Genomic DNA, 72,089 nt, shown 5'->3' with positions numbered 1-72,089 from the left:
ATTAAAGTTTCTTGATTATGTGTGTATGTTATTCTTCAAAGTTTTTGTATCATGTGAAACTTGAAATTACATTTCTTCATATTTATAACCTTTTGATGGTTTACAAAGTGAGTATTTTTTTTATCTTAAATTATTCATGGTCAAATAATGGTTATATGCAGTTGACATCTAAAAATAGGTATTCTCTTAAAAGATCATCTTAAATTCTTTATACATAGTCAACCATCTTGCTAATACTGAAATTTAAGAAGCCTCAAAACAAGCAACGCGGAACTGGCTTAATAGTATTGATCAAAACTTCGAATTCAGTTTGAGAAATATTACGGTTCCCCCAGGGTTCCAACGCTCAACTCTTGGTAGTCTCACAATAAAAAAATATCTAACCAACACAAAAAAACTCATATCCCCGTACCGTCACGGCACGGGTCATATCCTAGTTTAAAAATAACATACAATTATTTGATTAATGAAATATACAGGTCATCATGGATAATGTAGACAATTACAAAAAAAAGATTGAAGGGAGTAGGCTATGTTACTTCACATTAGGAAAGTATCTATACTGCAGGTGGATATAATCAGATATTGAAGAAAATAGATAGATTGTTCAGATCTCGAATTATTCCTAAAAAAAATGATTATGAGCATATGATAATTATCTAGACATTTAGCAACTATAAATAATAACCAGAACTCAGAAAACAAAGAATGAAAAAAACTCAAACCAGTTTAAAACCGATATTCATTATTTTTGGTAAATTTGAGATTATGCATAGTACTGAAAGTATATTCAAAATAAACGTCGTTGCCACAAACGACTACCCAAACAGATTCTTCACGTGGAAGTTATAATTAACAAAATGAAACTTTTCTAAAATGACTGAAACTGGATTTCAAAGCACCAAAGGAAGGAATTTAACTAAATTTTGAAGACCATGGTGTCTTGATCGTTGTATACTTTCCATCAAAACAAATCCCTCTTGAGGTGATTTACGATAATCGGGTCTTTAGCATCCAAATTAGGACATTGCAAACTCATACTTGCATTTACCATAACCTGCAATTTAAGATTAAGACAAAAAAAAAGAGGTTAACATTATCATAACTTTAACCATGTAACAAATAAATTACATTTTGCATCATTTTGTATGGGATGTACTTAAATATACGTAAGTGATGTTTGTTTTATATAGATTTTGATATACCTCCATGAAAACTGATACCCATATTAGCAATCTTTATTTTCTTGTGTTTCATCGATGTGGAAGGTTTCACTACTAAAACCAAACTTTAAGATATGGGTTATTCAAATCCTAAATATTTCCCACATTTCTAAGCAAATGCACTTTTTTTTTTTTCTTTTTTTTATGTTGAGCTTTTACTCGTTGAACGACTGTGCGTGCTAACTTCATCCTTATGGTCTCTTCGCATACAAATTAATCAAAAGTCCGCCAAATCAGTAGTGAAGAAATTTTCGGAAAAAAATTACTAATCTTACTTGGGTCAATTTTAGTAATTACGGCAGCACCACCGAAATTGCAAGAGGCACCATGAAACTTGAACTTTTGATAATAATTGTTAAAAGCATATGAAGCATGGTCCTTCAATGTGTTTGGGAGATAGCAAGGCTTGTCTTCTTGTATATTAAGACAAACATCATCCCTTTGCCCGCACACCCAGTTTAGTGCATCTATAATTTTTTCTTTAGAGGCTGCAAGATTAGCAATACACCATACATGTTCTAATTCCTCATCTTCCTTGCCTTAACTGTTATCAAGAAAACCCAAAACATAGAATATAAAGATGACTTTGATTAGTTTCTTCATTTATAAGGGACTTGCATAGAGAATAATGCACTTACTGGTCTAATTAAAAACATGAAGCATTAAGAGAAAAAAACACATGGTTATTGATCATGGTATCTGTATTTTGTGAGATTACCACGACAAGGAGAGCAGATAATAAAACTGCTAACACAAAAATGGGTGAAATCTTCATCCTCCTCAGTTACTTCCAGAAGCTAGTGTTTATCTATAAATATTCAGTCTCTTCACCACCACAAAATATGAAAAATAAACCAGAAAAGATGAATTTAATGTGCATGAGCTTATACCACCTTTTTATAGACCTCAATAAACAAGAATATATTGGCTTCGGATATCCTGCTAATTTTATGGGATTATCTGATTCAGATGAAAAAGAGATTACAGAGAATCAATATATGGTGTACGATCGTAAAGTCGTTTATATGCAGCAACGCGAACATGCAACAATAAATATGAAATATATATTGCACATAAGTATATGAGAGTTGTATATTAAAAACACGTGATTCACGTATTTAATTTAAGAATATAAAATATATTTTTGCATAGAATTATACGAGGTTTTAAAAACATAATATGACTTTCTCGCACTCAAAATCCCACATTTTTCGCTATTTCTTTAATATAAACAAAGTCAAGGTTTTATGATAAACTTTGAGTTTATAGTCTGTAGATTTTTAGAAGAAAAACAAGGGGATTTGATTCTAAGATTTTTAATTTGCTTTAAAAGAGCTCTTGTAAATATTTTTTTTGAAATGTTAGCTGATCAATTTGGGTTTCATCAAAAACTAAAATAACAAAGTTTGATTTTCGAACTCCATATTTCATATATGAGGCCAACAAATCATTTATTTTTTAACGGTGGCTAGTTAAATAACAAAAATCAAGAGTGCAACTTGTTCCAGCAGGAGCCGTCTTGACTCTTCAGTCCCCTCAAATTTAAACCCAATACTAAACAGGTCATTCGAATATTATCTGGTAACTGGTAAGAATTTGAAACCTTGCATGAATTCTTAATGTTTTGCAGCCAATAGATGAAAAAAAACTGACTTTCTACTATTAATCAAGTTTCTAAATTATTTCCATCCAGATAAACCATCCCGTAAAAAATGTTCTCGTAAAAATAATGATGGACATGTAGAGAATAAAACAAGATAGATCTATATCATTTTGTTGAAATATCCTAGAAACCCTATTTCTGTTCAGTTAAACCATCCAGTAAAAAATATTACTGCAAAAATAATGATGGACAGGCAGAGAATAAAACAAGATATATCCATATCTTTTTGTGGAAATATTTGAGAAATCCAGGTTTGATCCCTTCTCTTTCATAAATCCATCATTAAGATATCTAGCCCAAAATATAAGATTTCTAGTAGTAAGTTCTAAATTGAATTTATATTTGTACATTTTTAATATGACTAAAATAAAATGAAATTACATTTATTTACTGTCAAATAAATAAGGGAGTTGTCTTCCTTTTAGTTTCCCCCTGCTTTCTACTTCATTGTGTTACCCTTTTCTTCATTAGGTTTCCTTTTTTTTTCCTTATATATATGGTTTTTCAACTTTGGGGTTCTCTTATTTAGGGTTCACAAGTGAATATCACGAGTCTTGGTTCATCTCAGGATCGATGCCCTCCTTCTTCTTTAGACTCATAACCTTCACAGAAGTCTTTTGTGTTACAATCCAGTTCCCATTCAGGAATTTTGATGGGTGTCGTAATGGAGTTGTAGGTAGAGGCTTGAGAACTTATTCTTTCCAGAAACACTTGCATGATCGGCATTGTCGTACAGAGGGGGAAAAAACTCTTGTAGGGATATAATTAACAGCAACTTGGATATTTTCAGGGACTGATAGGGTGTTTTCAGGTATATGCAGATGTGGTTGTGCTTTGAACGTCTTCATATGCATGCATGAAGAAGACCATGTAAATGCAGGATGCCTGTGGGTAACATTATTGCAGGGCCTTACAACGACAGTGGTTCGGAATTTCTAATTCATGGTGTTTGCAGCTCTAGTTCATCCTTGACTACCTCAAGCAATGTTGATATCATTGCTTCTGAATCCTGTATTGATTCTGATGCACCCACATGCCTCTCTTTACAGTAGCTATACAAGGTTTTTCAAAGTCATATCACTATTATTGCGAATATACCTCCCCCCTTGCAGGCTGCATTTTCTCGATCTTTGAAAGCTTGTCTTGATAAGGTCTTACACAATCATATGGACTTGTCTGCCTGGATCCAACTATTTCTTATTCCAGTGTGTACTCTCAACATGTATATTCCCAAATGTACCTTGGAAGAATGATCCGGTACTCGCAAACGGCTTCAGATTACTTCTCTCATTCATGCATTATCGACATAGAGAGAACCAGCAGGTTGTATCTCCATGATATCTAAACTGCTTGATTTATTCAATCCCTCACAACCACCCAAGCAACGTACAAAGAAGAGTCAAGAAAAATCCAACATCACTGCTTGTCAGAAAAAGCTGAGTTATGGTCACTATACAACAGCGATTAGAGTACTCCCTTCTAACAACATCGCATCAGATACTGAGAATACTCTTTCAGAACTTAAATATACATAAGCACCCACCTGATCATCCACTCCCAATCCCACCTGAATTTGTTAACACGGCGCCCATCTCTGTCACTGCAGAATCAGTGTTGAAAGCTTTAAAAATCTTCCCCGAAGGCACATCCTGTGGCAGGGACGGCTTAATTAAGGGCTCAACACCTCCCCGATGCTCTGAATGGTCGGCTGCGGCTGTTGCAGATGAGCTCTTGTCTTCGATTGCTGGTGTAGTTAACTTGTTGGATTGTAAATTCCCTAATAGCCTTGATGAATTTATTGCCAGTGCTCCCTTGACTTCGCTTGCTAATCCTGGTGGGGAGTGATGCCGATTTTGTGGGTACTATTTGGAGAAGGCATGTTTCTAAACTGGCCGCAACCTTAGCTGTCAAGGATATGGAAACTTATCTTAGTGACTATCAATCTGGGGTTGGATTGGCAGGGGGCGGTGAGGGAATTTTTCACTACGCAAACAGACTTTTTGAACTGCAAGGTAGTAATAATAACCTGTCAATGTTGCTTGTTGACTTTACTAATGTGTTCGATGTTGTTGATAGGACTGTGATGCTTAAGGAGGTTAGGAATAAATGTCCTTCTCTATCTAAGTGGGTTTAATTATACTACGTTCATCGCGCAAGGATCTACTAAAGACATCATGTCCTTCCCTCCATCAAGGGGTTTAACAGGGTGACCCCTAGTCCCGTTGTTGTTTGCGTTAACTCTCCACCCCATTGTGCTCAAGATTGCCTCTCAATGCACCTTGGACCTGCACACTTGGTACTTAGATGATGGAGACATCATTGGGAACACCCTAGAGGTATCTAAATCTCTCAAGATTATTCAAGAAGATGGTAAAGATAGGGGTGTGTTTCTCAATATTAGCAAGACCGATATTTTATGGCCTAATGGTGATACCCGTGCCTCTTTGGATGGTGTCTTTCCTTCCAATATTGGAAAGCCTTCGACTGGTGTTAAGTTATTGGGAGGTCCAGTTAGTTTTGAATCTAAGTTTTGCAGCGACATGGTTATGCAGAGCTAGGGTTCAAAAAAAAATTCAGTTGATGCTTTCTGCCAGGAAGTTAAAAGACTCTCAGTGCGAACTTCTTCTTCTTCGCAATTATGCAGGTGTCTCACGGCTCTATTTCACTATGAGAACCACCAGTCCCACGACATTGCAACTGGCTAAGTCACACTTCGACCTCCATCTTTTGCAGCATCTGAGATATATGTTAACTAGTGATACAACATGTTATGGGCCTTTACATCAACGTATTTCTTCGCTTCCCATCAAAGACGTAGGCTAAGGTATTTACACGATGTCTGATATGAGTCATTACTGCTTTTAGATCTTAGCTCGGTTGAACCCATTAAGCGTTGGTATGTCAAGTTTGGTTATCATATTTTAGTGAATCAAAACTCATTTAAAGAGTCGCTTGATCATTTACTAGAGTCAACTTCGTATATGTTAGCTAAAAAGTTACTAGGATATGAGACTTACAAGTATTACGTGAAGATTTGAAGAATGTGAAGAAGTAAAGAACTACAACAACAACATCATCCTTCCTCTTAAGGTTAGTAATATTTAACTTGGACTGTTTCATTCCTAAGGTATCTTTCAAGTTGTGTATATTGGAAACATAGATGAGAAGTTGTGAATGATTATACTCTAGTTAGACGTAGTATTAAGGAATACAATATGAATTACAACGCTTATCTTCTGAACTTCGTATATAAGATATCAACATAATCGTATGAATTCAATTTTGATTACGTATGGGTATGAGTGAAGATTCTTCCTAGGAAACAATGTTTTACATTCGTTTAAAGGAAGTACAATTCGTAAACTTGTTTTATGAATCTAAAGGGAAATCGCAAGGCTTATTGTTATTTTTTTTCATTGCAAATCTTTGGATTACCAATATGTTTGTTTAGTATAACCATTCATAACTTGTTTATGTATCTTGGTAAAACTATTCAGAAGGCCTGACTTTTGTATTGGTATGACTTTTATTAGTGAAACTGACCTTAAGTAATCACTTGAGATGGTATGATCAATATGTTGTAATTGGTATGACCAACTCCAGATATTGGAAAACATATACTAGTAAGAGGTGCAACCGATCACAAGCACGGGGAATCGATCATTGTAAGAGGTACAACAAGTCTTAGTTATTGGTCCTATGACTTGTGCAACCGAATACAAGTTAGATACCATAAATATGTGGTAACCGATCCTAGTACCTAGTCAACCAAATTTTGGAAAGATAGTGTGACTGATCCTAGTAGCCACATGGAGGTAGAACCGTGAAATCCATTAATGGTGATTTGATAGGATAATCAATCACATAGTTCTTGGAAGTCAGATGAACTAATTCTAAACTTGTTTCGAAGTGTGGCAAATCGGTTCCAAGATTTTAAATATGAAAAGGATTTACAAAGTAAAGATGTCGACATACTTTGAACATATGCAGTAACTCTTATCTTTTATTTTTCAAAGATATTCCTTAATATCTAAAGGAGAATCTCGGATCGAAATAAATTTAGAATCTTTTAATTAAGGTTTTTAGTTATATATGCTTTTAATTTCCAGCTATTAAAATGCATATCCTTAGAAAATAAAAATTGGTAATGTGCATCTACTAATTTGAGATTTTCTACTGAGATTTCTGTCAATATTTAGACGAAGCATTTCCAGGAATTATAGAAACCGAATTTGGAAATATATTGGATATCTTGGGAATATTTTCGATTTTGGAAATTTCTTGGTGTCCAAACTTCCTTGGTCTATAAATATTGAAGTTTGCATTTCGAGTAAACTAATCCCCAGAGCCAGCGAAACTACCTTGTTGTGTTGTTACTGGTGGGGCCGTCTATTCAGAGAAGAAAGTAACCTAATTAGGCGAAATCTCTTAAGACCGCTCGTTTTAAAGACTTCTTTGAAATTGGGAAGATCTACGAGTACCGTTGGTGGGAAACTAATTGCAGTTTATTATTATTTTTCGATTGATTTGATTGACTAACGGTTGTTGAACTTTGATTGCACCCAGTTTGTTTATGCTTGAGAATCTTCTCTTCTGATATAAGATTCACTCAAACTATATCAAAGTTTCGACGGGGATCTTAAGACTGTTTGTAGATCTAAAGACGTCTTGTGATAATCCATTGTTAACAGACTCAGTTCTGTGTGTGATTGATCACAAGAGATTCAAGTTGATTGTGTGCAGGTGTTTATTGAAGATTTAAGAAGATTTAAAGACGAAGAAGATTTCTAATTTGGGTTCATAATCTTTGGTGTACATAAAATTGGATCGGCTGGGGATCCAAATATAATCGGTTTATCTTTGTGATAATCTTGATTGATTAGTTGATGAGATCGGCATCATACGTTTCTTTGTGATTCGAAGTATTGATTGCATGGTCTAAACAATTACTTTGGTAATTGTATAAGATATTGATCGAAGAACCTGACAAAGGAGTTTATTGGGATAAACGGAAGAGCCTTTTTTCAAACTCATATCACGTTGTTTGAAAAAAGTTGTTACCGAACATATTTTTTGTTCCTTTACTGTTTGGAATACGAACCAAAGGAATTGTTCCAAGTGCGTGACTTATTACAAGTTGGAGGCGCAGGGACACAGACGGAACTAGGTGAACTATAGGTTTAGTTGCTTGGTCTTAACTATACGAAATTGGTTTAGATTTTGTATAACGGCTTAATCCTGAGAGTATTCAATTATAGACAAAGTCTCGGGGTTTTTCTGCATTTGCGGTTTCCTCGCAATTATAATAAAATCTTGTTGTGTCTTTTACTTTTCTATTTACACAATTATAATTGTTTTTATTATAATTAGAAGTAAAATACACAAACGTTAGTTCCTTTTTACTTGATAGCAATCCTATTGTGTCTGGTTAAGTCAGAACCTATTATCAAGTAATACTTCGTTGTTGTATTGTCTTGATCTTGTATCCATAGTAAATAACAGAAGTTATCTTGTTGTCGTATTGTCTCGATCTCGTATCCATAGACTATCACACGAAGTGTGAACCGATTAGTTGTATTGTCTCGACTCTGTCCATAGACAATCAATTTCGGAGAAAGGACTTATAGGTGGAAAAGTTTTAGATTTAGGTATATTTGGGTACCCTCGTCTTTTCAATTGGTATCAGAGCAGGCAAATACGAAAAGATCTAACGATCTGTGTTTGGTGCGATCCAACCTATAAGATATGAGTCAAATAAGAAAAGAAAAGCTAAACTTATGAAGAACTCAGTTAACATATATCAAGATAATGAGAATAAAATCTCAGAAAAGGTCAAATTGGTCTCGTAATCTTTTCGTAAATCAAGGAAAAAGTCTATGACTGATAACTTGATTGAGATTCAGGTTCCTGATCAGAAAAGAATGAATCCAAAAATCAAGAAAAATGTTTTGGATCCTACACCAATCTCAAGTTCTGAATGCGAAAAGAGATTAGATTCACTTGCCTACCCAAGTTCTGAATTTCGCAATATGTTAGAAAGACCTTTCAAACATGTTGAAAACTATTTAGAAAAGGGAAAAACCATTGACAGCCTGGATGACGTCTTAGAACTTATTGTTCAATTAAATGTAAGAATCTGTGAAGGAAAGCGAGAAACACTCAGTCTTCAAAATAATCTGGAAAATTATTTGGAGCGAAAATTGGCGTTGTGCAATGAAGTTCATCAACAGACTAAGGAGTGTGAAATCCTTACTCAATCGCTGGAGCATTCACAAATAAGGAAGAAGGTCCTTATTGAAGAACTTCTTACAGAGACATGTCGGAAGGTGTATCTAGACAAGTGTTTAGAAAAACATTTCCAACAAGGAATGGATACCTTAAGAGGACATATAGAATGTCTTGAACAAAAGACATCGGCCATTTGTTTAATAGCAGATCATGATCACACGCGTTCGAATTCAAAGAACTTACCATCTTGGGCGCAAGATATTATCAAGGATATAACATCATGCAATATTCCTGATAAATGGGTTGAATATGAAATTCACTCAAGAGAACATGATTATGATCCTAAGGAGAAGATTACCTCTCGAACGGTATTTGGTGAGGAAGGATCTTCTCACCCTAACACTTAAATGTGTTAGAAAGTGCATACTTACATTGTCCGATCTTTTGAGGTAAGGAAGCACAAGTACCTGGGCATCGAGTATCCTACTAATATCTCTTATTCAACATAAAGAGAATACACAACCTACCCTAAAGATACTATAATAATCATTATATATAGAAAGGTTGTCATACAACGGCTTGTGTAAAAGGGGATAAGTATGATTGTATTAAGTATCTCTTGATACTGATCTAGAGGATAATTTCTTTTCGAAGGAAGTTGTGATTCAGTAACACATAAGATGCGAAAATCCTTTCAAATCTTGTCAGAATTAATTATTTAAGGCTGACACCTACATTTGGTATGTGTTAAAGCTATTTCGAGTATATGTACTCAAAACGTTTGAGAACTTATACTGAAGGATGTATTCTCAAACAAGATATCAAGATAATCTTCTAAAAGCACTGAGTACAATGGCTTCTAATGGAACTATTGGTCTTGACTCCTTCAAGAAATCTGGTTGTGAAGATAAAGAAAAGGAAGATGTGACTCATATTCTTGTCCAAAACAGTTTGGATGCTAAGATTGATATTCCCAATCTCCGACAAGTCCTCCTCAGTACTATTGAAACTCATCATAGACATGCAACATTACTAAGAACTGTTATCCGTAACCAAAGAAAACTGATTAAACTTGGAATCAGTTATAGGGAGTATGCTCAAAATATTAATCAAAAGTTTAATGGTTTAGCCTGTGAACATAATCAAGGTACTGTGTGCATAATCCGAGATATCAGTCGAGATGTTGTTGATGAAGATCTTGAAAAATTTGAGGACAATGAAGATGATCTATAAGAACCTGTATAAAGATCTGTCAGGAAATAGACATTAGTTTTTGATCTCTTTTAATAAAGTCTATTTTGAATAAAACTATCTATTATTTATGAATAAAATTATTAGTTTATAATTTTTCTTGTGATAGTTTTGGATTACATAGCATGTGCTGGATGCTTTATTATATTGCTGTGTATGTTTATGGGATGTTTGATTTCGGTTTTCTTAACCTTAATATTCGATCTCATATTCTGAGAACCCTTATGGTTTGAGTGACTTTTTGGTTTAGCAGAATTAAGTTCTAGCCATGTTGGTAGGCTTTATCAAAGGATCATAAGGGGTTCCGTTTGAAACTCATGTGTGAAAACGTCATAATATGTTGAATCGTTGGTTTAGCATAAAAGCATACGTGTTTCGAGGTTTTCAACTATTGATTTTTGCATTAGTTAAAACCGGTTTTCACCTTTCTCTGGTAAAGGTTGGTTGTTGTTATTCTTTTGTATTGCGAGAGGATGACAACATTAACGGGGGAGAGTTCTAACTAGAACTGGAGGTTAATGATATATCTTTCTGGGATGAAGATAATGTGGATTTTGAGGTAACGAATTTGTTATTTAATCGTTTTCTTGTTTAAGAAAAGCCTGATTTTATTGCATATATTTATTGCTTTTTCTAAAAAAAATTTGGGTATAATTGATGTTTTATTCCATTATGTATGTATGGATGTGTGTGTGATTCAATTGTTTCCGGTTAAGAAAAAATATTGTTATCTTGCTTTACTGTTTGGTAATCAATAGTTTAGGCTTACGAAATTACGGTGACATTGCGGTGCTTTAATGTCTGTGATTGTTTCAATTGCTTCCGATTGAGATAAATAATTATGCAAGTTGATTTATTTGGTTTGTATGAATTGTTTAAGGCTTAACAAAAAGGTGTTCGGGATGAATTGTTTAGTCCAATTCGATTCCGGAAAAGAAAAACTAAGTTAATTATGATCTTAGTTACACTTATCAAAGTGGAGGTTTCGGTTATTCAAGTCTAATCGAATGCCTTAACAAGAAATGCTAGTTAACTAACCTAGCACTTGTCTTGTTTAAAAGTGAAAGGTCTAAGTTATTGTTTGAATAAGTAAAACCTCATGAGAAAAATAGAGTTAATTCTGATCTGTATTTTGGTCTTATCGAACAAGCGATTATATTTGTACAATCAGTTTGGAAAAGAACTAAGGTGCTTAGTCGATTTTTGTTTTACTAAACTATTATGGAAAATTGCTTTGGTCAATTGTTTCCTTGGTAACATATCAAAACAAAATTACTTTGTAGTTTCAGTTTTGATATTGATTATCTAAAATGGTGATTAAACGTTATATCCAACGAAAACAGTAAAGCATAAACTAAGGGGGAGTAACATATCATACCTACAAAGGGAATAAAAAAGACGTGCGGATTGAAAATCTACCGATCTTACCTTTAGGGGGAGTATTAGCTTTGTTATTATAATGTCAACAACGACATTTATGGATTGAATGTATACATGTTATTGTGTTGTTGAAACTTGGAATCAAGCGTATGTGTAATGAATTCTTGTAATTTGTTTATCCATATGATGTAAGAGTTTTATCACTAAAATTGACAAGGAGGGAGATTGTTAGAACATAACTCGGTTGAACCCACCAATCGTTGGTATGTCAAGTTTGGTTGTCATATTTAAATGAATCAAAACTCATTTAAAGAGTTGCTTGATTATTTACTAGAGTAAACTTCGTATAAGTTAGCTAGAAAGTTACTAGGATGTGAGACTTAAAAGTATTACGTGAAGACTTGAAGAATGTGAAGAAGTAAAGAGATACAGCGACAAAATCATCCTTCCTCTTGAGGTTAGTAATATTTGACTTGAACTGTTTCATTCCTAACATATCTTTCAAGTCATGCATATTGAAAACATAACTGCGAAGTAATGAATGATTATACTCTAGTTATACGTAGTGTTAAGGAATACAATACGAAGTATAACGCTAATCTTTTGAACTTCGTATATAAGACATCGACATAATCGTGTGAATGCTATTGTGATTATGTATGGGTATAGGTGAAGATTTCTTCCTAGGAAATTTTTTTTTACATTCGTTTAAAGGAAGTACAATTCGTAAACTTTTTTTATGAATCGAAAGGGAAATCGCTAGGCTTGTTGGTATTGTTATTCATTACCAATATGTATGTTTAGTATAACCTATAACCGTTCATAAGATGTTTATGTATCTTGGTAAAACTATTCACAAGGCTTGACTTTTATATCGGTATGACTTTTATTAGTGAAACCGATCTTAAGTAATCACCTGAGATGGTATGATCGATACGTTGTAGTTGGTATGACCAACTATAAACATTGGGGAACCGATCCTAGTAAGAGGTGCCACCGATCACAAGCATGGGGAATCGATCCTATGACTTGTGCAACCGAATACAACTTAGATACCATAAATATGTGGAAACTGATCCTAGTACCTAGTCAACCAAATTTTGGAAAGCTAGTGTGACTGATCCTAGTACCCACATGGAGGTAGGACCGAAACTTGTTTTGGTAGAACCGTGAAACCCATTAATGGTGATTTGATAGGATAATAGATCACATAGTTCTTGGAAGTCATATGAACCAATTCTGAACTTGTTTGGAAGTGTAGCAAATCGGTTCCAAGATTTTTAATATGAAAAAGGAATTAAAAAGTAAAGATGTCGACATACTTTGAACATGTGCAGTAACTCTTATCTTTTATTGTTCAAAGATATTCCTTAATAGCTAAAGAAGAATCCCGGATCGAAATAAATTGAGAATCTTTTAATTAAGGTTTTTCATACTAGGTATGTGTGCCTTCCTGGTTCACGAGTCAACAAATTTTTATGGTATGGATTCCGGGTATGCGCACTAAGAAGTCGATACCGAACTATAGCCACGCCGGTACGTGTACTGGGTACATGTAATGCGGCTTTGTACTTATAACAGTTGTCCCGGTATGTGAACTGGTATGCATATTCAGATTTCCTTCACAATGTAAAGATCAGAAAATGTTGAAAGGTTATTTCCTTCCAGAATGACATGTTTCTTAGACTCGTATCTTTTTGGTGAAGATCGGAGAATTTTCATCACAATGTCCTTTTCAGGAATGGTGTTCCTTAATGCATAAAGCATTAATAATTTCAGACACTTTGCGATTAAACTCATCAAACGAATCTTTATAAGACATACAAAGATTTTCCTAGTCAGAATTTAAGTTTTGAAGACTATCTTCCTTTTCCGAGGTATCTCATTCGAATAAGGCTTCTAAGATACCAATCATCTTTAGACTTAGTGCACGAAGTCACATGGTCCATAACAACTGTCGGAGGATTGTATCCTATAACCACAAGTTTCCATGTCTAAAAATCACGGGCTTGTAGAAAGGAACACGTAATAATTTTCAACTATAAGTAATTTGTGCCATCAAATGACGGCGGTGCGTTTATCGAGATTCCACTCCTATCCATATAGTCAAATTGCTTTAAATGCATACTTATTAGGTCTTTCGCGTGTTTGCTTGCTATGATACCAGTTGAAAATGTGGGGGTACCAAAATACACCACTAACTTTTTCTTAGGCAACTTTTATGGACTAAAATCAAATACAATTCCGAGAGTTACAACTTAATGAATCTTAATCAGGAATTATATGAAGAGCTTATATCTCATTCTCTCACAATCAGTATGTAAACATAGACAAGTCAGTGAACCTAATTATTTCGCGAGAGTAATTAGACGATTCCAAAGATCAATATCCAAGATCAATCAAGCCGTATCAAAAAATTGCAACGAACTTATCTACTTGAATTGATTTACGTACAACCAATCATATTTAAATTATAAATATAAATAATATAATGCCGAAAAAGAAACAACACAGACACCAGAAATTTTATTAACGAGGAAACTGCAAACACAGAAAAACCTCAGGACCTAGTCAAGATTTGAACACCAAACTGTATTAAGACGCTACATACACTAGCACACTCAATACTTCGGACTAGAATGCAGTTGAGACCGAATCTATCGTCACAGCTATTCAGTTACATTCGCTCTCCTTACGCCTCTTGAATCCCGCAAGACTCCGCGCAATTGACTCCCTTAGCTGACGTCCTTTATAATCTAAGAGTTACTTCAACTCAATTGAAACTATAAACCAACCTTCCCCTATACATAAGCCTATACGTGATTTCCGTTCTGATCAAAGATCAAGGTGAGTAGGAAATCGATTGCAATAGACAAAGTCTAGCAAACCTCAAAATCCGGTCTTATGACTCCCAAAAAGCAGCCTTGATTGTTATTAACCTCACATGTAGATACTTGTGGAATCACAAAATATGAGACGAAGAATCTTTGTGATTTCTATCTATCTTGTTTGTTGGATCTAAAGGCTCAACAATCAAAGCAAGATCGAGATACATGAGCTATCAAGATAAAGGTACTTGTACCCGGTTCACGAATCCCTATGTGAAGTCCTTTTAGTCGCTAAACCTAAAAAGTTTAAAAGAGAGGACGAATCTAGTTTAAAACTAGGACACACAAGAATAATGTTAAGGATCCAAAGATCCCAGTTGCTTGAGGTTCTCCTTAAGGATATAAGAAAACTCCTACAATATTCCCAAGCCGCACTCCCCACAAAGATTAGGAAATTAAGCACAAGTTCAATTAGAAACTCTCCCCCATAAAATGTCATTCACAAAAGGAACAACAAGAGCGACCTTACTTTCACAAGAAAAGAAGGATTTCTTTGGACATTACCAAATCACATGAAACATGAATTTCTATCCAGAAAACTCAATTAAATTAACCACAAAGGAACCTTAATAATTAATTTAATCGGAAATGCTCAACAAAAGAATACTTATGGAGCCATACGGTACTTTCACATAAGGTGGATCATGGAAAGATCAATACCCCGGAATATTCAAAGATTCATTCTATTTTTCATCAATATTTGCATAATTATACCATAGACTTAATCTTTGACATATAATTCAAAAGTTCATTATATTTTCCATCAATATTTGCATAATGACACAGTAGACTTAACTTTTTAGCATATATGGAATAATCACAGTTCATGGACGTAAACCACATATCCCATACAAAATTATTTTATGCAATATATAAAACCAATAAAGATTAATACTGCAAAATCATCTTCCAAATAACAAAGAATTTAAATAAATAAATCTAAAAACATTGCAAGATGAAAAACGTTGACAATAGCTATGTGTAATCATAATAATTCTATTCCAAACCTTAGTTATCCTTCTTAAAAACACAAGAATAAGAAGTTTCCTATGCTTTAAGATCGTTGAAAAATTATTTATCGTCCCCGAACTTCTTTTCGTCAACAAACATTGGTACGTAGGGTTCATGAAGAAAGGATTCAATCCTAACATACCTTCTCGACTGATGGCGAACCAGGGCCTTCTGAATTCCAAGAGTTCTTAATACAATAGCCTTTATTTGCTGCATCTCCATCGTTGTTTCTTTCAGCTCTTCAAGAACACCAGAAAACTTCTGAATATTTGAGGGATTAACCCTCGGTTTCTTAATATCCTTTCGTTTTCTCTTTAAAGTTGTAGTGGGATGATATATACCTTTTTCCTTCATGATTTATGGATTAACAATCATATTGACATCTTTTCCATCAGAAGACATGATGCTTGGAGTCACTATGGAATTGAGAGAATACTCAAAATATCTCAACAAGCAGTCTTTTGAGAAAAAGAGTTTTGAGAGAAGGAAAAAGAGAATATAGGGTTACAGAACCTATAGAGAATAGGATTCACGTACGACTAAATTACAACCCTAGAAAAGGTAGAATTGTTGAATTTAACCCTCTTCTAATAAACACACAAGGTAAAACTTTTCAATACCATTTGTAGATATGAAAATATTATCAGAAAAACAGATATAAAAAAAAACCTCAAAAAGAAAATCCTTTTCTAAATCCCGATTAACCACACTTGTCTCTTTGAGTTCGGGGAGAAAGACAAGGTGTACCAACAACACACTTAGGTTGTGTTGGGGTGAACAATAATTTGTCCACCAAGTGATTTCTGAATGGAAACCTATAGCATTTCCAAATATTTGGCCATTAAAATTGGAAAAACATATAGTGTAAACGAACATGAAATAGTTGTATTAAAACCAAGATCATAAAATCCAGCAAAATAAGAAAACCTCTTAGCACGTTTGAAATCCTTTCCACGATCAAATAACTTCCGAGAACAAACAGAAAGAAGAGGTAAACAAATCTTACCCAATAACTTGTTGTGACTAATGACCAGCTCCTTCAATCTTTAGAGCTTCTCACAACATACCTCAATCATTTAACACGACTCTTCTCGTAGAAATCTTTCACATCATTGTTTGTGAAATCATCCACATCTCGAATTTCATACTGAAGTATCTTGGCGAATTCACTTGCATCTGATTTTACAATTTCAATAAATTTAGAATCCAAACCAACAATTAAATCCTTTTCCTCGTTAAAGAAAAACGAAGGAATAAACTCTAATTCTGAAGAATCGTCTTCAATTTCGTCGATGGAAGGAGGAATTGATGTTGTACACTTAATATAGAGGATCAATCTCAACTTCTTCAATGCCTTGCTCGCGAGCTTTGAGAATTTCTGAAGATAGTACTCTCGAGTTGGAGAGTTATTCTTTTCAAAGTGAAATCGATACAGCTCCACAAATCTGTCCAACTCCGCCCTTGTTTTATCTTCTTTCTTCAAAGCTTCTAGTTGTAGTGGTGTGGCTTCTTCAAGTTCTTCCATGGGAGAATCTCCAAGGATCGGAACTGCTCTAATACCACTTGCAGTGAACATCACTACAATTGGATATACAAATATAAATCGGATTGATAGGGTTAGAGATTACTGAGAAAGGATAGAAGGAATTAGAGGTTTAGAAGAAGAAATAGACGAATTACAGGAGGGAGAAGACATAGATAGATGAACAGAGAATTTTAGGAAGAAGGTTAATATATTTCTTAATTGATTACTAGGAATATAATGCCTCTCGGCCTAAATAACAGAAACGCTACTCACAAGTAGAATGCCGAAACTACCCTCTCACTATTAAGGAATAACGACGATTGCCCTTTATCCTAACACTAGGGACATGACAAGAATATAGAGTCGTTGAAAATGATGGATGCTTACAATCAGGTATGAGAGGAGTGTAACAAAAAAAAGGGTCAAACCAATAAAATTTACGGAACGGAAACTCAGTTTTCGTGTAAATTGCCACGGATACTGAGTTTCCGTAAAGTAAAAAACCACATAGAAACTCAGTTTTTGTGTGATTTTCCTTAGTTACAAGGCGCAACAATTATGATCAAATTTAAAGTGTAGATAAGGGATATCGCTACATTTAAGCGACTCAGAAGACCATATAAGTTGGATTTTGCTATAATTAAGGTCTAGCAAAGAGAAATTGCTTACAATTGTGATTGGTCTAAGAGTTTAATGTCTTAATTCAGTGATTTTTTAGATTTTTCTGTACTTACAGTTTCCTCATTTACAAAATTGGTGGTGTCGTTCTTTACTTTATTTCCCCATTATATTGGTATTTGATTTTAATTAAAGTAAAAACACATGGAGGTTAGTCTCTCAGTAAATTCATACATCCTCTCTACCTTGAGATATATCACAGATTATTTATAGGTCATAATAAAAGTTTAGTGGTGTACTCGGTACCTTATAGATTTTTCAACCGGTATCAGATTCAGACAAACACTTGCAAGACCTTACAGTGTGTGTTTGCAAAGACTCTACTAACATTTCACCAGGTTATGAAATGTAGAAGTTACCTTATCTGCTTTAAGGCATGTTCCTGGAAGTGTCTGCTGCATGAGAAACTTGTAGACAACGTATATGTTCCAGACAAGTTGATTAAAAGCACTTATTATATGTCTGACGAATCTGACCCCGAAGTTGAAAGATAAACTTCAAAAGAATCAACGAAACTTATGAAACTACTTAATATTATCTTACTCTTAAAAATCATAGACTAGGATTAACATTAAATAGTCTTCGGGATGTAACAAGCTACTAAATACTTGCAACTCGAGATCCCGACTAAAGAGAACGCCTTGCTATTGAAGAGGAACTCTCCGAATGAATTTCCAAAAGAAGAAACTGAAAGTTCTCTTGAATCTTAAAAAAAAACTTTCCCCATAAAATTGTCTACTAGAAGAAGGTGAGGAACTCATGTTTATGAAATATACTCTAGTTAATCTACCTAAAACGGACAAAAGATTAGAAAATTAGATTGTAAATTTGAAAATCGGATCGAAAAACCTAATGTCGAGTCACAATCTATCCACGCCTGAGCCAATTGATCATCCTGATATTCAGAAGGTCACAAAGATGAAACTGTAATACAAAAATACTTTGTAGATGACTAGTTAACAGATGTATCATCTTTTGGTTCATTGCGGTCTTAGAAATGATGTTACTTTTATTTAGACTAATATCAATTACAAAAAGAATGCAAAATCCTTAGTACAGATAACCATGAAGACGGGAGAAACTTTCAAATAGTAATAAGATTATTAAAATGATATTTACCAGGATAAATATGAAATTTAAGATTGGATTTCGAAGTTTTAAATAACACCACAGCTGAATGAGACTGATAATATGCCCCACGTTGATACTACCCATAACTGTTTAAACACGTAAATTAGGTGCAAAATAACAAATTTTTTATCATTATGAAGAATTACATCGTGAAAAGAGATTAAAAATTGAGAAAAACACTAAGATATGAAGAAATAAATTAATATCATAAACGGTGCTCTAACATTAAATGAAGCGTATTCATGATTGTTATTAAAGATTTCACATTCTTCATTTTTTTCTTCCGTTTTTTGAACACATGGGAACTTACATATTTGATATCCCTAAACAGTATGAATTTAGAGTGAAATTAAAAGTTTAATAAATAAGAAACTAACATTATTCAAATCCTTGTCATGAAAGAATTTTATCTATATTATAAGGGAAAATGGTACTTTTCCCTATGGACGAAGATCTACAGTTTAGACACATAAAAGATGGCCCAGATTGAGATACATATTTAAGTTATTTAATTACATTTCTGGCATATAAAGAATGGTCCAGATTGAGCTAAATATTTAAGATTTTCAATCCACATTTTAGGCGTATAAAGAAGGGTCCAGATTAATTCACATATAAATTTTACTTAAGACAATGAATTTAGATTTTTAATATCATTTATTTGGGAGTTATTCCTCCCATTTAATATCGAACCATTTCTTTTATTCTAAATTATCAAATCTATTCATCCTTTGCACAACTCTATTCTCAAGGTATGATTCTCTTTTCTTTTTGGTTGATTGAGATAATTTTGTTTAGATTTTCTCTTTAATATTTGTTATTTTTTGTTAGCTTTTCATCATTTGCACAACTCTATTTCCAAGGTACGATTCTCTGTTATTTTGCTTGATTAAGATAATTTTTGTTAGCTTTTCTCTTTAATTTTTTTGTTTAACATCAATAGGTTCATGGTGCCCCGCGCCTAATATTTGTGTCATTTATGCAGTTTAATTTCTCTAGATAATTTTTGTTAGATTTTCTTTTCAATTTTTATTGATTTTTGTTAGCATTTCATCCTTTGCACAACTCTATTCTCAAGGTATGATTCTCTATTGTTTTGCTTGATTGAGATAATTTTGTTATCTTTTCTCTTTAATTTTTTGTATAACACCAATGGATTAAGGGTGCCCCGCGCCTAATATGTGTGTCATTTATGCAGTTTAATTTCTCTTTGTTACTTTTCATAATTATTGTATTTTGTTATCTCGATTTTTTTTTTCCATTTGCAGTCAAAAGATACTGATCAGATATGACTGCTATCTATTCATTTTTATTCTTATGTTAGGTTCTTTTTAACACTATACCATTTAATTTCTATTTTTTTACACTAAATTTTTTATTTTTCTATGGACAGGAAATTTTCCAATTAGACGTTGACTTCTTCGGGCCAAAATCAGAGGATTTACATGGAGTGAAAAATAAATATCGAAGAAAATGATGATTCCATTTTTATGCACTTAACTTGGGTCCGTAAATAACATTTTTTAATTGCATCGCTACTGCTGTTAGAGAGTTCGTACTCTTTGTTGGATTAAAGTTGTGTACATGTTTGTATCAAATGGATTAAAGTTTCTTGATTATGTGTGTATGTTATTCTTCAAATTTTTGTATCATGTGAAACATGAAATTACATTTCTTCATATTTATAACCTTTTAATGGTTTACAAAGTGAGTATTTTTTTTATCTTAAATTCTTCATGGTCAAATAAAGGTTATATGCACTTGACATCTAAAAATAGGTATTCTCTTAAAAGATCATCTTAAATTCTTTATACATAGTCAACCATCTTGCTAATACTGAAATATAAGAAGCCTCAAAACAAGCAACGCGGAACTGGCTTAATAATATTGATCAAAGCTTCGAATTCAGTTTGAGAAAGATTACGGTTCCCCAGGGTTCCAACGCTCAGCTCTTGGTAGTCTCACAATAAAAAAATATCTAACCAACACTAAAAAACTCATAGCCCCGTGCCGTTACGACTCGGGTCATATCCTAGTTTAAAAATAACATACAATTATTTGATTAGCTGAAATATACAGGACATCATGGATAATGTTGACAATTTTTTAAAAAAAAAAAAGATTGAAGGGAGTAGCCTATGTCACTTCTCATTAGGAAAGTATCTATACTGCAGGTGGATATAATAAAATATTGAAGAAAATAGATAGATTGTTCAGATCTCGAATTATTCCTAAAAAAACGACTATGAGCATATGATAATTATCTATTCATTTAGCAACTATAAATAATAACCAGAACTCAGACAATAAAGGATGAAAAAAACTCAAACCAGTTTAAAACCGATACTCATTATTTTTGATAAATTTGAGATTATGCATAATACTGAAAGTACATTCAAAATAAACGTCGTTGCCACAAACAACTACCCAAACAGATTCTTCACGTGGAAGTTGTAATTAATAAAATGAAACTTTTCTAAAATGACTGAAACTGGATTTCAAAGCACTAAAGGAAGGAATTTAACTAAATTTTGAAGACCATGGTGTCTTGATCGTTGTATACTTTCCATCAAAACAAATCTCCCTTGAGGTGATTTACGATAATCGGGTCTTTAGCATCCAAATTAGGACATTGCAAACTCATACTTGCATTTACCATAACCTGCAATCCAAAATTAAGACAAAAACAAAGAGGTTAACACTATCATAACTTTAACCATGTACCAAATAAAATACGTTTTACATCATTTTGTATGGGATGTACTTAAATATACGTAAGTGATGTTTGTCTTATATAGATTTTGGTATACCTCCATGAAAACTGATACCCATATTAGCAATCTTTATTTTCTTGTGTTTCATCGATGTGGAAGGTTTCACTACTAAAACCAAACTTTAAGATATGGGTTATTCAAATTCTAAATATTTCCCACATTTCTAAGCAAATGCACTTTTTTTTTTTTTTTTACTGTTGAGCTTTGACTCGTTGAACGACTGTGCGTGCTAACTTCATCCTTATGGTCTCTTCGCATACAAATTTAATCAAAAGTCCGCTAAATAAGAACGTTACACATATGTGAATTTCTTTGTTTAAGTCTCTTAATTCAATGACATATCGACATCTATTGTTAGTTATGCTTGAAGAAAAAATAATATTAGTCCACATTCACAGTTGTTGCCGTTTGGATGAGCACTTTAGTGCTTCCGAACCCAGATCGATGCTCTTTTAAACAATCAGACTTATCAAAAAAAAATTTAGTGAAAATTTTTTCGGAAAGAAATTAAAAATCTTACTAGGGTCAATTTTGGTAATTACGGCAGCACCACCGAAATTGTAAGAGGCACCATGAAACTTGAACTTTTGATAATAATTGTTAAAAGCATATGAAGCATGGTCCTTCAATGTGTTTGGGAGATAGCAAGGCTTGTCTTCTTGTATATTAAGACAAATATCATCCCTTTGCCCGCACACCCAGTTTAGTGCATCTACAATTTTTTCTTTAGAGGCTGCAAGATTAGCAATACACCATACATGTTCTAATTCCTCATCTGCCTTAACTGTTATCAAGAAAAACCCAAAACATAGAATATAAAGATGACTTTGATTAGTTTCTTCATTTATAAGGAACTTGCATAGAGAATTATGCACTTACAGGTCTAATTAAAAACATGAAGCATTAAGAGAAAAAAAAACATGGTTATTGATCATGTTACCTGTATTTTGTGAGATTACCACAACAAGGAGAGGAGATAATAAAACTGCTAACAAAAAAATGGGTGACATCTTCATCCTCCTCAGTTACTTGCAGAAGCTAGTGTTTATCTATAAATATTCAGTCTCTTCACCACCACAAAATATGAAAATAAACCAGAAAAGATGAATTTAATGTGCATGAGCTTATACCACCTTTTTATAGACCTCAATAAACAAGTATATATTGGCTTCGGATATCCTGCAAATTTTATGGGATTATCTGATTCAGATGAGAAAGAGATTACAGAGAATCAATAGATGGTGTACGATCGTAAAGTCGTCTATATCCAGTAACGCGAACATGCATCAATAAATATGAAATATATATTGCACATAAGTATATGAGAGTTGTATATTAAACACTTGTGATTCACGTATTTAATTTAAGAATATAAAATATATTTTTACATAGAATTATACGAGGTTTTAAAAACATAATCTGACTTTCTCGCACACAAAATCCGACATTTTTCTCTATTTCTTTAATAAAAACAAAGTCAAGGTTTTATGATAAACTTTGAGTTTATAGTCTGTAGATTTTTAGAAGAAAAACAAGGGGATTTGATTCTAAGATTTTTAATTTGCTTTAAAAGAGCTCTTGTAATTTTTTTTTTGAAATGTTAGCCGATTAATTTGGGTTTCATCAAAAACTAAAATAACAAAGTTTGATTTTAGAACTCCATATTTCATATATGAGGCCAACAAATCATTTATTTTATAACGGTGGCTAGCTAAATATCTAAAATCAAGAGTGCAACTTGTTCCAGCAGGAGCCGTCTTGACTCTTCAGTCCCCTCAAATTTAAACCCAACACTAAACAGGTCCTTTGAATATTATCTGGTAACTGGTAAGAATTTGAAACCTTGCATGAATTCTTAATATTTTGCAGCCAATACATGAAAGAAAAACTGACTTGCCACTAAAAAATTATTTCAATCCAGATAAACCATCCCGTAAAAATAATGATGGACATGCGGAGAATAAAACAAGATAGATCTATATTATTTTGTGGAAATATCCGAGAAACCCTATTTCTGTCCAGTTAAACCATCTAGTAAAAAATATTACTGTAAAAATAATGATGGACAGGCAGAGAATAAAACAAGATATATCTATATCTTTTTGTGAAAAAATCTGAGAAATCCAGGTTTGATCCCTTCTCTTTCATAAATCCATCATTAAGATATCTAGCCCAAAATATAAGATTTCTAGTAGTAAGTTCTAAATTGAATTTATATTTTCACATTTTTAATATGACTAAAATAAAAAGAAATTCCATTTATTTACGGTCAAATAAATGTGGGAGTTGTCTTCCTTTTAGTTTTCCCTTGCTTTCTATTTCATTGTGTTACCCTTTTCTTCACTAGGTTTCTTTTTTTTTCTTCTTATATATATGGTTTTTCTGCTTTGGGGTTCTCTTATTTAGGGTTCACAAGTGAATATCACGAGTCTTAGTTCATCTCAGGATCGATGCCCTCCTTCTTCTTCAGACTCATAACCTTCACAGAAGTCTTTTGTGTTACGATCCAGTGCCCATTCAGGAATTTTGATGGGTGTCGTAATGGAGTTGGAGGTAGAGGCTTGAGCACTTATTCTTTCCAGAAACACTTGCATGATCGGCATTGTCGTACATAGGTGGGAAAAACTCTTGTAGGTATATAATTAGTAGCAACTTGGATATTTTCAGGGCATGATAGGGTGTTTTCAGGCATATGCAGATGTGGTTGTGCTTTGAACGTCTTCATATACATGCATGAAGAAGACCATGTAAATGCAGGATGCCTGTGGGTGACATTATTGCAGGGCCTTACAATGACAGTGGTTCAGAATTTCTAATTCATGGTGTTTGCAGCTCCAGTGCATCCTTGACTACCTCAAGCAATGTTGATATCATTGATCCTGAATCCTGTATTGATTCTGATGCACCCACATGCCTCTCTTTACAGTTGCTAGACAAGGTTTTTCAAAGTCATATCACTATTATTGCGAGTATACCTCCCCCTTGCAGGCTGCATTATCTCGATCTTTGAAAGCTTGTCTTGATAAGGTATTACACAATCATATGGACTTGTCTGCATTGATCCATCTATAGCTTATTCACGTATGTACTCTCAACATGTATATCCCCAAATGTACCTTGGAAGAATGATCCGGTACTCGCAAACGGCTTAAGATTGCTTCTCTCATTCATGCATTATCGACATAGAGAGAACCAGCAGGTTGTATCTCCATGATATCTAAACTGCTTGATTTATTCAATCCCTCACAACCACCCAAGCAACGTCCAAAGAAGAGTCAAGAAAAATCCAACATCACTGCTTGTCAGAAAAAAACTTAGTTATGGTCACTATAAAACAACGATCAGAGTACTCCCTTCTAACAACATCGCACCAGATACTGAGGATACTCTTTCAGAACTTATATATACACAAGCACCCACCTGCTACTCCACCCCCGATCCCACCTAAAGTTGTTAACACGACACCCATCTTCGTCCCTGCAGAATCAGTGTTGAAAGCTGTAAAAAGCTTCCCAAAAGGAACATCCTGTGGCAGGGACGGCTTAATTAAGGGCTCAACACCTCCCCGATGCTCTGAGTGGGTCGGCTGCGGCTGTTGCAGATGAGCTTTTGTCTTCGATTGCTGGTGTAGTCAACTTGTTGGACTGTAAATGCCCTAGTAGCCTTAATGAATTTATTGCTAGTGCTCCCTTGACTTCGCTTGCTAATCCTGGTGGGGAGTGAGGCCGATTTTGTGGGTACTATTTGGAGAAGGCATGTTTCTAAACTGGCTGCAACCTTGGTTGGCAAGGATATGACAACTTATCTTATTTACTATCAATTTGGGGTTGGATTGGCAGGTGGCGGTGGGGGAATTTTTCACTACGTAAACAGACTTTTTGAACTGCAAGGTAGTAATAATAACCCGTCAATGTTGCTTGTTGACTTTACTAATGTGTTCGATGTTGTTGATAAGATTGTGATGGTTAAGGAGGTTAGGAATAAATGTCCTTCTCTATCTAAGTGGGTTTAATTATGCTACGTTCATCCCGCAAGGACCTACTAAAGACATCATGTCCTTCCCTCCATCAAGGGTTTAACAGGGTGACCCCTAGGCCCGTTGCTGTTTGCGTTAACTCTCCACCCCATTGTGCTCAAGATTGCCTCTCAATGCACCTTGGACCTGCACACTTGGTACTTAGATGATGGAGACATCATTGGGAACACCCTAGAGGTATCTAAATCTCTAAAGATTATTCAAGAAGATGGTAGAGATAGGGGTGTGTTTCTCAATATTAGCAAGACCGATATTTTATGGCCTAATGGTGATCCCCGTGCCTCTTTGGATGGTATCCTTCCTTCCAATATTGGCAAGCCTTCGACTGGTGTCAAGTTATTGGGAGGTGCAGTTAGTTTTGAATCTAAGTTTTGCAGTGACATGGTTATGCATAGCTAGGGTTCAAAAAACAATTCAGTTGATGCTTTCTGCCAGGAAGTTAAAAGACCCTCAGTGCGAACTTCTTCTTCGCAATTATGCAGGAAGTACAATTCGTAAACTTGTTTTATGAATCGAAAGGGAAATCACTAGGTTTATTGGTATTTTTTATTCATTGCAAATCTTTGGATTACCAATATGTGTGTTTAATATAACCATTCATAACTTGTTTATGTATCTTGGTAAAACAATTCACAAGGCCTGACTTTTGTATTGGTATGACTTTTATTAGTGAAACCGACCTTAAGTAATCACCTGAGATGATATGATCGATATGTTGCAATTGGTATGACCAACTCTAGACATTGGGAAACATATCCTAGTAAGAGGTGCAACCGATCACAAGCATGGGGAATCGATCCTTGTAAGAGGTACAACAAGTTTTAGTTATCGGTCCTATGACTTGTGCAACTGAATACAAGTTATATACCATAAATATGTGGTAACCGATCCCAGTACCTAGTCAACCAAATTTTGGAAACCTAGTGTGACTGATCCTAGTACCCACATGGAGGTAGAACCGAAACTTGTTTTGGTAGAACCGTGAAACCCGTTAATGGTGATTTGATAGTATAATCAATCACATAGTTCTTGGAAGTCAGATGAACTAATTCTAAACTTGTTTGGAAGTGTGGAAGATCGGTTCCAAGATTTTAAATATGAAAAGTATTTACAAAGTAAAAATGTCGACATACTTTGAATTTACTAATTTGAGATTTTCAGCTATTAAAATGCATATCCTTAGAAAATAAAAATTGGTAATGTGCATTTACTAATTTGAGATTTTCTACTGAGATTTCGGTCAGTATTTAGACAAAGCATTTCCAGGAATTATGGAAACCGAATTTGGATTTATATTGGATATCTTGGGAATATTTTCGGTTTTGGAAATTCCTTGGTGTCCAAACTTCCTTGGTCTAAAAATATTGAAGTTTGCATTTCGAGCAAACTAATCCTCAGAGCCAGCAAAACTGCCTTGTTGTGTTGTTACTGGCGGGGTCGTCTATTCGGGGAGGAAAGTAACCAAATTAGGCGAAATCTCTTACGACCGCTCGCAGGGCTGCACATGGGCGGGTATGGGCGGGTATAAGCTAAAACCAACCTCGCACCCACAGACTGCGGTTTTTTTTTTTCATAACCAACCCCGCACCCACAAACAGCGGGCGGGTTTTGTTACCCGCCCGCTACGGGTTGGGCGGGTATGGGTTTAAACGGGTTTAAACCCGCTTTATATTCAAGTATTTAGAGTAACTTCTATTCTCCTTGATTAAGTGAGAAAAAAAAACCAAAACCCCCAAAATATTCATATCTAGGAAGTTCACAGATGAAGATTAAGTGTTGAATCTGTTGATTTTTCGATTGTTGTCGATTTCTGGTGAAGATTCGAAGTTGTTGTTGTCGATTTCTGGTGAAGATTTCTGGTAATTGTCGTTCGTAGGTGAAGAAGAAGAACTGAGGAGGAAGAAGAGGAGAGGCCGAACAGAGAGAAGAGTGTAGAAAGTGAATGAGGGTTATCAGTTATCCTATCTACTAGTATTAGGGTTTCATAATGGACGACTAGGATTAGTTTTATCTAATGGTATATAATCTGCGGGTTTTTTGGGCGGGTATGGGCGGGTATTAGCTTAAACCAACCTCGCACCCACAGACAGCGGGTTTTTCTTTTTCATAACCAACCCCGCACCCACAACGGGCGGGTATGGATTAAAAACCCACGGATTTAGCGGGTACGGGTGGGTTTGGGTATCGTGGGCGGGTCTTGTGCAGCCCTAACCGCTCGTTTTAAAGACTTCTTTGAAATTGGGAAGATCTACGAGTACCGTTGGTGGGAAACTAGATAACCGCAGTTTATTATTAGTTTTCGATTGATTTGATTGACTAAGGGTTGTTGAACTTTGATTGCACCTAGATTGTTTATGCTTGAGAATCTTCTCTTCTGATATAAGATTCACTCAAACTAGATCAAAGTTTCGACGGGGATCTTAAGACTGTTTGTAGATCTAAAGACGTCTTGTGATAATCCATTGTTAACAGACTCAGTTCTGTGTGTGATTGATCACAAGATATTCAAGTTGGTTGTGTGTAGGTGTTTATTGAAGATTTAAGAATATTTAAATACGAAGAAGATTTCTGATTTGGGTTCATAATCTTTGGTATGCACAAAATTTGATCGTCTAGGAATCCAACTATAATGGATTTATCTTTGTGATAATCTTGATTGATTAGTTGATGAGATCGGCATCAATAGGTTTCTTTGTGATTCGAAGTATTGATTACATAGTCTAAAAAATTACTTTGGTAATTGTATAAGATATTGATCGAAGAACCTGACAAAGGAGTTTATTGGGATAAACGAAAGAGCCTTTTGTCAAACTCATATCACGTTGTTTGAAAAAAGTTGTTACCGAACAGATTTGTTGTTCCTTTACTGTTTGGAATATGAACCAAAGGAATTGTTCCAAGTGCGTCACTTATTACAAGTTGGAGGCGCAGGGATACAAACGGAACTAGGTGAACTATAGGTTTAGTTGCTTGGTCTTAACTATACGAAGTTGGTTTAGATTTTGTATAGCGGCTTAATCCCGACAGTATTCAATTATAGAAAAAGTCTCGGGGTTTTTCTGCATTTGCGGTTTCCTCGTTAACAAAATCTTGTTGTGTCTTTTACTTTTCTATTTACACAATTATAATTGTTTTTATTATAATTAGAAGTAAAATACACAAGCGTTAATTCCTTTTTACTTGATAGCAATCCTATTGTGTTTGGTTAAGTCCGAACCTATTATCAAGTAAACATACTTCGTTGTTGTATTGTCTTGATCTTGTATCCATAGTCAATCACACAAGTTATCTTGTCATCGTATTGTCTCGATTTCGTATCCATAGACGATCACACGAAGTGTGAACCGATTAATTGTATTGTCTCGACTCTGTCCATAGACAATCACTTTCGGAGAAAGGACTTATAGGTGGAAAAGTTTTAGATTTAGGTATATTTGGGTACCCTCGTCTTTTCAATTGGTATCAGAGCTGACAAACACGAAAGATCTAACAATCTGGGTTTGGTGCTATCCAACGTATAAGATATGAGTCAAAATAAGAAAAGAAAAGCTAAACTTATGAGGAACTCAGTTAACGTATGTCAAGATAATGAGAATAAAATCTAAGAGAAGGTCAAATTGGTCTCGTAAGTCTTTTTGTAAATCAAGGAAAAAGTCCATGACTGATAAATTGATTAAGATTCAGGTTCCTGATCAGAAAAGAATGAATCCGAAACTCAAAACTCATGTTTTGGATCTAAGTTTTGCAGCGACATGGTTATGCATAGCTAGGGTTCAAAAAGCAATTCAGTTGATGCTTTCTGCCAGGAAGTTAAAAGACCCTCAGTGCGAACTTCTTCTTCGCAATTATGCAGGAAGTACAATTCGTAAACTTGTTTTATGAATGGAAAGGGAAATCACTAGGTTTATTGGTATTTTTTATTCATTGCAAATCTTTGGATTACCAATATGTGTGTTTAATATAACCATTCATAACTTGTTTATGTATCTTGGTAAAATAATTCACAAGGCCTGACTTTTGTATTGGTATGACTTTTATTAGTGAAACCGACCTTAACTAATCACCTTAGATGGTATGATCGATATGTTGCAATTGGTATGACCAACTCTAGACATTGGGAAACATATCCTAGTAAGAGGTGCAACCGATCACAAGCATGGGGAATCGATCCTTGTAAGAGGTACAACAAGTTTTAGTTATCGGTCCTATGACTTGTGGAACCGAATACAAGTTATATACCATAAATATGTGGTAACCGATCCCAGTACCTATTCAACCAAATTTTGGAAACCTAGTGTGACTGATCCTAGTACCTACATGGAGGTAGAACCGAAACTTGTTTTGGTAGAATCGTGAAAGCCATTAATGGTGATTTGATAGGATAATCAATCACATAGTTCTTGGAAGTCAGATGAACTAATTCTAAACTTGTTTGGAAGTGTGGCAGATCGGTTCGAAGATTTTAAATATGAAAAGGATTTACAAAGTAAAGATGTTGACATACTTTGAACATGTGCAAGAACTCTTATCTTTTATGGTTCAAAGATATTCCTTAATAGCTAAAGGAGAATCCCGGATCGAAATAAATTGAGAATCTTTTAATTAAGGTTTTTAGTTATATATGTTTTTAATTTCCAGCTATTAAAATGCATATCCTTAGAAAATAAAAATCGGTAATGTGCATTTACTAATTTGAGATTTTCTACTGAGATTTCGGTGAATATTTAGACAAAGCATTTCCAGGAATTATGGAAACCGAATTTGGAAATATATTGGATATCTAGGGAATATTTTCCGTTTTGGAAATTCCTTGGTGTCCAAACTTCCTTGGTCTAAAAATATTGAAGTTTGCATTTCGAGCAAACTAATCCTCAGAGCCAGCAAAACTGCCTTGTTGTGTTGTTACTGGTGTGGTCGTCTATTCGGGGAGGAAAGTAACCTAATTAGGAGAAATCTCTTACGACGGCTCGTTTTAAAGACTTCTTTGAAATTGGGAAGATCTACGAGTACCGTTGGTGGGAAACTAGATAATTGCAGTTTATTATTAGTTTTCAATTGATTTGATTGACTAACGGTTGTAGAACTTTGATTGCACATAGTTTGTTTATGCTTGAGAATCTTCTCTTCTGATATAAGATTCACTCAAACTAGATTAAAGTTTCGACGAGGATCTTAAGACTGTTTGTAGATCTAAAGACGTCTTGTGATAATCCATTGTTAACAGACTCAGTTCTGTGTGTGATTGATCACAAGATATTCAAGTTGGTTGTGTGTAGGTGTTTATTGAAGATTTAAGAAGATTTAAATACGAAGAAGATTTCTGATTTGGGTTCATAATCTTTGGTGTGCACAAAATTTGATCGGCTAGGGATCCAACTATAATCGATTTATCTTTGTGATAATCTTGATTGATTAGTTGATGAGATCGGCATCAATACGTTTCTTTGTGATTCGAAGTATTGATTGCATAGTCTAAACAATTACTTTGGTAATTGAATAAGATATTGATCGAAGAACCTGACAAAGGAGTTTATTGGGATAAACGGAAGAGCCTTTTGTCAAACTCATATCACGTTGTTTGAAAAAAGTTGTTACCGAACAGATTTGTTGTTCCTTTACTGTTTGGAATACGAACCAAAGGAATTGTTCCAAGTGCGTCACTTATTACAAGTTGGAGACGCAGGGATACAAACGGAACTAGGTGAACTATATGTTTAGTTGCTTGGTTTTAACTATACGAAGTTGGTTTAGATTTTGTATAGCGGCTTAATCCCGACATTATTCAATTATAGAAAAAGTCTCGGGATTTTTCTGCATTTGCGGTTTCCTCGTTAACAAAATCTTGTTGTGTCTTTTACTTTTCTATTTACACAATTATAATTGTTTTTATTATAATTAGAAGTAAAATACACAAGCGTTAATTCCTTTTTACTCGATAGCAATCCTATTGTGTTTGGTTAAGTCCGAACCTATTATCAAGTAAACATACTTCGTTGTTGTATTTTATTGATCTTGTATCCATAGTCAATCACACAAGTTATCTTGTCGTCGTATTGTCTCGATTTCGTATCCATAGACAATCACACGAAGTGTGAACCGATTAGTTGTATTGTCTCGACTCTGTCCATAGACAATCACTTTCGGAGAAAGGACTTATAGGTGGAAAAGTTTTAGATTTAGGTATATTTGGGTACCCTCGTCTTTCCAATTGGTATCAGAGCAGGCAAACACGAAAAGATCTAACAATCTGTGTTTGGTTCTATCCAACGTATAAGATATGAGTCAAAATAAGAAAAGAAAAGCTAAACTTATGAAGAACTCAGTTAACGTATGTCAAGATAATGAGAATAAAATCTAAGAGAAGGTCAAATTGGTCTCGTAAGTCTTTTTGTAAATCAAGGAAAAAGTCCATGACTGATAACTTGATTAAGATTCAGGTTCCTGATCAGAAAAGAATGAATCCGAAACTCAAAACTCATGTTTTGGATCTAAGTTTTGCAGCGACATGGTTATGCAGATCTAGGGTTCAAAAAGCAATTCAGTTGATGCTTTCTGCCAGGAAGTTAAAAGACCCTCAGTGCGAACTTCTTCTTCGCAATTATGCAGGAAGTACAATTCGTAAACTTGTTTTATGAATGGAAAGGGAAATCACTAGGTTTATTGGTATTTTTTATTCATTGCAAATCTTTGGATTACCAATATGTGTGTTTAATATAACCATTCATAACTTGTTTATGTATCTTGGTAAAACAATTCACAAGGCCTGACTTTTGTATTGGTATGACTTTTATTAGTGAAACCGACCTTAAGTAATCACCTGAGATGGTATGATCGATATGTTGCAATTGGTATGACCAACTCTAGACATTGGGAAACATATCCTAGTAAGAGGTGCAACCGATCACAAGCATGGGGAATCGATCCTTGTAATAGGTACAACAAGTTTTAGTTATCGGTCCTATGACTTGTGCAACCGAATACAAGTTATATACCATAAATATGTGGTAACCGATCCCAGTACCTAGTCAACCAAATTTTGGAAACCTAGTGTGACTTATCCTAGTACCTACATGGAGGTAGAACCGAAACTTGTTTTGGTAGAACCGTGAAACCCATTAATGGTGATTTGATAGGATAATCAATCACATAGTTCTTGGAAGTCAGATGAACTAATTCTAAACTTGTTTGGAAGTGTGGCAGATCGGTTCCAAGATTTTAAATATGAAAAGGATTTACAAAGTAAAGATGTTGACATACTTTGAACATGTGCAGTAACTCTTATCTTTTATGGTTCATAGATATTCCTTAATAGCTAAAGGAGAATCCCGGATCGAAATAAATTGAGAATCTTTTAATTAAGGTTTTTAGTTATATATGTTTTTAATTTCCAGCTATTAAAATGCATATCCTTAGAAAATAAAAATCGGTAATGTGCATTTACTAATTTGAGATTTTCTACTGAGATTTCGGTGAATATTTAGACAAAGCATTTCCAGGAATTATGGAAACCGAATTTGGAAATATATTGGATATCTTGGGAATATTTTCCGTTTTGGAAATTCCTTGGTGTCCAAACTTCCTTGGTCTAAAAATATTGAAGTTTGCATTTCGAGCAAACTAATCCTCAGAGCCAGCAAAACTGCCTTGTTGTGTTGTTACTGGTGGGGTCGTCTATTCGGGGAGGAAAGTAACCTAATTAGGCGAAATCTCTTACGACCGCTCGTTTTAAAGACTTCTTTGAAATTGGGAAGATCTACGAGTACCGTTGGTGGGAAACTAGATAATTGCAGTTTATTATTAGTTTTCGATTGATTTGATTGACTAACGGTTGTTGAACTTTGATTGCACCTAGTTTGTTTATGCTTGAGAATCTTCTCTTCTGATATAAGATTCACTCAAACTAGATTAAAGTTTCGACGAGGATCTTAAGACTGTTTGTAGATCTAAAGACGTCTTGTGATAATCCATTGTTGACAGACTCAGTTCTGTGTGTGATTGATCACAAGATATTCAAGTTGGTTGTGTGCAGGTGTTTATTGAAGATTTAAGAAGATTTAAATACGAAGAAGATTTCTGATTTGGGTTCATAATCTTTGGTGTGCACAAAATTTGATCGGCTAGGGATCCAACTATAATCGGTTTATCTTTGTGATAATATTGATTGATTAGTTGATGAGATCAGCATCAATACGTTTCTTTGTGATTCGAAGTATTGATTGCATAGTCTAAACAATTACTTTGGTAATTGTATAAGATATTGATCAAAGAACCTGACAAAGGAGTTTATTGGGATAAACGGAAGAGCCTTTTGTCAAAATCATATCACGTTGTTTGAAAAAAGTTTTTACCGAACAGATTTGTTGTTCGTTTACTGTTTGGAATACGAACCAAAGGAATTGTTCCAAGTGCGTGACTTATTACAAGTTGGAGACGCAGGGATACAGACGGAACTAGGTTAACTATAGGATTAGTTTCTTGGTCTTAACTATACGAAGTTGGTTTAGATTTCGTATAGCGGCTTAATCCCGAGAGTATTCAATTACAGACAAAGTCTCGGGGTTTTTCTGCATTTGCGGTTTCCTCGTTAACAAAATCTTGTTGTGTCTTTTACATTTCTATTTACGCAATTATAATTGTTTTTATTATAATTAGAAGTAAAATACACAAGCGTTAATTCCTTTTTACTTGATAGCAATCCTATTGTGTTTGGTTAAGTCCGAACCTATTATCAAGTAAACATACTTCGTTGTTGTATTTTCTTGATCTTGTATCCATAGTCAATCACACAAGTTATGTTGTAGTCGTATTTTCTCGATTTCGTATCCATAGACGATCACACGAAGTGTGAACCGATTAGTTGTATTGTCTCGACTATGTCCATAGACAATCACTTTCGGAGAAAGGACTTATAGGTGGAAAAGTTTTAGATTTAGGTATATTTGGGTACCCTCGTCTTTTCAATTGGTATCAGAGCTGGCAAACACGAAAAGATCTAACAATCTGTGTTTGGTGCTATCCAACCTATAAGATATGAGTCAAAATAAGAAAAGAAAAGCTAAACTTATGAAGAACTCAGTTAACGTATGTCAAGATAATGAGAATAAAATCTAAGAGAAGGTCAAATTTGTCTCGTAAGTCTTTTTGTAAATCAAGGAAAAAGTCCATGACTGATAACTTGATTGAGATTCAGGTTCCTGATTAGAAAAGAATGAATCCGAAACTCAAGAAACATATTTTGGATCCGACACCAATCTCAAGTGAAAAGTCATCTTTTTCAAAATGCGAAAAGAGATTAGATTCACTTGCCTATCCAAGTTCTGAATTTCGCAAAATGTTAGAAAGACCTTTCAAACATGTTGAAAACTATTCAGAAAAGGGAAAAACCATTGAGAGCCTGGATGATGTCTTAGAAGTTATTGTTCAATTAAATGTAAGAATCTGTGAAGGAAAGCGAGAAACACTCTGTTTTCAAAATAATCTGGCAGATTATTTGGAGTGAATATTGGCTTTGTGCAATGAAGTTCATCAACAGACTAAGGAGTGTGAAATCCTTACTCAATCGCTGGAGCATTCACAAATAAGGAATAAGGTCCTTATTGAAGAACTTATTACAGAGACATGTCGGAAGGTGTATCTAGACAAGTGTTTAGAAAAACATTTCCAACAAGGAATGAATACCTTAAGAGGACATATAGAATGTTTTGAACAAAAGACATCGGCCATTTGTCTAATGGCAGATCATGATCACACGGGTTCGAATTCAAAGAACTTACCATCTTGGGTGCAAGATATTATCAAGGATATAACATCATGCAATATTCCTGATAAATGGGTTGAATATGAAATTCACTCAAGAGAACATGATTATGATCCTAAGGAGAAGATTACCTCTCGAAGGGAATTTGGTGAGGAAGGCTCTTCTCACCCTAACACTTAAATGTGTTAGAAAGTGCATACTTACATTGTCCGATCTTTTGAGGTAAGGAAGCATAAGTACCTGGGCATCGAGTATCCTACTAATATCTCTTATTCAACATAGAGAGAATACACAACCTACCCTAAAGATATTATAATAATCATTATATATAGAAAGGTTGTCTTACAACGACTTGTGTAAAAGGGGATAAATATGATTGTATTAAGTATATCTTGATATTGATCTAGAGGATAATTTGTTTTCGAAGGAAGTTGTGATTCAGTAACACATAAGATGCGAAAATCCTTTCAAATCTTGTCAGAATTAATTATTTAAGGCTGACACCTACGTTTGGTACGTGTTAAAGATATTTCGATTATATGTACTCAAAACATTTTAGAACTTATACTGAAGGATGTATTCTCAAACCAGATATCAAGATAATCTTCTAAAAGCACTGAGTACAATGGATTCTAATGGAACTATTGATCTTGACTCCTTAAAGAAATCTGGTTGTGAAGATAAAGAAAATGAAGATGTGACTCATATTCTTGTCCAAAACAGTTTGGATTCTAAGATTGATATTCTCAATCTCCGACAAGTCCTCCTCAGTACTATTAAATAAATCTGGTTGTGAAGATAAAGAAAAGGAATATGTGACTCATAACACCACATCTGAATGAGACTGATAATATGCCCCACGTTGATACTACCCGTAACTGTTTAAACACGTAAATTAGGTGCAAAATAACAAATTTTTTATCATTATGAAGAATTACATCTTGAAAAGAGATTAAAATTTGAGAAAAACATTAAGATATAAAGAAATAAATTAATATCATAAACGGTGCTCTAACAGTAAATGAATCGTATTCATGATTGTTATTAAAGATTTCACATTCTTCATTTTTTTCTTCCGTTTTTTGAACACATGGGAACTTACATATTTGATATCCCTAAACAGTATGAATTTAGAGTAAAATTAAAAGTTTAATAAATAAGAAACTAACATTATTCAAATCCTTGTCATGAAAGAATTTTATCTATATTATAAGGGACAATGGTACTTTCCCTTATGGACGAAGATATATAGTTTAGACACATAAAAGATGGCCCAGATTGAGATACATATTTAAGTTATTTAATTACATTTCTGGAATATAAAGAATGGTCCAGATTGAGCTAAATATTTAAGATTTTCAATCCACATTTTAGGCGTATAAAGAAGGTTCCAGATTAATTCACATATTAATTTTACTTAAGACAATGAATTTAGATTTTTAATATCATTTATTTGGGAGTTATTCCTCCCATTTAATATCGAACCGTTTCTTTTATTCTAAATTAACAAATCTATTCATCCTTTGCACAACTCTATTCTCAAGGTATGACTCTATTTTGTTTTGGTTGACTGAGATAATTTTTGTTAGCTTTTCTCTTGAATATTTGTTAATTTTTGTTAGCTTTTCATCATTTGCACAACTCTATTTGCAAGGTATGATTCTCTGTTATTTTGCTTGATTGAGATAATTTTTGTTAGATTTTCTCTTTATTTTTTTGTTTAACATTCAATAGATTCATGGTGCCCCGCGCCTAATATTTGTGTCACTTATGCAGTTTAATTTCTCTAAATAATTTTTGTTAGCTTTTATTTTCAATTTTTATTAATTTTTGTTAGCATTTCATCCTTTGCACAACTCTATTCTCAAGGTATGATTCTCTATTGTTTTGCTTGATTGAGATAATTTTGTTAGATTTTCTCTTCAATTTTTTGTTTAACACCAACGGATTAAGGGTGCCTCGCGCCTAATATGTGTGTCATTTATGCAGTTTAATTTCTCTTTGTTACTTTTCATAATTATTGTATTTTGTTATCTCGATTTTTTTCCCTTTGCAGTCAAAAGATACTGATCAGATATGATTGCTATCTATTCATTTTTATTCTTATGTTAGGTTCTTTTTAACACTATACCATTTAATTTCTATTTTTTACACTAAATTTTTTATTTTTCTATGGACAAGAAGTTTTCCAATTAGACGTTGACTTCTTCGGGCCAAAATCATAGGATTTACATGGAGTGAAAAATAAATGTCGAAGAAAATGATGATTCCATTTTTATGCACTTAACTTGGGTCCGTAAATAACATTTTTTAATTGTATTGCTACTGTTGTTAGAGAGTTCATACTCTTTGTTGGATTAAAGTCGTGTACATGTTCGTATCAAATGGATTAAAGTTTCTTGATTATGTGTGTATGTTATTCTTCAAATTTTTTGTATCATGTGAAACTTGAAATTACATTTCTTCATATTTATAACCTTTTGATGGTTTACAAAGTGAGTATTTTTTTTATCTTAAATTCTTCATGGTCAAATAATGGTTATATGCAGTTGACATCTAAAAATAGGTATTCTCTTAAAAGATAATCTTAAATTCTTTATACATAGTCAACCATCTTGCTAATACTGAAATTTAAGAAGCCTCAAAACAAGCAACGCGGAACTGGCTTAATAGTATTGATCAAAGCTTTGAATTCATTTTGAGAAAGATTACGGTTCCCCCAGGGTTCCAACGCTTAGCTCTTGGTAGTCTCACAATAAAAAAATATCTAACAAACACAAAAAAAACTCATAGCCCCGTGCCGTTACGGCACGGGTCATATCCTAGTTTAAAAATAACATACAATTATTTGATTAACTGGAATATACAGGTCATCATGGATAATGTAGATAATTTAAAAAAAAAAAGATTGAAGAGAGTATCCTATGTCACTTCACACTAGTAAAGTATCTATACTGCAGGTGGATATAATCAAATATTGAAGAAAATAGATAGATTGTTCAGATTTCGAATTATTCCTAAAAAAACGATTATGAGCATATGATAATTATCTAGAAATTTAGCAACTATAAATAATAACCAGAACTCAGACAATAAAGGATGAAAAAAATTCAAACCAGTTTAAAACCGATATTCATTATTTTTAATAAATTTGAGATTATGCATAATACTGAAAGTACATTCAAAATAAACGTCGTTGCCACAAACGAGTACCCAAACAGATTCTTCACGTGAAAGTTATAATTAACAAAATGAAACTTTTCTAAAATGACTGAAACTGGATTTCAAGCACTAAAGGAAGGAATTTAACTAAATTTTGAAGACCATGGTGTCTTGATCGTTGTATACTTTCCATCAAAACAAATCCCTCTTGAGGTGATTTACGATAATCGGGTCTTTAGCATCCAAATTAGGCCATTGCAAACTCATACTTGCATTTACCATAACCTGCAATCCAAAATTAAGACAAAAACAAAGCGGTTAACACTATCATAACTTTAACCATGTAACAAATAAAATACATTTTATATCATTTTGTATGGGATGTACTTAAATATACGTAATTGATGTTTGTCTTATATAGATTTTGGTATACCTCCATGAAAACTGATACCCATATTAGCAATCTTTATTTTCTTGTGTTTCATCGATGTGGAAGGTTTCACTACTAAAACCAAACTTTAAGATATGGGTTATTCAAGTTCTAAATATTTCCCACATTTCTAAGCAAATGCACTTGCTTTTTTTTTTTTTTTGTGTTGAGCTTTGACTCGTTGAACGACTGTGCGTGCTAACTTCATCCTTATGGTCTCTTCGCATACAAATTAATCAAAAGTCCGCCAAATAAGAACGTTATACATATGTGAATTTCTTTGTTTAAGTCTCTTAATTCTTAATTTATCAATGGCATAGCGACATCTATTGTTAGTCATGCTTGAAGAAAAAATAATACTAGTCCACATTCACAGTTGTTGCCGTTTGGATGTTGCCGTTTGGATGAGCACTTTAGTGCTTCCGAACCCAGATCGATGCTCTTGTAAACAATCGTACTTACCAAAAAAAATTGTAGTGAAGAAATTTTCGGAAAGAAATTAAAAATCTTACTTGGGTCAATTTTAGTAATTACGGCAGCACCACCGAAATTGCAAGAGGCACCATGAAACTTGAACTTTTGATAATAATTGTTAAAAGCATATGAAGCATGGTCCTTCAATGTGTTTGGGAGATAGTAAGGATTGTCTTCCTGTATATCAAGACAAATATCATCCGTTTGCCCGCACACCCAGTTTAGTGCATCTACAATTTATTCTTATAGGCTGCAAGATTAGCAATACACTATACATGTTCTAATTCCTCATATGCCTTAGTTGTTATCAAGAAAAACCCAAAACATAGAATATAAAGATGACTTTGATTAGTTTCTTCATTTATAAGGGACTTGCATAGAGAATTATGCACTTACTGGTCTAATTAAAAACATGAAGCATTAAGAGAAAAAAACACATGGTTATTGATCATGTTTCCTGTATTTTTTGAGATTACCACAACAAGGAGAGTAGATAATAAAATTGCTAACGCAAAAATGGGTGACATCTTCATCCTCCTCAGTTACTTGCAGAAGCTAGTGTTTATCTATAAATATTCAGTCTCTTCAGCACCACAAAATATGATAAACCAGAAAAGATGAATTTAATGTGCATGATCTTATACCACCTTTTTATAGACCTCAATAAACAAGTATATATTGGCTTCGGATATGCTGCAAATTTTATGGGATTATCTGATTCAGATGAGAAAGAGATTACAGAGAATCAATAGATGGTGTACGATCGTATAGTCATCTATATCCAGTAACGCGAACATGCATCAATAAATATGAAATATATATTGCACATAAGTATATGAGAGTTGTATATTAAAAATTTGTGATTCACGTATTTAATTTAAGAATATAAAATATATTTTTGCATAGAATTATACGAGGTTTTAAAAACATAATCTGACTTTCTCGCACTCAAAATCCAACATTTTTCTCTATTTCTTTAATAAAAACAAAGTCAAGGTTTTATGATCAACTTTGAGTTTATAGTCTGTAGATTTTAAGAAGAAAAACAAGGGGATTTGATTCTAAGATTTTTAATTTGCTTTAAAAGAGCTCTTGTAATTTATTTTTTTGAAATGTTAGCCGATCAATTTGGGTTTCATCAAAAACTAAAATAACAAAGTTTGATTTTAGAACTCCATATTTCATATATGAGGCCAACAAATCATTTATTTTTTAATGGTGTCTAGCTAAATATCAAAAATCAAGAGTGCAACTTGTTCCAGCAGGAGCCGTCTTGACTCTTCAGTCCCCTCAAATTTAAACCCAATACTAAACAGGTCATTCGAATATTATCTGGTAACTGGTAAGAATTTGAAACCTTGCATGAATTCTTAATGTTTTGCAGCCAGATAAACCATCCCGTAAAAAATGTTCTCGTAAAAATAATGATGGACACGTAGAGAATAAAACAAGATAGATCTATATCATTTTGTGGAAATATCCTAGAAACCCTATTTCTGTTCAGTTAAACCATCCAGTAAAAAATATTACTGTAAAAATAATGATGGACAGGCAGAGAATAAAACAAGATATATCCATATCTTTTTGTGAAAATATCTGAGAAATCCAGGTTTGATCCCTTCTCTTTCATAAATCCATCATTAAGATATCTAGCCCAAAATATAAGATTTCTAGTAGTAAGTTCTAAATTGAATTTATATTTTCACATTCCTTTTAGTTTTCCCTTGCTTTCTACTTCATTGTGTTACCCTTTTCTTCATTAGGTTTCCTTTTTTTTCTTATATATATGGTTTTTCTACTTTGGGGTTCTCTTATTTATGGTTCACAAGTGAATATCACGAGTCTTAGTTCATCCCAGGATCGATCCCCTCCTTCTTCTTCAGACTCATAACCTTCACAGAAGTCTTTTGTGTTACGATCCAGTGCCCATTCAGGAATTTTGATGGGTGTCGTAATGGAGTTGGAGGTAGAGGCTTGAGCACTTATTCTTTCCAGAAACACTTGCATGATCGGCATTTTCGTACAGAGGTGGGAAAAACTCTTGTAGGTATATAATTAGCAGCAACTTGGATATTTTCAGGGACTGATAGGGTGTTTTCAGACATATGCAGATGTGGTTGTGCTTTGAACGTATTCATATGCATGCATGGAGAAGACCATGTAAATGCAGGATGCCTGTGGGTGACATTATTGCATGGCCTTACAACGACAGTGGCTTGGAATTTCTAATTCATGGTGTTTGCAGCTCTAGTGCATCCTTGACTACCTCAAGCAATGTTGATATCATTGCTCCTGAATCCTGTATTGATTCTGATGCACCCACATCCTCTCTTTACAGTTGCTAGACAAGGATTTTCAAAGTCATATCACTATTATTGCGAGTATACCTCCCCCCTTGCAGGCTGCATTTTCTCGATCTTTATATATTCCCAAATGTACCTTGGAAGAATGATCTGGTACTCGCAAACGGCTTCAGATTGCTTCTCTCATTCATGCATTATCGACATAGAGAGAACCAGCAGGTTGTATCTCCATGATATCTAAACTGCTTGATTTATTCAATTCTTCACAACCACCCAAGCAACGTCCAAAGAAGAGTCAAGAAAAATCCAACATCACTGCTTGTCAGAAAAAGCTGAGTTATGGTCACTATACAACAGCGATCAGAGTACTCCCTTCTAACAGCATCGCACCAGATACTGAGGATACTCTTTCAGAACTTATATATACACAAGCACCCACCTGCTCATCCACCCCCAATCCCACCTGAAGTTTTTAACACGGCGCCCATCTTTGTCACTGCAGAATCAGTGTTGAAAGCTTTAAAAATCTTCCTAAAAGGCACATCATGTGGCAGGGACGGCTTAATTAAGGGCTCAACACCTCCCCGATGCTCTGAGTGGGTCGGCCGCGGATGTTGCAGATGAGCTTTTGTCTTCGATTGCTGGTGTAGTCAACTTGTTGGATTGTAAATGCTCTAGTAGCCTTGATGAATTTATTGCTAGTGCTCCATTGACTTCGCTTTCTAATCCTGGTGGGGAGTGAGGACGATTTTGTGGGTACTATTTGGAGAAATCATGTTTCTAACTGGCCGCAACCTTGGTTGGCAAGGATATGGCAACTTATCTTAGTGACTATCAATTTGGGGTTGGATTGGCAGGGGGCGGTGAGGGAATTTTTCACTACGTAAACAGACTTTTTGAACTGCAAGGTAGTAATAATAACCTGTCAATGTTGCTTGTTGATTTTACTAATGTGTTCGATGTTGTTGATAGGACTGTGAAGCTTAAGGAGGTTAGGAATAAATGTCCTTCTCTATCTAAGTGGGTTGAATTATGTTACGTTCATCCCGCAAGGATCTACTAAAGACATCATGTCCTTCCCTCCATCAAGGGGTTTAACAGGGTGACCCCTAGGCCCGTTGCTGTTTGCGTTAAATCTTCACCCCATTGTGCTCAAGATTGCCTCTCAATGCACCTTGGACCTGCACACTTGGTACTTAGATGATGGAGACATCATTGGGAACACCCTAGAGGTATCTAAATCTCTCAAGATTATTCAAGAAGATGGTAGAGATAGGGGTGTGTTTCTCAATATTAGCAAGACCGATATTTTATGGCCTACTGGTGATCCCCGTGCCTCTTTGGATGGTGTCTTTCCTTCCAATATTGGCAAGCCTTCGACTGGTGTTAAGTTATTGGGAGGTCCAGTTAGTTTTGAATCTAAGTTTTGCAGCGACAAGGTTATGCAGAGCTAAGGTTCAAAAAACAATTCAGTTGATGCTTTCTGCCAGGAAGTTAAAATACCCTCAGTGCGAACTTCTTCTTCTTCTTCGCAATTATGCAGGTGTCTCACGACTCTATTTCACTATGAGAACCACCAGTCCCACGACATTGCAACTGGCTAAGTCACACTTCGACCTCCATCTTTTCCAGCATCTGAGATATATGTTAACTAGTGATACAGCAGGTTATGGGCCTTTACCGCAACGTATTTATTCGCTTCCCATCAAAGACTTAGGCTAAGGTATTTACATGATGTCTGATATGAGTCATTACTGCTTTTAGAGCATAGCTCGGTTGAACCCACTAAGCGTTGGTAAGTCAAGTTTGGTGGTCATATTTTAGTGAATCAAAACTCATTTAAAGAGTCGCTTGATTATTTACTAGAGTCAACTTCGTATAGGTTAGCTAGAAAGTTACTAGGATATGAGACTTACAAGTATTACGTGAAGACTTGAAGAATGTGAAGAAGTAAAGAGCTACAACGAAAACATCATCCTTCCTCTTGAGGTTAGTAATATTTAACTTGGACTGTTTCATTCCTAAGGTATCTTTCAAGTTGTGCATATTGGAAACATAACTGAGAAGTTGTGAATGATTATACTCTAGTTAGACGTAGTATTAAGGAATACAATACGAATTACAACGCTTATCTTTTGAACTTCGTATATAAGACATCAACATAATCGTATGAATGCTATTGTGATTATGTATGGGTACCAGTGAAGATTTCGTCCTAGGAAACAATGGTTTACATTCGTTTAAAGGAAGTACAATTCGTAAACTTGTTTTATGAATCGAAAGGGAAATCGCTAGGCTTATTGGTATTTTTTATTCATTGCAAATCTTTGGATTACCAATATGTGTGTTTAGTATAACCATTCATAACTTGTTTATGTATCTTGGTAAAACTATTCACAAGGCCTGAGTTTTGTATTGGTATGACTTTTATTAGTGAAACCGATCTTAAGTAATCACCTGAGATGGTATGATCGATATGTTGTAATTGGTATGACCAACTCTATACATTAGGAAACAGATCCTAGTAAGTGGTGCAACCGATCACAAGCATGGGGAATCGATCCTTGTAAGAGGTACAACAAGTCTTAGTTATTAGTCCTATGACTTGTGCAACCGAATACAAATTAGATACCATAAATATGTGGTAACCGATCCTAGTACCTAGTCAACCAAATTTTGGAAAGCTAGTGTGACTGATCCTAGTACCCACATGGAGGTAGAACCGTGAAACCCATGCATTAATGGTGATTTGATAGGATAATCAATCACATAGTTCTTGGAAGTTAGATGAACTAATTCTAAACTTGTTTGGATGTGTGGCAAATCGGTTCCAAGATTTTAAATATGAAAAGGATTTACAAAGTAAAGATGTCGATATACTTTGAATATGTGCAGTAACTCTTATCTTTTATTGTTCAAAGATATTCCTTAATAGCTAAAGGATAATCCCGGATCTAAATAAATTGAGAATCTTTTAATTAAGGTTTTTAGTTATATATGCTTTTAATTTCCAGCTATTAAAATGCATATCCTTAGAAAATAAAAATTGGTAATGTGCATTTACTAATTTGAGATTTTCTAGTGAGATTTCGGTCAATATTTAGACAAAGCATTTCCAGGAATTATGGAAACCGAATTTGGAAATATATTGGATATCTTGGGAATATTTTCGGTTTTGGAAATTCCTTGGTGTCCAAACTTCATTGGTCTATAAATATTGAAGTTTGCATTTTGAGCAAACTAATCCTCAGAGCCAGCAAAACTACCTTATTGTGTTGTTACTGGTGGGGTCGTATATTCGGGGAGGAAAGTAACCTAATTAGGCGAAATCTCTTACGACCGCTCGTTTTAAAGACTTCTTTGAAATTGGGAAGATCTACGAGTACCGTTGGTGGGAAACTAGATAATTGCAGTTTATTATTAGTTTTTGATTGATTTGATTGACTAACGGTTGTTGAAATTTGATTGCACCTAGTTTGTTTATGCTTGAGAATATTCTCTTCTGATATAAGATTCACTCAAACTAGATCAAAGTTTCGACGGGGATCTTAAGACTGTTTGTAGATCTAAAGACGTCTTGTGATAATCCATTGTTAACAGACTCCGTTCTGTGTGTGATTGATTACAAGAGATTCAAGTTGATTGTGTGCAGGTGTTTATTGAAGATTTAAGAAGATTTAAAGACGAAGAAGATTTCTGATTTGGGTTCATAATCTTTGGTGTGCACAAAATTTGATCGGCTGGGGATCCAATTATAATCGGTTTATCTTTGTGATAATCTTGATTGATTAGTCAATCACACAAGTTATCTTGTTGTCGTATTGTCTCGATCTCGTATCCATAGACGATCACACGAAGTGTGAACCGATTAGTTGTATTGTCTCGAATCTGTCCATAGACAATCACTTTCAGAGAAAGGACTTATAAGCGGAAAAGTTTTAGATTTAGGTATATTTGGGTACCCTCGTCTTTTCAATTGGTATCAAAGCAGGAAAACACGAAAAGATCTAACAATCTGTGTTTGGTGCGATACAACCTATAAGATATGAGTCAAAATAATAAAAGAAAAGATAAACTTATGAAGAACTCAGTTAACGTATGTCAAGATAATGAGAATAAAATCTCAGAAAAGGTCAAATTGGTTTCGTAAGTCTTTTTGTAAATCAAGGAAAAAGTCTATGAATGATAACTTGATTGAGATTCAGGTTCCTGATTAGAAAAGAATGAATCCGAAACTCAAGAAACATGTTTTGGATCCGACACCAATCTCAAGTGAAAAATCGTCTTTTTTTAAAATGCGAAAAGAGATTAGATTCACTTTCCTACCAAAGTTCTGAATTTCGCAAAATGTTAGAAAGACCTTTCAAACATGTTGAAAACTATTCAGAAAAGGGAAAAACCATTGACATCCTGGATGATGTCTTAGAACTTATTGTTCAATTAAATGTAAGAATCTGTGAAGGAAAGCGAGAAACACTCAGTATTCAAAATAATCTGGAAGATTATTTGGAGTGAAAATTGGCCTTGTGCAATGAGGTTCATCAACAGATTAAGGAGTGTGAAATCCTTACTCAATCGCTGGAGAATTCACAAATAAGGAATAATGTCCTTATTGAATAACTTCTTACAGAGACATGTCGGAAGGTGTATCTAGACAAGTGTTGAGAAAAACATTTCCAAAAAGGAACGGATACCTTAAGAGGACATATAGAATGTCTTGAACAAAAGACATCGGCCATTTGTCTAATGGCAGATCATGATCACACGGGTTCGAATTCAAAGAACTTACCATCTTGGGCGCAAGATATTATCAAGGATATAACATCATGCAATATTCCTGATAAATGGGTTGAATATGAAATTCACTCAAGAGAACATGATTATGATCCTAAGGAGAAGATTACCTCTCGAACGGTATTTGGTGAGGAAGGATCTTCTCACCCTAACACTTAAATATGTTAGAAAGTGCATACTTACATTGTCCGATCTTTTTAGGTAAGGAAGCACAAGTACCTGGGCATCGAGTATCCTACTAATATCTCTTATTCAACATAGAGAGAATACACAACCTACCCTAAGATACTATAATAATCATTATATATAGAAAGTTTGTCTTACAATAACTTGTGTAAAAGGGGATAAGTATGATTGTATTAAGTATCTCTTGATACTGATCTAGAGGATAATTTCTTTTCGAAGGAAGTTGTGATTCAGTAACACATAAGATGCGAAAATCCTTTCAAATCTTGTCAGAATTAATTATTTAAGGCTGACACCTATGATTGGTATGTGTTAAAGATATTTCTAGTATATGTACTCAAAACGTTTGAGAACTTATACTGAAGGATGTATTCTCAAACCAGATATCAAGATAATCTTCTAAAAGCACTGAGTACAATGGCTTCTAATGGAACTATTGATCTTGACTCCTTAAAGAAATCTGGTTGTGAAGATAAAGAAAAGGAAGATGTGACTCATATTCTTGTCCAAAACAGTTTGGATGCTAAGATTGATATTCTCAATCTCCCACAAGTCCTCCTTAGTACTATTGAACTCATCATAGACATGCAGCATTACTAAGAACTGTTATATGTAACCAAAGAAAACTGATTAAACTTGGAATCGGTAATAGGAAGTATGCTCGGAATATTAATCAAAAGTTTAATGATTTAGCCTGTGAACATAATCAAGGTACTGTGTGCATAATCCGAGATATCAGTCGAGATATTGTTGATGAAGATCTTGAAAAATTTGAGGACATTGAAGATGATATTTAAGAACCTGTATAAAGATCTGTCAGGATATATACATTAGTTTTTGATCTCTTTCAATAAAGTCTATTTTGAATAAAACTATCTATTATTTATGAATAAAATTATTAGTTTATAATTTTTCTTGTGATAGTTTTAGATTACTTAGCCTGTGCTTGAATGCTTTATTTTATTGTTGTGTATGTTTATGGGATGTTTGATTTCGGTTTTCTTAACCTTAATATTCGATCTCATATTATGAGAGCCCTTATGGGTTGAGTGACTTTTGGTTTAGCAGAATTAAGTTCTAGCCCATGTTGGTAGGCTTTATCAAAGGATCATAAGGGGTTCCATTTGAAACTCATGTGTGAAAAAGTCATAATATGTTGAATCGTTGGTTTAGCATAAAAGCATACGTGTTTCGAGGTTTTCAACTATTGATTTTTGCATTAGTTAAAACCGGTTTTCACCTTTCTCTGGTAAAGGTTGGTTGTTGTTATTCTTTTTTCTTGCGAGAGGATGACAACATTAACGGGGAAGAGTTCTAACTAGAACTAGAGGTTAATGATATATCTTTCTGGGATGAAGATGATGTGGATTTTGAGGTAACGAATTTGTTATTTAATCCTTTTCCTGTTTAAGAAAAGCTTGATGTTATTGCATATATTTATTGCTTTTGCTTAACAAAATTTGGGTATAATTGATGTTTTATTCCATTATGTATGTATGGATGTGTGTGTGATTCAATTGTTTCTGGTTAAGAAAAAATATTGTTATCTTGCTTTATTGTTTGGTAATAAATTGTTTAGGCTTACGAAATTACGGTGCAATTGCGGTGATTTAATATCTATGATTGTTTCAATTGCTTCCGGTTGAGATAAATAATTATGCAAGTTGATTTATTTGGTTTCTATGAATTGTTGAAGGCTTAACAAAAAGGTTTTCGGGATGAATTTTTTAGTCCAATTCGATTCCGGATAAGAAAAACTAAGTTAATTCTGATCTTAGTTAGACTTATCAAAGTGGAGGTTTCGGTTATTCAAGTCTAATCGAATGCCTTAACAAGAAATGCTAGTTAACTAACCTAGCACTTGTCTTGCTTAAAAGTGAAAGGTATAAGTTATTGTTTGAATAATTAGAACCTCATGAGAAAAATAGAGTTAATTCTGATCCGTATTTTGGTCTTATCGAACAAGCGATTATATTTGTACAATAGGTTTAGCAAAGAACTAAGGTGCTTAGTCGATTTTTGTTTTAATAAACTATTACGGAAAATTTCTTTGGGCAATTGTTTCCTTGGTAACATATCAAAACAAAATTACTTTGTAGTTTCGGTTTTGATATTGGTTATCTAAAATGGTGTGTGGAACCCTCGTGCTTAACTCTTATAGGTTGCAAGTCTCTTGAGATTTGTAAGATCCTTTCAGTTTGTCCGTTGTTTGCTCGTACCTTTATCATTTTGTGACAAAAAGGGGAGAAATATATGGAGTAAACAAGTGATATTGGTGTTGTTTTGTTATCACTAAGAAAGGACAATGGTGATTAAACGTTATATATAACGAAAAGAGTAAAGCATAGACTAAGGGGGAGTAACATATCATACCTACAAAGGGAATAACAAAGACGTGCGGATTGAAAATCTACCTATCTTACCTTTAGGGGGAGTATTAGCTTTGTTATTATAATTTCAACAGTGGCATTTATGGATTGAATGTATATATGTTATTGTGCTGTTGAAACTTGGAATCAAGCATATGTGTAATGAATTCTTGTAATTTGTTGATCCATATGATGTAAGAGTTTTGTCACTAAAATTGACAAGGAGGGAGATTGTTAGAACATAGCTCGGTTGAACCCACCAATCGTTGGTATGTCAAGTTTGGTTGTCTTATTTAAGTGAATCAAAACTAATTTAGAGAGTCGCTTGATTATTTACTAGAGTCAACTTCGTATAAGTTAGCTAGAAAATTACTAGGATATGAGACTTACAAGTATTACGTGAAGATTTGAAGAATGTGAAGAAGTAAAGAGCTACAACGACAACATCATCCTTCCTCTTGAGGTTAGTAATATTTGACTTGAACTGTTTCATTCCTAATGTATCTTTCAAGTCATGCATATTGAAAACATAACTGCGAAGTTGTAAATGATTATACTCTAGTTAGACGTAGTATTATGGAATACAATACGAAGTATAACGCTTATCTTTTGAACTTCGTATATGAGACATCAACATAATCGTGTGAATGCTATTATGATTATGTATGGGTATGGGTGAAGATTTCATCCTAGGAAAATATGTTTTTCATTCATTTAAAGGAAGTACAATTCGTAAACTTGTTTTATGAATCGAAAGGGAAATCGCTAGGCTTGTTGGTATTGTTATTCATTGCAAATCTTTGGATTACCAATATGTGTGTTTAGTATAACTTATAACCGTTCATAACTTGTTTATGTATCTTGGTAAAACTATTCACAAGGCCTGACTTTTATATTGGTATGACTTTTATTAGTGAAACCGATCTTAAGTAATCACCTGAGATGGTATGATCGATATGTTGTAGTTGGTATGACCAACCATAAACATTGGGGAACCGATACTACTAAGAGGTGCAACCGATCACAAGCATAAGGAATCGATACTTGTGAGAGATACAACAAGTCTTAGTTATTGGAAACCGATCCTATGACTTGTGCAACCGAATACAAGTTAGATGCCATAAATATGTGGAAACTGATCCTAGTACCTAGTCAACCAAATTTTGTAAAGCTAGTGTGACTGATCTTAGTACCCACATGGAGGTAGGACCGAAACTTGTTTTGATAGAACCGTGAAACCCATTAATGGTGATTTGATAGGATAATCAATCACATAGTTCTTGGAAGTCAGATGAACCAATTCTGAACTTGTTTGGAAGTGTAGCAAATCGGTTCCAAGATTGTTAATATTAAAAAGGAATTACAAAGTAGAGATGTCGACATACTTTGAACATGTGCAGTAACTCTTATCTTTTATTGTTCAAAGATATTTCCTTAATAGCTAAAGAAGTTGGTTTAGCTTCCTAAGATTTGCGATTAAGCTTATCAAACGAATCTTTAACAGACATACTAATATTTTCCCAGTCAGAATTTAGGTTTTTAAGCCTAGCTTCCTTTTCTGAGGTATCTCCTTCGAATACAGTTTCTAAGATATCCCAAGCATCTTTAGACTTAGTGCACGAAATCACATGGTGCTGAAGATCTTGGTTTATGGCATGATCAATAGCATTTAATCCGTCGGAATTATGCTTTGCAACACTTATCTCGGTTTCACTATATTCTGCAAAATATTTCTTAAAAATGTTTCTGTCTTTAACAACTGTCGGAGTATTGTATCATATAATCACAAGTTTCCATGTCTCAAAATCACGGGATTGTAGAGATGAACACATAAAGATTTTCCACCATAATTATTTTGTGCTATCAAAGGCTGGCAGTATGTTTATCGAGATTGCACTCCTGTCCATATAGTTAGATTGCTTCAAATGCATACTTATTAGGTCTTTCGCGTGTTTGTTTTCTCTAATACCAGTTGGAAATACGGGGGTACCAAAATACGGGGGTACCAAAATACACCACTAACTTTTGCTTAGGCAACCTGTATGGACTAAAATAAAAACAATTCCGAGAGTTACAACTTAATGAATCTCAATCAATAATTATATGAAGATCTTATATCTCTTTTTCTGACAATCAGTATGTAAACATAGACAAGTCAGTGAACCTAATTATTCTGTGAGAGTACATGTACGATTTCATAGATCAATATCCAAGATCAATCAAGTTGTACCCAAAAATTCGATGGACATATCTAGTTGAATTGATTTACGTACAACCTGTGATATTTCAATTATAAACAATATAATTCCGAAAAAGAAATAACACAGAAACCAGAAAGTTTGTTAACGAGGAAACCGCAAACACAGAAAACCCTCGGGACCTAGTCCAAATTTGAACACCAAACTGTATTAAGCCGTTACAGACACTAGACTACTAACAATACTTCGGACTAGAATGTACATGATACCGAATATACCATCAGAATGATTCAGTTAGAGTCGCGCTCCTTGGGCCTATATAATCCCGCAAGACTCTGCGCTATTGATTCCCTTAGCTGACGTCCTTTACAAACTAAGAGTTGCTTCAACTCAATTGGAGACTATAAACCTCCCCCCACCCCGCACCCCCCACCCCAGTTATGATCAAATATCAAGGTGAGGTAGGAAATCGATTGCAATATACATAGTCTAGCAATCCTCAAAATATGGTCTTATGACTCCCGAAGAGCAGCCTAGATTATTATTCACCTCACAAGTAGATACTTGTAGAATCACAAAGTTTGAGACGAAGAAACTTTGTAATTTATATCTATCTTGTTTGTTGGAGATAAAGTCTCAACAATCAAAACAAGATCAGGATACACGAGTTATCAAGATAAAGATAGTTAGACCCGGCTTCACGAATCCCTATGCGAAATATTTTTAGTCGCTAAAATTAAAAAGGTTAAAGGAGAAGACGACTCTTGTTTAAAACTGGGACATACAAGAATAGTGTTAGGGATTCAAAGATCCCAGTTGCTTGAGGTTATCCATATACAGACTTTCAAGATTAAGGTTGCTTTAGATTTAAGGTAAGGTATCTTTGGAATAAAGAAATTAATAATCACCATTAGATGAAAAACTTGACTTGATATTAACATAACAAAATATACACTATGGTTAGGATGAACCATAACAAAATCGTGTACAAAGACTTGTTCACGAAAGTTTAGCCGAAACTAACCAGTCGAACAATAAGCTTAACCATTTTCATATAATGGTTTAACACTTTAATATTGAGTCACAAATGTGATCAAACATGTCTCTAGATAGTGTTTTCAGAGAGTTGTTAAAATAACGATTATATCATAGAAATAATCATGATGCATCTGAAAATATTCATCAGGGTAAGTACGTGTACCTGGTACGTGTATTGTATACCTATTCGTGAGTATTTTTATCATGGTACCGGGTATGTACACCCTTAATACAAAATGGGTTTAAGAATCCACAGATAATTTCCGGTTTGCATACTAGGTATGCGTACTTTTCCGGTTTTGAAACCAACAGATTTTTTCCGGTTTGCAAACTAGTTATGCGCACCTTCCTGGTTCAGGAGTTAACAATCTTTTTATGGTATGGATTCCTAGTATGCGTACCAAAATTCGCTGATGAACTATAGCTACGCCGGTACGTATACTACGGCTCTGTACTCATAACATTTTTCCCAGTATGTAAACTGGTATGCATATCCAGATTTCCTTCACAATGTAAAGATCGAAAAGTGTTGAAAGGGTATTTCCTTCCATAATGGCATATTTCTTAGATTCGTATATTTATGGTATAGATCGGAGAATTTTCATTACAATTTCCTTTTTTAGGAATGGTCTTCGCAAATGCATAAAACATTAACAATTATAGACACTTTGCGATTAAATTCATCAAATGAATCTTTATCAGACATACTAGGATTTCCCCAGTCAGAATTTAGGTTTTTAAGCCTAATTTCCTTTTCTGAGGTATCTCCTTCGAATATGGTTTCTAATATATCCCAAGCATTTTTAGACTTAGTGCACGAAGTTACATGGTGCTGAAGATCTTGGTTTATGGCATGAACAATAACATTTAATCCATCATAATTATGCTTTGCATCACTTATCTCGGGTTCACTATATTCAGTTAAATCTTTCCCAACAGTGTTTCTGTCTTTAACAACTTTAAGAGGATTGTATCCTATAACCACAAGTTTCCATGTCTGAAAATCACGGGCATGTAGAGATAAACACATAACAATTTCCCACCATAAGTAATTTGTGCCATCAAAGGCCGGAAATACGTTTATCGAGACTGCACTTATATGTCCATATAGTTAGATTGCTTCAAATGAAGACTTATTAAGTCTTTCGCGTGTTTGCTTGCTCTAATACAAGTTGAAAATGAGGGGATACCAAAATATACCATTAATTTTTCTTAGGAAACCTGTATGGACTAAAATCAAATACAATTCCGAGATTTACACATTAATGGATCTCACTCAGGAATTATATGGAGATCATATATCTCTTTCTCTGACAATCAGTATGTAAACAGATACAAGCCAGTGAACCTAATTATTTAGTGTGAGTAATTGGACGATTCCAAAGATCAATATCCAAGACCAATCAAGTCGTATCCAAAAATTGGGATGGACTTATCTACTTGAATCAATTTACATACAACCTGTGATATTTCAATTTTAAATATAAACAATATAATACCTAAAAAGAAATAACACAGACACCAGAAATTTTGTTTACAAGGAAACCGCAAACGCAAAAAAACTATGGGACCTAGTCCACATTTGAACACGAAACTGTATTAAACCGCTACAGACACTATCCTACTATCAATACTTTGGAATGGAATGTAGTTGAGATCGAATATACCATCACAACGATTCAGTTAGAGTCGCGATCCTTGCGCCTATTTAATACCCAAGACTCCGCGCAATTGATTACTTTAGCTAACGTCCTTTACAACCTAAGAGTTGATTCAACTCAATTGAAAATTATAAACCAACCTTCCCCCACAGATAAGCCTATATGTGATTTCCGTTCCGATTAAAGATCAAGGTGAGGTAGGAAATCGATTACAATAGACAAAGTCTAGCAAACCTCAAAATCCGGTCTTATGACTCCTGAAGAGCATCCTAGATTATTATTCACCTCACAAGTAGATACTTGTGGAATCACAAAGTTCGAGACGAAGAAACTTTATGATTTCTATCTATCTTGTTTGTTGTAGATAGAGGCTCAACAATCAAAACAAGATCAGGATACACGAGTTATCAAGATAAAGATAGTTGGACCCGGCTTCACGAATCAATATGTGTAGTTTTTTCAGTCGCTACCCTATGAAGGTTAAAGGAGAGGAAGACTCATGTTTAATAATAGGAAACACAAGAATAATGTTAGGGATTCAAAGATCCCAGTTGCCTGAGGTTCTCCTTATACATACTTTCAAGATCAAGGTTGCTTTAAATTTAAGCTAAAGTAGCTTTGGAATCAAGCAATTAATAATCACCGTTAGATGAAAAACTTGACTTGAGATTAACATAACAGAATATATATTGTGGTTAGGAAGAACCATAAGCTAACCGTGTATAAAGACTTGTTCATGAAAGGTTAGCCGAAACTATCCAGTCCAACAATAAGCTTATCCGTTTTCATATAACAGTTTAAAACTTCAATCTTGAGTCACAAATGTGATCAAATATGTCTAGATAGTGTTTTCAGAGAGTTGTTCAAATACCGATTATCTCGTAGAAATAATCATGATGCATCTGAAAATATTCGACAAGATAAGTACGTGTACTGTATACCTATTCGTGAGTATTTTTTAATCATGGTACATGGTATGTTCACCCTTAATATAAAAACGGTTCAAAAATCCATAGATAGTTTCTGGTTTGCACACTAGGTATGCGTACTTTTCCGGTTTAGAAACCAACAAATCTTTTCTGGTTTGTATACTAGGTATGCGTGCCTTCCTGGTTCACGAGTCAACAAAATTTTTATGGTATGGATTCCAGGTATGCGTACTAAGAAGTCGATACCGAACTATAGCCACGCCGGTACGTGTACTGGGTACATGTAATACGGCTCTGTACTTATAACAGTTGTCCCGATATGTGAACTGGTATGCGTATCCAGATTTCCTTCACAATGTAAAGATCATAAAATGTTGAAAGGTTATTTCCTTCCATAATGACATGTTTCTTAGACTCGAATATTTCTGGTGAAGATCGTAGAATTTTCATCACAATGTCCTTTTCAGGAATGGTCTTCCTTAATGCATAAAGCATTAATAATTTCAGACACTTTGCGATAAAAATCATCAAACAAATCTCTATCAGACATGCTAAGATTTTCCCAGTCAGAATTTAGGTTTTGAAGACTATATTCCTTTTCTGAGGTATCTCATTCGAATACGGCTTCTAAGATACCAAGCATCATTAGACTTAGTGCACGAAGTCACATGGTCCATAACAACTGTCGGAGGATTGTATCCTGTAACCACAAGTTTCCATGTCTGAAAATCACGGGCTTGTAGAAAGGAACACATAATAATTTTCCACTATAAGTAATTTGTGCGGAGGTGCGTTTATCGAGATTCCACTCCTATCCATATAGTCAGATTGCTTCAAATGCAGAGTTATTATGTCTTTCGCGTGTTTGCTTGCTCTGATACCAGTTGAAAATGTGGGGGTACCAAAATATACCACTAACTTTTTCTTAGGAAACTTTTATGGACTAAAATCAAATACAATTCCGAGGGTTACAACTTAATGAATCTCAATCAGGTTTTATATGAAGAGCTTATATCTCATTCTCTCATAATCTGTATGTAAACAGAGACAAGTCAGTGAACCTAATTATTTCGCGAGAGTAATTAGACGATTCCAAAGATCAATATCCAAGATCAATCAAGTCGTATCAAAAAATTGCAACGAACTTATCTACTTGAATTGATTTACGTACAACCAGTTATATTTCAATTATAAATATAAATAATATAATGTCGAAAAAGAAACAACACAGACACCAGAAATTTTGTTAACGAGGAAACTGAAAACGCAGAAAAACCCTGGGACCTAGTCAAGATTTGAATACCAAACTGTATTAAGCCACTACAGACACTAGCACACTCAATACTTAGGACTGGAATGCAGTTGAGACCGAATCTACTGTCACCGATATTCAGTTGCATTCGCTCTCCTTACGCCTCTTGAATCCCGCAAGACTCCGCACAATTGATTCCCTTAGCTGACGTCCTTTACAACCTAAGAGTTACTTGAACTCAATTGAAAACTATAAACCAACCTTCCCCTATAGATAAGCCTATATGTGATTTCCGTTCTGATCAAAGATCAAGGTGAGTAGGAAATTGATTGCAATAGACAAAGTCTATCAAACCTCAAAATCCGGTCTTATGACTCCCGAAAAGCAGCCTAGATTGTTATTGACCTCACATGTAGATACTTGTGGAATCACAAAGTCTGAGACGAAGAATCTTTGTGATTTCTATCTATCTTGTTTGTTGGATCTAAACACTCAAAAATCAAAACAAGATCGAGATACATGAGCTATCAAGATAAAGGTAGTTGGACCCGGCTTCACGAATCCCTATGTGAAGTCTTTTTAGTCGCTAAACCTAAAAAGTTTAAAGGAGAGGACGAATCTAGTTTAAAACTAGGACACACAAGAATAATGTTAAGGATTCAAAGATCCCAGTTGCCTGAGGTTCTCCTTAAGGATATAAGAAAACTCCTACACATTCCCAAGCCGCACTCCCCACAAAGATTTGACAATTAAGCACAAGTTCAATTAAGAACTCTCCCCCATGAAATGTAATTCACAAAAGGAACAACAAGAGCGACCTTACTTTCACAAGAAAAGAAAGATTTCTTTGGACATTAACAAATCACATGAAACATGAATTTGTATCCAGAAAACTGAATTAAATTAACCACAAAGGAACCTTAATGATTAATTTAATCGGAAATGCTCAACATAAGAATACTTACGGAGCCATACAGTACTTTCACATAAGGTGGATCATGGAAAGATCAATACCGTGGAATATTCAAAGATTCATTCTATTTTTTTATCAATATTTGCATAATGATACCATAGACTTAATCTTTGACATATAATTCAAAAGTTCATTATATTTTCCATCAATATTTGCATAATGACATAATAGACTTAACTTTTGAGCATATATGGAATAATCACAGTTCATGGACGTAAACCACATATCCCATACAAAATTATTTTATGCAATATATAAAACCAATAAAGATTAATACTACAAAATCATCTTCCAAATAACTAAGAATTTAAATAAATAAATCTAAAAACATTGCAAGATGAAAAACGTTGACAATAGCTATGTGTAATCATAATAATTCTATTCCAAACCCTAGTTATCTTTCTTAAAAACACAAGAATAAGAAGTTTCTTATGCTTAAAATATCGTTGAAAAATGCTTTATCGTTCCTGAACTTCTTTTCGTCAACAGACATTGGTACGTAGGGTTCATGAAGAAAGGAGTCAATCCTAACATACCTTCTCGACTGTTGGCGAACCAGGGCCTTCTGAATTCCAAGAGTTCTTAATACAATAGCCTTTATTTGCTGTATCTCCATCCTTGTTTCTTTCAACTCTTCAAGAACACCAGAAAAATCTGAAGATTTGAGGGATTAGCCCTCGGTTTCTTAATATCCTTCATTTTTCTCTTTAAAGTTGTAGTGGGATGATATATACCTTTTTCCTTCATGATTTATGGCTTAACAATCATATTGACATCTTTTCCATCAGAAGACATGATTCTTGGAGTCACTATGGAATTGAGAGAATACTCAAAATATCTCAACAAGCAGTCTTTTGAGAAAAAGAGTTTTGAGAGAAGAAAAAAGAGAATATAGGGTTACAGAACCTATAGAGAATAGGATTCACGTACGACTAAATTACAACCCTAGAAAAGGTAGATCTGTTGAATTTAACCCTCTTCTAATAAACACACAAGGTAAAACTTTTCAATACCATTTGTAGATATGAAAAGATTATCAAAAAAACAGATATAAAAAAAATAAACTCAAAAAGAAAATCCTTTTCTAAATCCCGATTAACCACACTTGTCTCTTTGAGTCCGGGCAGAAAGACAACGTGTACCAACAACACACTTAGACTGTGTTGGGGTGAACGATAATTTGTCCACCAGGTGATTTCTGAATTGAAATCTCCTTTCCCTGTTTCATAGATTGCTTAGACCTAGTTCTTTTCTGCAAAGGTCTAACTTTTTCTGTAGAAATTAACTTCTTTGGAGATGAGTTAAATTTACTTACCTCGGAGGGATTTTTCATTAGAACAACTTTGAGCTTGTTTGCTAGATGATTTGCTCTCCGTTGCAGTTTGTTGACATATCTTACTTTATGCTTGTACTTATAACACTTAGAGAGTTCATGACCATTTAAAATATAAAAAGAACATGTCAAAGTGGAGAACGGTTCACGTATCGTGGATGAACATGCTGCTAGGAATAACGAAGTACTTGAAACCTGTGAGAAACAGTTTTTGTTAGACAAGGTAAAATCCATTTCATCCTCCAAAGCTATAGAGGAAGATTTTCCAGAAAGAACATCAAGATTGATATGAGTATTGCTACAGTCATCAAAATTGATATTTTCACAAAAGAGTGCTACACTTGATTTTTCGTTTTCATTTGAATCATAATGATCAAACATTTCATCAAGAGTTACAATAAGACCTTTGTTTCCATTATATTTTCTACGATTTGGGAATTCATTATCAAAATGACCAAAGCCTTTATACTTGAAGCACTGCGGCATATCCTCATCATCAGATTCAACAATATTTTTGTTTTTAGGAGAAACACGGTCGTGAGGCTTAATTGGTAACCTAGGCTTATCTCTGGTGAAACGTTTACTCTTCTTTAACAGAAGATCTCTAAACTGTCTAGTGATCAGAGAAACCGAGTTATCATGATCTTCATATGAAGAGTCAGTCTCAATCGGATAATCCACCGAGTTGCCAACACTTTTACTTTTATCAAGTAATTTGGTGTTCTTTTGTGCTTCAAAAGCAATATCCTTTCCAGTTTTGGATGCGAGCTCATGATCAAAGATCTTTATCTTTCCAACAAGTATATTCCTGGAAAGTGTATATTAAGGTTGAATCCTTCAACGATGGCATGCTTCTTAGAATCGTATCTAGATGGAAACGATCTGAGAATTTTCATCACAATGTCTTTTTCAGGAATAGTCTTACCCAATGCAAAAGATGCATTAACAATTTCGGACACTTTGTGATTAAACTCATCAAACGAATCTCCATCAGCCATATGAAGGTTTTCGCAATAGAATTTTAGGTTTTGAAGCATATCTTCCTTTTCATTAAATACGGTTTCTAAGATATCCCAAGCATCTTTAGACCGAGTATACGTAATCACATGGTGCTGAAGATCTGGGGTAATGGTATGTATGATAACATTTAATCCCTCATAATTTTTCTTTGCAGTGAGAATATCATTAGGCTCATATCTACCAATATCCTTTGCAACAGTTACTCCGTCTACTGTAACCATATGAGGATTATATCTATTAAAAACATAAACCCATGATTGAAAATCACGTGCTTGGAGAAAGACACGCATAAAAATTTTCCACCATAAGTAATTCGATCCATCGCATACTTGCGGTACGTTTATAGAGATAAAACTTCTGTCCATAAAGTCAGATTGCTACAAACACAGACTTATGAGGTCTTAAACGTGTTTGCCTGCTATGATACCAATTGAAAAAGCGGGGGTCTAACAACCACACCCAATATTTCGTTCGGTAATATATATGGACAATTCCAATAAAGTTCCAAGAGAATCAACTAGACAATCAACTCAATCACAAAAAAGTATCCAAGAGTTATATCTTAATTTCTCAAATCAATCTGCAATCGAACAGATAGAAATCTGTGAGCCGGATCAATATGAGAAATAACTTGAACGGTACCAAAGACCAATGTTCAAGTGTCAATCAATTTCAATCAACAACCAAAGGTTGGATTTACCAATTGATTGAACTTTGCACAACCTTTGGTATGCAATTATATAAACAAATATAATGCTGAAAAGAAATAACACAGACACCAGAAATTTTGTTAACGAGGAAACCGAAAATGCAGAAAAACCCACGGACCTAGTCCAGATTGAACACCACACTGTACATATACTGGCCTACTACAAGATTAACTTCGGACTGGAATGTAGTTGAGCCCTAACCAATCTCACACTAATCAAGGTACAGTCGCGTTCCTTACGCCTCTGAATCCCAGCGAGACTCTATGCATTTGATTCCCTTAGTTGATCTCACCCACAACTAAGAGTTGCTAAGACCCAAAGTCGAAGACTTATAAACAAATTTGTCTTCCACATAAATGTCTATTCTGATAGATAAATCTATCTCCCACAGAAACACCTATGAAGTTTTGTTCCGTTTTATGATAAATCAAGGTGCACATGAACCAATTGATAATCCGGTCTTATATTCCCGAAGAACAACATAGAAATATCAACCACCTCACAATAGCTTAACTATTTGGTAGCATAACAAGTTATTGTGAAATCACAAAGAATGGGACAAAGAGCTTTGTGATTACTTTTTATATCTTACATATCGGAGATAAATCTTGAGTCAATCTTAGAGAAGATATTACTTAATACGATAGAACAAGTAAGATCGTAATACGCAATTATAAAGAAAATAGTTGGATCTGGCTTCAGAATCCCAATGAAGTCTTCAAGTCGTTAACCTACACGGTTTTGGAAAAACCTAGGTTAATGGAGAACCGACTCTAATATGCAACTAGTATCACACATGAGGTGTGGGGATTAGGTTTCCTAGTTGCTAAAGTTTTCCTTTATATAGCTTTCAAATAAGGGTTTGTTTAGTTAGCTTAAAAACAAAGCATTCATTATTCACCGTTAGATGAAATCCTGATTGAAGATGCAAGCTAAGTTTTGCTTGAAACCAAAGCAATATATTTCCACGTTAGATGGACTTAGCTTGTCACACACAACTGAAATATACTTCATTTAGATATGGGTAACCATATCTAAACGTGTATACTTGGTTGGTTCAACAATATATGGTCAACCAAAGTTAGCCATATGAACACTTTTGTCTAATTCACATTCATCTAACACATCTAGATCAATTATGATGATCACATATAATCAAAGGATCTAATTTTATTCTTCATAGAGTTGTTCAATTGTTCATTATCTTATAGTAAAATACATGAACGTAACGAAGCAAAATCAGATTGATTCGGAAGAATCAATTCATGAACATTTAAGCTATGGTTTGCAAAGATTGCATTCCTTATTATATAAATATATTTTTTCATGAGTATGAAATCATACTTTACCGATTTAAAAACTTGAACCACTTAAGTTTTTGAACGGGTATGCAAACTTAAGTTCCGGACATTGGTCACAAGCTAACAGTTTGTAAACGGGTACGCGAAATTTAGCTCCGGACCTAACTCAGTTGAAACTTGAAACCGTTTGCGAACGGGTACGCAAACTTGGTTCCCATACTTCAACAGTTAAATCAGTTTGAGAATGGGTATGCAAACTTAAGTACCCTTACTTAAACAGTTGAATAAGTTTGCGAAGTATGCAAACTTCCGGACCTGAATTCCGTCAAACCAATTCGTACACTAAGTACACAAACCATAATGTGTCCAGACATGGGTTTTAGCTTTTAACTCCCATTTGAATCATTGAAACATTCTTAGAAGACGACAATGGATGTCTCACACACACCATTAGCTAATAAATTTTTTTCAAGTGATCGAATGAACAATACAAAACTTTCTAAGTCGACATCAAATGACTTTCTCACACAAATCATGTAAGATGTTTCAAGGAAATTTCCACATGATAATCTTTTGATATAAAGTCAAGAATAATGATGCACGTAGCTAAGAAAGAAAACTACCAACACGTATATCGATAAATAGTTAAGCGAGTTATACTCGGCTCGAAATGTCAAATGTGTATGATACGAAAGACACGTATACGACTTCTGTCTCAATAGGAGATAAGTAAGAATAAAATAGACTGCTGAGGGTAGATAAGTCTTAGTCTCCACATACCTTTCGTTGATGAAGTTCCTCCGAGTTCTTCAGTAGATCTTCGTCTTCAGTTGTAAGTGTTGTGAAGTCTAAAGATCAACTATATAATCTATCCGAGTCCGAAACTCCTATAGATAGACTAAAAATCAAGACTATAGTTTTAATCAACTAACCTTGACAAACAAGCTTGAGATACCAACGCTTGCAAGTTAGACCGAGCAATGCTCTAACACGTACAACCTGTGATATTTCAATTACAAAGGTAAACAATATAATGCCGAAAAATAAATAACACAGACACCAAAAAAATTTTAACGAGGAAACCGCAAACGCAGAAAACCCCCGGGACTAGTCTAGATTTGAACACCAAACTGTATTAAGCCGCTGCAGACACTAGCCCACTCAATACTTCGGACTGGAATGTAGTTGAGACCTACCTTCACAGCGATTCATTAACAGTCACGCTCCTTACGCCTCTTGAATCCCGCAAGACTCCGCGCAATTGATTCCTTAGCTGACGTCCTTTACATCCTAAGAGTTGCTTTAACTAAATTGAAGACTGTAAACAATCCTGCCTCCCATAAATAAGCCTATATGTGATTTTCTTTCTGATAAAAGATCAAGACGAGGGAATTCAATTGCAATAGACAAAGTCTAGAAAACCTCAAAATCCGGTCTTATGACTTCCGAAGAGCAACCTAAATTATTATTCACCTCACAATTAGATACTTATGGATTCACAACGTCCGAGACGAAGAAACTTTGTGATTTCTATCTATCTTATTTCTTGGAGCTAAAGGATCAACAATCAAAACAAGATCATGATACACGAGCAATCAACATAAAGATTTAAAGGAGATGACGACTCTAGTTTAAAACTAAGACACCCAAGTATAGTGTTTGGGATTGAAAGATCCCAGTTGCTTGAGGTTCTCTTTATATAGACTTACAAGATCAAGGTTGCTTTAGATTTAAGGTAAGGGAGCATTGGAATCAAGCAATCAATAATCACCGCTAGATGAAAAACTTGACTTGAGATTAGCATAACAGAATATACACGCTGGTTAGGATAAACCATAACAAAATCGTGTACAAAGACTTGTTCATGAAAGGTTAGACGAAACTATCCAGTCGAGTGATAAGCTTAACCATTTTCATATAACACTTTAATACTTTAGTCGTGATTCGCAAATGTGATTAAACATATCTAGATAATGTTTTCAGAGATTAGTTTAAATGCTGATTATCTCATAGAAATAATCCTGATGCATATGAAAATATTCGACAGGGTAAGTACGTATACCTGGTACGTGTACTGTATACCTATTCATGAGTATTTTTGTCATGGTACCGGGTAGGTATACCCTTATGATAAAACAAGTTCAAGAATCCAAAGATATTTTCCGGTTTGCATACTAGGTATGCATACTTTTCCGGTTTAAGTAAACAAATATTTTCCGGTTTGCATACTAGGTATGCGTACGTTCCTGGTTCACGAGTCAACATACTTTTTATAGTATGGATTCCTGGTATGCGTACCAAAAAGTCGCTGCCGAAATGTAGCTATGTCGGTACGTGTACTGGGTACATGTAATGCAACTCTGGACTTATAGGAGTTGTCCCAGTATGTGAACTGGTATGCATACTAACCTGTATCCAGATTAACAATAGTTCTATATCTCTCTAATAATCGATTTGAAACATTCCCGAATAACATCAATGAAACATATCACTGTTCCAGGGTATTTTCAAATGATTCAATCTTGAATCATAATTTAGGTCATAAACAATAAATTGTTCTTAACTAAATTCATCAAGTATGAACAAATGTTCTTAAGCTTAGCATATTTCAAGAACGATTAACAAGATAAACTTGACTCGAAATTTCTATTATGCATGTAATGTCTAATTTAGTCATGCGACATTGTCTCATAGATAGAAAAGTGAAAACTTGAGTAATAGGTGGTTCAGTCTTCACTTAAGTTTTGTTGATGAAGTTCTCCAAAATCTTCTGTTTATCTTTGCCTTCAAATGGTAGATCACAACGATGTCTGGTACTCAGCTACACACTTTTATCCTAGTCCGATACTTGAAGAAATACAAACTAGAAATCAAAATATAGGTTTGATCAACTAAATTTGAAAACAAGCTTGAGATAACAACACTTGTGAGTTCGACCGAGCAATGCTCTAACAACAACCAAACAAAATAAATTTAGTTCGTACATTTGTGATTTTCTTCTTCAATTGAATCATCATCTCATCTCAACTCATCACATAGAAAAAGTTGGAGATCTCCTCTGTTATGTTCTCTGTTTAACTCATCAAGCAGAGATATTTTCATATTGATAAAAGGCAAAATAGATAAGCATCAACAGTATCATAAGGGAATGCCACTCGGGAAAACCGAACTTTGGAGAACCCCCGGGATAGGGTAGTTTCCAAAAATTCAAATTCACCAAAGATATTGAGTCTGGTGGTCATTTTTCTCTCTAGATTCTTGATAAGAAAGACACCCATGACCTCAACAATGTCTTCCACCAATACCACCACGTGTGCCCCATACGAACATGCATCCGTGTATCTAGTATGACAGTTCTGAAAACCCATAATACAGGGACACAGATGTATACATAAAAATATTTAAGTATATTTTTCCAAACATATAATCAATGAAAAAGAAACATATATAAAAATATGGTCCTAGCAAAAAAATGAAACTATTTTGCAGACCTTAAAATTACATTTTCCAATATGTATCATGTTCCCACACGTGATTATATGGATAAGATATATCCAAAAGAAGTTTTGCTTAAACCCTAAAATAACTGAAAGAAAAAAAGGGACCAACTCATCTTCTCTATCTACCACGAACACTCCTGTTTTCTTTTGAATCCTATTACTGGGGCTTCAATGGATTCCACTATCCAAAAAGTGGATGTGGGGACCTAATTTATATAAAAATTCAAAAATACACTTACCCTTAAATAAATAAAAAATCTAACTATTCACTGAAAAAAAAGAAGAAGCTAAATCAATATCTTCTCCTCCTTCTCCTTTTCTTAATCATATAGCATGATGAACATGATGATCATAATCTCACCGTGATGAAGATGACGATCATAAAAAAAACTAAATATATTATGTTCCTCTTTTTATTCATAAATCATGATGAAGATGATGATTATAAAAAAAACTTAAATTTATTATTATTCATCTTCCTCTATTTTTCTTCTCCATTGCATCACGATGAAGATGACGATTATAGAAAGAAAAAACTAAGAAAACCCACCATTTATTTTTGCTTTTGATTTCCTAAAAAATTCGATCCGATTAAGTCAGAGTTAAAAAAACAAATTTCTGAAACTGTTTACGGTTGGGAGTTCTTAATATCCCAACCGTAAATCATACTTTACATCTTAGAAAATAGAATTTCCTAACCGTAATTAGGTTTACGGTTGGGAAAATTAAAATTTACAGCCGTAAAATGTTATTTAGGGTTAGGATTTCCTAGCTGTAAGCGATTCTGATAATAAAAAAGAAAAAGAAAAAGAAAAACAAAGATAGGGTTTCAGTTAGGATTTTTTAACCTTAGCGCAGGAATACGACTGGGAAAATTAAAATTCCTAGTCATAGGATGTCGTTCACGGTTAGGATTTCCTAGTCGTAAGTGATTATGATACTCACAAAAAAACAGAAAAAAAATATATGTGGGGTTTCGGATAAGATTTCCGAGCCATGACTAGTACTTTCGGCTAGGAGTTCTTAATTTCCCAGACGAAAAGAGCTGAGATATAATTTCTTCCTAGCCATAACTGCAAAAAACACACCCCGATCTTTAATGTATTCCAATGGATTAGACTCTACAAAAATATAATAGGAGTTAAGTAGGAGGTTTTTCTGACTATAGTGAAGATATGTCTCGATGGTAGGCTAACACGAAAACCTACCCAATTAATGTAGTAGAACGTTGTTGGAGTTTAGCTTGTTAGGCTTCCAACTAGATAACATTATACTTTATATTTATTAGTCGAATACTTAATCTTTAATTAATACATTTAATCATTTATGTTAACACTAATCAATATTAGCCATTACCAAAATTAGTTGGACAATAGGTTTCCAGAATTACAATTTAATGACCTTTTTTTTTTGTCACTAAGAGAGCCCCAAAACACCCCTTTTTCAGAATTCTTTCTTTTCCTTACTTCGTCTTCATCCTCCTGATAAATATATGGTAATCTATGTTGAGGTTTTCACCAACGTTGATTGGTGAGGCTCAACATCACCAATCAAGTAAGCAAATAATTTAACAAAATTGGTTTAGCTTTTGTTGATTTTGTCTTGTTAATGGGATTTGCTTGTTTGTTTCAGATAAAGAGAGAAATTGGGACTCTAAAGATTTTGAGGCATCCTAATGTTGTCAGATTGCATGAGGTCTGTGTTATCTTCATTTGATATTCTTTCCTTTTTTTTTTTCTTTTTTTCTTCTCTTTTGTAGATTTTTATCAGAATTTTGTTGAAAAGGTATGAAAATTTTAGGAAATGTAAAGATTTTTTCTGAGTTTGGAATGGGGAATTTCTTTATTACAGTAAAAACTCCATATATTAATAAACTCTATATATTAATAAAAAATTATGGTTCCAGCTTGGGCCAGTTATAAATAGTGATAAACTCCACATTTTAATATTAATAGATTTTTCTAGTCCCACGATAAGGAATTTACCTCTATATATTAATATAATAGACATAATCGGAAAATTATAGATCTTATTACACCAAAATTTAAGATAAAGAAAAATATGTGTCTATATTTGTTTGGAAAAATGATGTAATTTTTTAAATTGTTATCACATCTTTTGATTTACATATGCTTAAGACCTCGTTACTATGTGCACCTTCTTATTGAAGCTAAAATATTTCCAATTTGTCAAGCATGTTTAAAGTTTCTTGTCGAGCAATATTTTTTTGATATACCTCCCTATATTAATAAACTCCACATATTGATAATTTTGTGAAGTCCCAAATCTATTAATATATGGAGTTTTTACTGTACGATTGATAGCTGCAATGATCATATTAACAATGTTGATATTTGTAGGAGGATAGCCTCCCATCATGGCCAAGAATGCTTTATAGTATGGCATTGAAATTCGCATTTTGAAGTATGGTTTTGTAACCGAATGCAGTAATTATGCATGATCAAGTATTTAGAGGCCTTGTGGATTTTGTTTCATCTCCTTTGAATCTGTAGATTCTGTTGATAATAATAATCTTATTACAAAGTCCTTCCCATATGCAGGTAGGTTTGTGGTGCTTCCTTCACTCAACCAAACAATTGGTGAATAAAATCTGAATTTCATGGGAAGTTTTCATCCATTTGTTCATCTAACATGTATCCAATAACTTTAACTTGTTATTGACAGTTTAACCAAGCTTCAAATTGACAGACATCACGGAGCTCTGGCACAGAATTACAAGAATTGTGATATTTTCTTGCTCATTGGCCTGGAAATTGGTGCAACTCCATTTATCAGCATTCTGAAGGATTTTTTGAACAATATTAAAACGAATGCTGCAGTGGATACCAATAACTGAGGTGACATAATTTTCTTATCTAGCTTTTTGGTGGCATACATTACAACGGTTTGAAATCAATGTAGGAAGGTTCAACATCAAATGGAAAAGGAAAGGGTCCAGGGAGGGCATATTTCTACTGAGTTACAAGAGAACAAGCCTCATTTGAGTGGTTCAAAGGTGTCATGAATGATGTTGCAGGGCATGATCAAAATGTGGGTTGCAAAGTAGCTATTTGAACCGGCATTTTTACTCTATTGTTGTGTCTGTAATTTCAATTGCACAAGACTGGTGTCAAAATGCAGTCTCTAACAATGTAAATATTCGGTGGTCTTATGAACCACCTTGCTGTGTAAACTCATCACCTCAACTTGAATGGGGTTTATTTGATAACTAAACCAAGTTATTTGCACCGAATATTTTGATTATAATGCTGTGTAACTCATCACCTCAACTGAAGAAACTTCGCCACAACTGGCTTCCATTTTGTGGAAAACTTTAAGGAACATCATAGGTTATACAAACACAAATGTATCCAAAAATAACATTGGCACATTTTCTTCGTATCACCATGGGATGCACCTTTTAATCAGTTTTTGCCTTATTGTGGTAGGTTTTGTAATGTAGTTTCTTGGACCTTTTGATTTATAATGAAGTGCAGGAATCTGATGATGGCTCTGTATTTATGATAATTAAAAGCAAAGGAAGCAAGCTATGTTTTTTTCAGTAAACTGATCATTTCTCTTCTAGACTACAAATGATCGGGACAATTAGAAATAGGGGGACTTGGTCCCTTAAGGGCTCTTTTCAGTAAGAATTCAAGAATAGTGATGCTTGGTTTTGATCATCATTTCTCTTCTGAGTACAACAAATATGGTTTATGACTGGGATAGTTAGCTAGAGATATGACTTGGCCATTTGAGTTCTCTTTTAAGTAAGAATTCAAGAATTGGTTCTGATCATTTCTTTTTCTGCATTACAATTCTGATTGTGACAATTAGAGATCAGGGTTAGGTGCTTTCCATTATATAAGATGAGCAGTAAAGAAGAAAAGATGAACTAAGAAAACCAGAGACTAGAAAAATCAAATCTTTGCTTCAGAAAATACAAGTTAGAGCAGAGTGCATTACCGAATGGGTTTAGCAGTGGTGGCATGGAGTGTTTTTGGGTTGATTTTGCTTCATTTGGCATCATTTTCTCCTTCCCACATTACAGTAGTTTCAGGTACTGTTTCTTCTTCTTCTTCTTGTTAAACATATTGTGGATCAGTAAGCAAGTGTGATTTTAACAAAATCTGAACAAAAGAAGAAGCGAGACCATCCTGTCACTGAGCTTTACAGACACACCCTTGTAGCATTTTCATTATAACCTTTTATGGTATTTAGTAGCAGGTCATTTTTGACATTTCAACCGATATGTGACTTTTCTTTGCATCAATTTCTTTTGAAGTCATGTATGAAACAGCTTTCTTCAGAGAACCTGGCATCATTGAACACCATATTGTTAATTTGAATTTCCAGCCAAAGTTGAGTTTATTTAACATCATCCTTGCCTTGTACCCCATTCTTTATCAAACTACTCAAGATGAAGGTTTTTAAATCGCCAGATGATTCGCTTTGAATCTCGAATCGTTACCGATTGTCGATTTATACGTCTATGAGTTACTTAAATTGCTTTGGGTCAATTCTTCTTTAGCCTTGCAGAAAAGTGCATAAAAAACAACTTTGAGAATTGAATCTTGCATTAGTTTTCTGATTAACCGCAACAACATTATGGATTAATTTTCCACAAAATATTTGAATCTTAGGTAAAATTTTGCCTCTTGCTCAGAATTGTTTCCATGAGAACTCTGCAATAGAAGGAGATCCAAGACGGAATACTGTCAGACAATTGTTTATAGTGCGATTTAGTTGTAAACTTACCAGTAAGAATTGTCAGACAATTGCCTCTACTTCATTGGCAGGATAAAAAGAACATATCCATTTCCTGGAATAGTTGGTTTGGATTCCAGTAGGCTTATTTATGAATCCAGAATTCTCAAAGTGAAGTTTGGTTATGGCTCATTTTTCCATCTTCTGGAATACTTGACAAAGTGGAGTTTCCTTGTTTCTGTACCATGCATGCCCACACCAAAAAGAACTTTGAATTCTTGTGATTTGCTGAAGTGTAGTGCCCATGAAGAAGTTTGCAATAGAAGAAAGGACTGTTTTTGATCATGCTGTGTCCTATCTGCAGAATTTAAGAAATATAATCTCCAGAAGTTTGGACATGACACACATTTATTGGTGTTCTATTTTTCAGGTTATGAGCATCGGTATGAGGACACTGGTATATTGAAGGGGACCCCTTCATGGATGAGCAACTTGGACTTCTTAACTACTTCAAATATTGTTGTGCCACATGTAGTAGTTGCTAAGGACGGGTAAGGGAATTATACAACTGTTCAAGAAGCAGTTGCATCGTCCCCAAGCAACAGTGATACACGCTATATAATTTATATAAAAAGAGGGTCTTATAAAGGGCAGGTTGTCATCGAAGCACCCAAGATGAACTTGATGCTGGTTGGCGACGGAATGCACTCCAGCATCATAACTGGGAACTTGAACAAAGTTGATGGAAGTGATACCTTTAATTCAGGCACAGTTAGTAAGTGATTTTGCACTACTGTCTTCTTCTTCCCTGTGCCAACATTTCCTCCCACTTGAAATGATACTTGTCTTTCTATTGCAGTTGTTAAATCCAAAGGGTTCATCGCGCAAGATATTGGCTTCGTGAACACGGCCGGTCCAGCAAAGGATCAGGCAGTTGCACTACGAGTCAGTGGAGATAAAGCTATATTTCTTCGATGCAAGATGAATGGGTACCAGGATACCTTATATGTGCACGGAGGTTTTCAGTTCTACAGGGAATGCTTGGTTATGGGGACGGTTGACTTCATATTTGGAGATGCTTCAGTTGTATTCCAGAGTTGCACGATCAAGCCGAAGTTGCCATTTCCTGGCCAAAGTAAAATGATTACAGCACAAGGTAGAGTGACTGGCAGAGATAAGACAGGTATCTCCATCCAAAATTGCAAAATCGTGCCTTCTCGAGCATTAAAGGCTAACATCAGTTCAACCAAGACGTACTTGGGTCGTCCTTGGAAACAGTTTTCAAGAACTTTTGTCATGGAGTCATACATTGGATCTTTCATTGATCCCAAAGGATGGCATCCATGGGATGGTGCACACTTCGGATTGGACATTGTATTATGGTGAGTTTGCAAATTGGGGTCCTAAATTGTACTATGGTGAGTTTGCAAATTGGGGTCCTGGTGCGAGCACATTAAGAAGAGTAAATTGGACAGGTTATCATGCTGTCAAGGACGCTTCTGATGCTTTGGAGTTTACAGTGGCCAATCTGATAAAGGAAAGAGACCAGATGGACTCTAATATTGTGAACTACACTCTAGGCTTCTTCAATAAAACACATTAAGTTTGGATCTTATTTGAGAACATTATGTGAGTAAAAGAAAAGCTGCCATTGTAAGTTGAGAGACACCATGAGTATACCCTGAAATTTATTTGTATTCAACGTATATGAGCTTCCTCGTATAAATTTAAACACAAGTGCAATATCTCAAAACCAGTTTCACAATTAATTGGTTAACAAGTCCTAAATCGATTTACTAGCATCCCCCGTTGAATATCTTATATACAAACATATATACCCAGTCTAGCATTTACTAGAAACAATATATGCCCTTCTTCAAGGTGTCAACCATATCAGTTTGCTGTCTTGCAGAGATTTTAGAATGCTTCTTATTGTAAAATGCAGTTGAGTCAATCTCAAGAGCATTTACTTCCAGGTAAAGAACATTCTCAAATGCTTCAAGTAGTTTTTACTTTCTAGCACTAGGCTGAAATGATATGTAATACCCGTGTTTTTAGCATGATACATGCGTGAAGATGCGCCATGACCCGAGATAAACCTTCATCTAAAACCTCCGTTGCTTGGTAAGAGATAGATTGGCTTAAGGCCAATATCGTGCCAAAATGGCGCATTATGTCAAATCTCGCATCAAATGATGCATTAG

The 72,089-nt window shown here is 34.4% G+C and overlaps 2 protein-coding genes, 1 long non-coding RNA gene and 1 pseudogene across 5 annotated transcripts; 2 read left to right on the top strand and 2 right to left on the bottom strand.

Annotated features, from left to right (window-relative positions):
* Nucleotides 1-21,547: 21,547 nt before the first annotated feature.
* LOC113334687 (PLASMODESMATA CALLOSE-BINDING PROTEIN 3-like) lies at nt 21,548-24,355 on the bottom strand. Its single transcript, XM_026580883.1, has 3 exons — nt 24,232-24,355; nt 22,295-22,536; nt 21,548-21,640 (listed from the first exon to the last, which is right to left on the bottom strand). Exons 1-3 carry the CDS (start codon nt 24,353-24,355, stop codon nt 21,548-21,550), a joined length of 459 nt encoding a protein of 152 aa, XP_026436668.1.
* Nucleotides 24,356-38,954: 14,599 nt separating this feature from the next.
* Nucleotides 38,955-41,627, bottom strand: LOC113334686 (PLASMODESMATA CALLOSE-BINDING PROTEIN 5-like). The gene is made up of 3 exons (XM_026580882.1): nt 41,451-41,627; nt 39,650-39,788; nt 38,955-38,992 (listed from the first exon to the last, which is right to left on the bottom strand). The coding sequence occupies exons 1-3, from the start codon at nt 41,625-41,627 to the stop codon at nt 38,955-38,957; spliced, it is 354 nt and encodes a 117-aa protein (XP_026436667.1).
* Nucleotides 41,628-66,605: 24,978 nt separating this feature from the next.
* On the top strand, nt 66,606-68,426 carry LOC113334377. Of its 3 annotated transcripts, XR_003352740.1 has the most exons (4): nt 66,606-66,732; nt 66,811-66,873; nt 67,740-67,778; nt 67,864-68,426. It is a non-coding gene; the product is annotated as an uncharacterized LOC113334377 (long non-coding RNA). The 3 variants fall into 3 exon arrangements; XR_003352738.1 differs by lacking the exon at nt 67,740-67,778; XR_003352739.1 differs by having other exon boundaries at nt 67,740-68,426.
* Nucleotides 68,427-69,147: 721 nt separating this feature from the next.
* Nucleotides 69,148-71,488, top strand: LOC113334685 (annotated as a pseudogene).
* Nucleotides 71,489-72,089: the final 601 nt, after the last annotated feature.

Source organism: Papaver somniferum, unplaced genomic scaffold (genome assembly GCF_003573695.1).
Source record: "Papaver somniferum cultivar HN1 unplaced genomic scaffold, ASM357369v1 unplaced-scaffold_137, whole genome shotgun sequence".
NCBI classification, from domain to species: domain Eukaryota; kingdom Viridiplantae; phylum Streptophyta; class Magnoliopsida; order Ranunculales; family Papaveraceae; genus Papaver; species Papaver somniferum.
The sequence above is the reverse complement of the archived record's forward strand: the minus strand, read 5'-3'. Positions and strand labels throughout refer to the sequence as shown.

What these genes read in the sequence shown, in the direction of transcription:
- LOC113334687 (XM_026580883.1), bottom strand. Translation starts at nt 24,355, where the DNA reads ATGCCGATCATGCAAGTGTTTCTGGAAAGAATAAGTGCTCAAGCCTCT. An exon ending in CACAAAAGACTTCTGTGAAG is followed by an intron (nt 22,537 to 24,231) that starts GTTATGAGTCTG and finishes TCTTGATAACAG; the next exon opens with TTAAGGCAGATGAGGAATTA. An exon ending in ACAATTTCGGTGGTGCTGCC is followed by an intron (nt 21,641 to 22,294) that starts GTAATTACCAAA and finishes TTTGGATTGCAG; the next exon opens with GTTATGGTAAATGCAAGTAT.
- LOC113334686 (XM_026580882.1), bottom strand. Translation starts at nt 41,627, where the DNA reads ATGCCGATCATGCAAGTGTTTCTGGAAAGAATAAGTGCTCAAGCCTCT. An exon ending in CCTGGGATGAACTAAGACTC is followed by an intron (nt 39,789 to 41,450) that starts GTGATATTCACT and finishes CTTGATATACAG; the next exon opens with GAAGACAATCCTTACTATCT. An exon ending in AATTACTAAAATTGACCCAA is followed by an intron (nt 38,993 to 39,649) that starts GTAAGATTTTTA and finishes TTTGGATTGCAG; the next exon opens with GTTATGGTAAATGCAAGTAT.